General features: G+C 37.3%; 1 long non-coding RNA gene across 1 annotated transcript; it reads left to right on the top strand.

The window, feature by feature from the left end:
- On the top strand, nt 31,565-57,330 carry LOC110397283. The gene is made up of 3 exons (XR_002437668.1): nt 31,565-32,254; nt 56,266-56,439; nt 57,064-57,330. It is a non-coding gene; the product is annotated as an uncharacterized LOC110397283 (long non-coding RNA).

The following is a 72,089-nucleotide window of genomic DNA, read 5'->3' as shown; positions in this document are numbered from 1 at the left end:
AATAAAACAGTGGAGTTCTGATTCAGCAGTACATACTGGATATAGAGTCTACATGTTTGTTATGATTAAACAGTTAGCTAGGTTATATGGGGGATTTGTATAACCATATTTTACATCTGACCTTTTCTGCTAGTACTTTAACCTGGATATTTTAAGAGAGAAATTAAATCCCATTCTAACTTCTTCAGGTCAGGTTCTCATTGGTCATCTACGCTTTAGTTAAAAAACAAAACAACAACAACAACGACAGCCCAAATAATTGTGAGGTTTATATCTTTACAATAGCAGAATTGAGTAAATGGGACTCTCCTTCAAAAATGTACTGATTTGAAGTACTTAAGTGAAAGCTAATTCCTTCTTGCTTTTGCCCATCATCAATTTTCATCTTTGTAAAAAATTCAACAGTACTCTGCTAGAGCCACTCAGAGAACATTGTGCCCCTTTGGCACAGAGTAGTAAACAAGTCCCACAGAGCCTGGAAGATTATCAGCTGCTGAGAAATCAGACGTTTGACTGTGAGCCCGTAGACATACACAGCAGGGTGCATACAATAAGGTAAAAATAATTGTGCCACTGTGTCTGGCTGAGAAATTCAGAATTCCTGCAAGTGAGAAAATAAACAAACATATAAGATGGAAAACTAGTAACATCAGAGTGAGGTGGTTTGTGGATGTGCTACTTGAGCTGCAGTTTTGCTTTTTGTATTTTGCCATGATGAGAAGAGAGGTGTTGTAGACGTATGACATAAAAAGAGGAAAATGATGGAAAGATAAATATGTAACTGAAAGTATAATTTAAAATAACTGCAGATGGGAGACAGAAAGCAATGATCCTTAGTGAATGAGAAAAGAAGCAATGGGAAGAAATGAACAAACATGAAATTCCTTCTAAACAGAAGATAGGATGACAAAGCACTGGCATAGGCTGCCCAGAGGGGTTGTAGACTCCCTCCTTGGAGACACTCAACACTTGACTGGACATAGTCCTGACTGGCCCTGCTTGAACAGATAGGTTGGATTTAGATGATCTCAATATGTCACTTCCAATCTAAACTGTTCTGTGAATCTGTGATTTCTTGCAGTTTTTTTTCCCTCTGTGTTGTATGACTAATGCCTGCCTGAAAGACAGACTAAGGTTATATCATTATTCCATAATTATTTGTTAGTAAACAATTATTTTTTTTTAACCTAGAAGTTCTGAAAGTTTCTAAGGATCTTTTCCCACTCCACTGTTACCTGATATTTCTTTTTCTTTTTTTTTTTCTTCAGAATAATTCCATATAATCCTTTGTAAATTTGTCTTATGTTTAGGAAACTGATATTAACACTCACAGTCTTCTAAGTGTGCAAATTGACTGTCACAAAGTCAAGAGCTTGAATAATTTCTATTCAGTAAAAGCACTTAAAAGTCTTGCATTAAGCTGAGTATTCTAGTTCCTTCTGAAATAAACAGTTTTTCAAACTGTTTAGTCTTTTGTAAAATTAATATGCAATTAATAACATGTACAGTTCCCTCCTGTCTCTCCAAAGCGGAATAACTTTGGCATCAGTAGTCACACATCTCTAAGGCCTATTTTTATGTGGCTCTGGAGAGCATTCAAGGTAATTCCCATTATCCTATGACTAAAATGTAGGACTTGGCAAGAAGAAACCAAGCCCTCCTACATGCGTGCTCACACTAAAGATAAATTCGTTCCTTGTATTATTACACAAACTTCCATCTTTTTCATGATGAAGGTAAGAAAGAGATGAAAGATCAACATGAAACTAACTGATATGTCAAATTTAAGATCAGTAATGAGTTATACGCATTATTTTTAAAAACTACCTACTATAGAAGTTCTATCAAGTTTATCTCAAGATAAACTTGGGATAAATCTTGTCTGTTTCTTTTCATTTTTCTTATCAACAAATATAAAAAAATTCCTGATACTAAATGCCAGTTGTTGTTGTTAACTACTTATATTCAAATCCTTATTCTTGTTTTCATGACATGGAAACAAGACTAACAGTATGGATCATTATCCAGAATGAACAGGAATGAAGGAACTAGTTTCTAGTTCACAATTCTTACAAATTGTGACAAGCATCAGCAAACTGAATGGCAGTGATAACCATTGATGCTAATAAGAACAGGAGAGGTTTACGTGGTATATTAAAGAATAGAAAGGAAAAGCAACATAGGGCTTTGGTAACAGTGAGCAAGTAGTTGAGATGTAGCTTAAAATAGGAAATGATGTAAAGGTTTTGGACACTGTGTCTGTTGATTTATCTGAAATAGGTTGCCATTTGCTATAAACCATTTGGAAGATGTTAGGTTTTCACAGGCATCTTCATGTACATGTGGTGCAGCAGAACAGATGCTCAGCTTCACTGTCCTAAGGCTCAGCATATGGGACTGATGGCTTACTGAATTAAGATATCCAGTTTTGTCAGCTTGTGGAATGATGTTCTGGGCTTTCTGATGTGATCTGGAAAGTTGTTTTCTAATTGAGTTATAGAACTACTTTAAAACTGATGTGTCTAGATTTAAATAAAAGTAGATCTAATCTAAATTAAATCTGATATTTCAGAAATGTCTGAAGAATCTGTATTTGGAAAAGAACTTTGATCTTCACTGTTTTTTTGGGGAGGGTGAATAATATGTTATCATATAGTGTATATATATAATATAATGGCATATAGGTTTATTCTCTAAAAATATGCAAGCGTATGGGCAAAGTTGGAGATGCAAGCTGTTACACTTTTTATTTATTTGTTTAAATTACAATCAGTAGTTGATCACAAACTGAATAAGTACGAATTTATGATACAGTCCTATTTTAGGTTCAGATACACAGGATGTGATGTCAAGATCACTACTAGATAAGACTTGTACATAATCATTGAATCAAATGCAAATGTCGCCAACACTTTTCATTCTGTAGTGATACTGTATTCCCATCCTTATCAACAGCTAACTCTCTGCTAATTTTCATTTTCTACTCATTCTATTCTTGCTCTGTTCTCTTTTCTGACTCTTTCATTACTATTTTGAATGCTTAGTGCTGTGAGAAAGCAATGCCTGAAACCTGGATTACTCAAAAATTCTTGTCAGAATTGAGCAGCCTTACGGTATGTGTTCTCTGCAATATACAGCATTTATTATTGCCAGTGACTGCTTATTTAGAAACTTACCGAAGAAGGGAGTAAACATTGCCTCTGTGCTTTCAGACAGTGTTCTTACAATTTTTTTAATCTGCTGTCTGAATGTCTTTATTTTTCATTTTTGTTTTCCAACCACAGTGACAGAGAGATTAAATCTTAATCACATTTGCAAAAAGAAATTGATTCAGCAACAGTCTAGAAGGTTTTGTTTATTTATTTTTTTATAATCACACTGTGTATTTATTGAACCTCGAGTGTTTTGATTCCTACTGTGGAGACCTGGTATTCCTCTAAATGTGTCATTTCTGCTCATAAATATGGTGGATTTTTTGTTCTGCCTTGCATTTTCCTACATTTTATTTTTATTTTCAAAGAAAGGGAAAGTGATGATGGTGATGATGCAAAAATAAAGCACTATGATTTGCAGAGAACACTGGGTCAGGACATAACATCAGCTATAGGGCACGGGGCTGCTTATCGTTCTTTCTGTCTGCTTTACATCATACTCATATACATTTTCATTGTACTCACATACATATTCATTGACTGACTTCTCTAATCTTATTGTCACTCTTAATGTCATTTTAGAAAAAAATGTATTTTTAAAACTTCCAAATTTCACTTCAAATGAACACAATGTCTATAGAATCAGGCATCAACACTGCAGCATACTCTCTGTCTGCTGCTTTGGGAGTCTCTGTTATAACCAAAGTAGATAGAAAATAAAATGAGATAGAAAAAAATGATTAAGAATTTGTCTTTTAAAACCAAAGTACTCTTTAGAAAAATGATAATTCTGATGACAACATGTGGAAAGGTTTTTCTGGACTCAGGATACAAAGATGAGAGGGCCCCTTCATGACCTGCCGTGGAGAGACAAGGGTGTAGCTTCTGTTCTGCTTGGTGGGAAAAGGGATTTAAGAGTGAGTCTATCACCTTCCCTTTGACAGGAGTGAAAATATGCCTAAATTTTACAATGATGAAGGTGGAGAACAACTGTCAAAATCTTTTTTTTTTTTTCAAAGTTCTTGTTTTTTCTTCGAAAAGTCCTGTAGATAATACTATGTAGAGTGATTTCTAAACAAAACAAAAAAAAACAGAATAACCTTCAGTGGTACAATATTGTCCTGAAATATGTAAATATGTTTAGATTAAGCTTAAGATCAGGATGACTGGTTCACAACAGGGACTTACAGGAGACTCCCTTCTCTCTTACTGAGGAGATAAATGATAGAGGCAAAGCAGTGAAAAACTGCATTCTACAGGGTTGTGGAAATAATTATTAATTTCCATATTCCTATTTTGTATTCCCTATTCCTATTTTTTGAATTACATGACAGTTTTAAAAGAAAGTTTATATCCTAATTTATGTGTGTCTGGGGGCAGTTTGCTTGCCATTGGCTTTTCAGTGCTATAAACTGCTACCTCAGGCTTCCTTTTCAGTCTGTCTGATGCTAAAATAGAACTAATGACAAAGCACAAACAAATCTACTTGTGTAAGATCTTGCACTGACTTGTACTGTTAATGAGTAGTCATTTGTTGCTATCTATATTTACAACATTTTGAAGCACTGATGTCAATATTGTCTGCTTAGCTGTTGCCTTTTGAGCTAGCTGTGAGAATCACAGATTCTGTGAGATTCTGGTGCTGTGATTCTGTGAATCTACATCAATTGTCTGTGGTTTTGCAGTAGTGATTTGTCAAATCTTACCTTCCACTTTAAATAGAAGTTCTTTTGTTGAGAAAGCTGGTTTCATCCTATTGTCTACATCAGGAATTATAGCCAATGTAATCAATGTAGTGTGATTTCAACTCAGTTTAAATTTTAAAAATGTAACATGAGCTGTGCATCTAGCAATGTCTCTTCTTTTTAAAGTAAAGCAAGGCTAGCAAACTAGTTCAACTGTAGGAAGCAGAAATAAGAGAGGCGAATCCTACCAGGTTTGTTGGCTGGTTATTGTGCATAGTGGTGTTCACATTTGTCCTGCACACAGAAGTGCTAATGCTGACATAAGGTCCTACAAGTGACCAAGCAGAGCGTGCTTGTCCACTCTCTGAATATGACGTTCCTTACACTTTTCATGTAAGGAAAATCAATTGAAAGCAGCAGAGTATAGGAGATGACAGTGACTTGTGTACTAGGATAAGGTCAGTACTCATATGCCAATTAGAGTGTTAAATTGAGTAATTTCCTGTCCAGTGAGATAAAACATGGATTAGATTTTCTGTTTCTCTTTTAATGCTAGGCTTGTAGGAAACATCAGTCCAAGCTCTAAGGCATGTGGAACTGGCAAGACATTGACAAAACTGAGGCTCGATTCACAGAAGGGCTTCCACTGTCACCCTTTCATGAGAGCAAAACGCATCTTGAGGTGTCAGAGAGGTTCTGCTTCTGCCACAGGAAAGTGTCTGCATTCTGACTCCCATAAGGGGCATTGCATTTGCTGATATTACAGTAAACTCCCTTGGTTGTGTTACACATTTGAGAGACGTACAGAAGCTAGGGGTAACTGGAAATTCAGACACTTCATTTCTGCTGTGGTAGTACATATATTCATCTCTATGTCCTCCTACAGGGATGAGGTACTTTCATTCTAACCAAACATAACTTTAAGCAACAAACAGGTAATATCCATTATGTTTGTTAAAACTGGATCAGAGTCATCACATGACCCCTAATCCTAAAAATGCTAGGGTACCTGCTCAACTCTAAGCAGATGAGTAGTATCTGACTGAAAACATTATCTACTTGAAGTTAACTGTGTATTTGGAAGATCTAAGCTGCAGCAGCTGAATGTTGAAACAGGGAGAAAGGTTGAGGTTAAGATAAAAAGGGGTTTTGGAGAAAACCTGTTACAAGTTACATCCATGGCAGAAGTCCCTCTGACTTCTAGAGGGTCCATTTACTATTAAGAATTGTATCTAATGTATGTCTTAAGACATATGGGTATGGATAAATACAAATGCATAAGTACCTTGAATTGGAAGTGAAAAGAGATGCTAAATATGTTTGCCTCTGACACTGTTAACTCTACTGAGGCAATATTTGTAAAAGATTTTAAAAAGTGTTTGCATCAGGTGGGAAAATATGATGTGTTTCCCACCATCTGTTTACCTCACACAAGCATGCTGATTTGTGCAAACTAGTTATTATGGACATTTTAACTGACTTGACAAGCAAACACCTGTTTGTTTCTACAAATACCAGTACTAAAGTTTGCACTCCCTCCCACAGACACCAAAGGGCCATCTGAAAAGTGAAATCATGCTGAACAAGAGCAAATGGAGGTAGCATTAACTACTGGCCACAGGGTAATCTTCATAATTCTTTATGGCTGGAAACCAGTGAGGTGGTATTCCATCTTCTTAATCTATATAATTTAAGTATGATTACACTAACTTTCAACCTTTTACTTCTCTTTTTTGAGTATTATGCTTATTTATTTCCATTGTTACAGATATTAGTAGATGCACATAGGCATAAATATCACTGCTGTCTCCGTGTGGGAGCCAGAGGGTTAACAAGCTAAGAAGTGTGATACTATTTGGATAATGCTGGTTCAGCACATCTCCCTCTGAAGCCTCTGGCAGCATGAGATCTAGATATGGAGCCCTAACAGCAAATTCAAACTTCATGTTTGTGACAGAAGACTCACAAAGGAAATGACTACGTGATTGTCTGAAGTGAATTGCAGCGGGAATCTAGGGTGGGGAGGAAAAAGAAAGGTTATGAGCATAGACTGTGCATAGGAAATGCAGCAACTAGTTCAAGAGAAAACATTTTTATTTTTCTTGATTTCTTTAGCTAATAGAGTTCCTAGTTGTAAGAACGTGATAACTGAAATATATGGGAATTATATGGAAATATAAGGTGATTTCTCCAGTGGAGCCATGCTAGCTGGAAAAGGTCAGATCTACATTTCTTTGCCACAGCTCACTGATTGAATCGCAAAGTGCTAAACCAAAAAACAATCCAACAACACCTGGACTTTATATCTTCGGGGACAAGTTTCTAAGTATGCAGAAAAAGAACTATTCCTTATCCCATGATTCTTCTGCAGCTTTTCACTCACTATCAAGAGCAGCTTCTGAAGTTGAATGGTGCAGCCAGATCATTTAAAGGTAGCTCGTGGCAACTAAATAAGAAAAAAGCAATTCTATAATTGAATCAGATTTCATCATCTGCTTTCTCATTGAGTGCAGTGAATGTAAGCAATCCCATCATTCAATTTAGGAAACATCAGCTCTGCCTATCTCAAAAAACATAGGAAACCAGTTTTCACACATACTGACAGATACAAAAAGAACTCATTAATGCCTCATCTGACATTCTCTCCAACAGCTACTAATGTTGAAGCAAAGGGGCCAGATTCACCTATGTGCAGCTAGTATGATTTTATTAGGCGGCACTATGAATGGCTGATAGATTCAAAGTGTTATTTTGTTTGGTGGATTTTTCTTGGCCCTTGACCCCCTTTTTAATAAAACTTGGCTTTCCCCTGCTTGAAGCACTTTTTAATGTACAAAACATGCACGTATGTATTTCCTCTGATCTACAGCCCTGTCCAGATGTGGTGAGTGATAACATTAGGACTTGTTTCATGGACTTGCTCACTGCTGAAGCAGTTAGACTTACAGCAACTTCATTACTGACCAGAATCCCTTAGCTCTACCTGTGTGTTCTTCCAGTTGTCAAGAATTGGAATTTGTTCCTGAATGGGAAATAGAATAAACTACACCAAAATGTCAGTGTAATTATATAGATTAACTCTGGTAACATAGCAAACAACACAAAAACTTGTACAGAAACATAAAAGGTAGTAACACTACATCTAAGTTTGTTAAGTAGACCAGATGTTAGGCTTCAACAACAGAAAGATGTTGCAAGCTACCAGTAATTTTATGGGATGAGGAAAAAAAGAGAATCATTTATTTCCACTCTCAGTAATGAATACAAAATTACACTTACTGATTCTACTCCATATCATATATTGGCAGTTGTCTTAATTCCTGCTGTAATAGAATCTCTGTGCTTTCTCTCTCTCTCTTTTTTTTTCCTTTTTTTGTAACTCTTTGTACTCTATTCCATCTTGTGGATAGCCAGTGAAAAACAATAGGCTTTTGCCCATTGAATATTTGGCAAGGGGCAATGCGCACAAACTGGAACACAGGAAGTGTTCCAGTTCCACAGGAATTTTCTTTACTTTGAGGGTGATAGAGCACTGGAACAAGCTGCTCAGAGAGGCTGTGAAGTTTCATTCTCTGTAGACATTCAAAACCCTCCTGGATGCTTCCCTGTGCAACCTACTGTAGGGAACAGCTTTAGCAGGGATTTGGATCCAATGATCTCCAGATGTCCCTTCCAACTCCTATGATTCTGTGATCCTGTGAAATATGTAACTCAGTGGATATACATAGGTCCTTGGGTGAATTCTGTTATACCTGAGAAACACAAGCTATTTGGCAGGTACATAAGCACAGAAGCCTCTTTGAAGAAGAAAAGTTTAAGATTTTACCCTTTTCTTGTTGCTTTCTATATTTTAGGCTGGAGGTTGGCAGTTCCCAATTTTTTTTTTCTGAAAAAAACTTCAAATTTTATGAGTCCACTGCAATGATCTCTGCACTCGTCAGCAGTAACTTCATCTGTGTTTTCTTTAGTTTTGTTAGCTTAACAGTTGGTAAGATGTCTCTGTTTTGGGGTAAGCAGAGTATCAGAGGAAGCTGATTCCACAGCATATGGTCAAAGAAACCAGGAATACAAAACTGCAGCACAGTCCCTTTAGTTCCATGGCCCAAATGTGTGGGAGGATCCAAAGCTGGACATGAACATACAACAGACAAAAATTCAGCTGGGCAATACTGACATAGGTCTAGCAGATCTTAGTTGCACTCCTTTCCATGTTCCATTGGTTGGAAAACAACATGGCAGAGAGCGGAAATAAGAAAAAACAACTGTGCGTGGGAGAAATATTTTCAGTTTGGGGTATTTCTGTTTCTTCCCCTTCTCTCCCATATTCAGTTACAGCTGACAAAGAAAGTGGTAAGGTGTGAACCCTTATAGAGAATGTAGTAATTAGAAGGAAGTTGAGGAAACAAATGAAGAGAGTGAATCTGGATCTATTTATAAAAATACAGACACCAGTCTTGAAATTAAAGAGATTAGATCTCATTATGCTGATAAATGTTTCCCTTGAGGATTACGTTTGTCATTCTGTATAATGAAAACCAAGTTTTGACAGTTCCATCTGTAAGTAACACTCTGCCGTGCAAATGTGAGGCTGTGACTCATCGTGCCACAGAACACAGGCCTGCATTTGTAGGCTGACTTACCACTGTGTCTAGCCTACTTACAGATTTTTTTTGTTATTATTTCTTTTGTTAAGGAAACTTCTATCCACCATTGTTCAGCAAATAGAATCTCATCAAGTGCACCGTCTTCATCTTGATAGAATTGATTCACCAGCTGAATTATAGACCAAGTAATTGGAATCACCTAGCAGAGAATGTGCCCAAATTTATAAATAGGATCTGAACTCAAATAACATATAAATAGGTAATAAACCGACCTCCAGTTTTCCTGGTAAAGTCTCATTATCAGTACCCAACACCTCTTTGATTAGCTTGCTCTCCTGGTATAAAATCCAGTTTATTACTTTTCCTTTATAAGTAATGAATTACTCTATTGGTGTCAGTCAGGGGTATTCATCTAAAAGATTTTGGGAGCTGTTCTAGAGGTACTGAGATTGCTTTAATATTCCTCTACTTTTTATGTTGTAGCATGGAGTCATGACATGGGAACAGAGAAAAAAAGAATAAGAGATTATCTTTCTGGTTTTCAGATTTTCTGGTTATCAGACTATCTTCATACGTCCAATTTTTTCCTGAAATTCCCCATGGGAATGATGTATTTTTGTTTTTTTCACATTACATTTTGCACATCATTTGCACAGTTTGAAAGTTTTTTCAAGATACATTCTGAAGGCTATTTTAAATGCTCAAAAATTCTCCATGATTTCTCTATTACTATAAAACAATAGATGAGACTTGAGAACACTTTCCTAAGAAATGACCAAGCTCCAATGTTCTGCTTGTATTTTCTAGTCTTGTTTAGTATTCTTAGGGAGACCTTTTGATCTTCTGATGCAGTGTTTCAATGAAAACATATGACCAGGGAATCTATTTCACAGTTTGATATTTAGAAATTGAAAATTGTCAAGATACTGTCTGTTTTTCTATTGTGTTTTTTTTTTGTTTTGTTTTGTTTGCCTGTTTACTTGAGTTTGTTATGCTTATGGATGAGACCGGGGAACCTGGGAATATGGAGGGTTATGGAAAGATGTTTGTGTTTGTCGGGCTTGCATAATTTCCTTACCTGTTTAGGTTTGTATGCATTGTTTGAACTGCAGTCAGGAAAAAAATGTCCTCATCTGAAAACATTCAAATGCTCTGGCTGTCACACCAATCTGTTCTCCACAATCATAGTCATGAGTGATAACTGTTTATTTTCTAGTCCCTGTCTGTTTAAGTGTAGGTTAGTTTTCTAGGGAAGGAGATTCTTTGATAAACATGAAACCCTAGAGCTCTAGACTATCAGAAAAGCTGTAGCTTGAAACTACCTGCTGTGACCCAAAAATGTTTCTATACATGGACTAGACAGTCCCATCAAAAAGTTAGATCTGAGTTTTATTAATTTCTGTGTTGAAAACTGTATCTACATTAAGCTGGAATATTTGATTGCAGACTAGAAGTATGTCTACGTATTCTGACAGTTTCTTCTTTCCTTGCAATGAAAGAAGTACTTTATTGCTACTGTATTATGTTTCCAACATTTTTGAACTCTGTATGAAAGAGTTTTAAAAACATTCAGGGACTATTTCAATCACTATGTGGCTGATTCAATATGATTCAACTTTCACATTTATCAACACATATACATGAACATTTATATATGTAGTTGATGTCAGCAATTCTGTTTATACCTTCAAAAGAACTTTAAACAAAACTTAAAACTCTCAAAAGATTATATCATTTACAAAGAAATTCCCAAGTCACTTAATACGTTTTGAAATGTTGCAACTTGCTATTACAGTGCTATTAAGAAAAAAAAACAAAACCGATTTATAATTTATACTGTTAATTCCCAAACAATCTAATTCTCTCTATTCTGAGTAGTATAGATTTTTAAAATAAAATATACTGCAGTTTAACTTAACCCACATTAACATTTATTTAATATAAATGCTAGTAGTTGAGTGTGTTAGATATCCTTAAACTGAAGATATAAACTAGGGAAATATATAGTTAAAATCATGTGAGACTGAAGAAACACTTAACATAGATATACATCATTAAGATATGCAAACAACATCAATTTATGTATTTTTAACATAACTTTAGACTAAGATTTTCCTAGAGTTCACGGACTTCTTTGAAATTGAAACTTAATTCTGTATTCCCAGTATTAACATAATTTGACTATGGGAAAATTGCTTTTTCAGTTACATTACTCATGTTATAAGATTTAATTCTATCCAAATATAATATTTTATGGGAAATTATATGTACTACAAAGCAACAGATTTCATAATGAAACTCTAATTCTATATTAAATCTCAATAAAATGTTAACCCGAGTTATTTCTAATGAAATAACATTCTTAAATCCTTCTAAAAAGCAAGCAATTTTTTTTTTCAATTTATTATAAGACTAAATATTTCCTTCAAAGACCATCTCATTTTCCTGGTGCTGCTGTTCCAATTTGCCATTGACCAGCTACAGAAGTATAATTACAAGTTCAGAACAGCAGCATTTGAGGTAATATGCAGTGGTAAATGGGGGAAACAAACTGTCGATAAGAACTCTTGACATATTTCTTCAGTCTGTCATATCACTGAATTATCACAACAAGCCAACTTGCTGATCCAAATTATGAAAAGAAGAAAGCCTGGGAGGGGCTGAGTAATTCTGTTTTTGCAGTTTCTTTTTTAATAAAATTGCTGTTGTAGTAGGCGAAAAGCGGGGCATTCGGGATGTGACACGGAAGGCCCTTCCCCATGGCGTTTTGTTATTGGTTGACCTACTTAGATGAACTCATGTCGTCAGAAGGAGAGGCGGCACTCTTTCCCTAGATAAGGAAGTGCATGACCGCTCCCTATATGGTCCCCAGATACGCGTGGACAGCGCGTGATATTCAGTATGATTGGCCAGTAGCCCGCATGAGCTTCTGGAACCGTCTAGTAAAAGATAAGATACACTATATAGTTTCTGTAACTCCTAACAATAAATGCCATTTTGCTGTTCACCATATTGGTGTCTATATGCAGTGATTGGCCGGGACCAGGGTTTTGGTTTCAGTGTGCAAGGGTAAAATATGCAGGGTTGCCCGCGTGCGGTAACAAATTGCTGAGCTTGTTTATAATGCTATAATAATATTATGAGCAACAGTTAAGAGCTTTGCTTAATTATAGTCAAGTATCATCAATAACCCTGATTTACAGTAAGAGTTAAATCTGTGATTGTTAATAATGTAATGAAAGGGGAATCTCTGAGAAAACCGCTTTTTCAAAAATTAGTGAAAGGATAAATCTGTTAATTTTATTGGCTCATTTTGGTCTTGAAAGTGAAAGCCGCATAGTTTAGGGAGATGACTGAGCAAAATGGCAGCCACTGTTTTGAGTGGAGAATATAACTCAATCAAAACAGTTTTTTTTAATTGAGTTATTTTGTACAACTGATAACAGCCAGTTGTTACCTGATTGTTTTTTCTTCCATGCGTGTATGCACATGCATACACACACATACAGACAAACAGAATATTCCTGGGATAGAAAAAGGAGAAACAAGGAAAATTATTCTAAAATTGAAAAAACACCTCAAAATCAGAAAGTGACAGTTGTCTGCCACAGTCTTATCTCAGTAGATGAAAATTTGACTTCATGGTTTTTATGGGTGCATGTTTATAATTATAACAACATTTTATTCTCTGTCTGGCCACACCCAGTGCTATTCACCAAGTCTATCAGGTCTTCCTCCTCATTTATACTTTCTGTAGCTTCAGACTCAGTCTGTCACCCAGGATCCTTGTCCCCTGTTTACTCACGTCTGAAATAGAATCATAGAATCCTTAGAGCAGGAACAGACCTTTAAAGGTCATGTAGTCCAACTCCCCTGCAATGAACAGGTACACCTACAACTAGACCAGGTTGCTCAGAGCCTGGTCCAGCCTGACCTTGGATGTCTCCAGGGACGGGTCAGCCATCATCTCACTGGACAACCTGTGCCAGTGCCTCATTACACACACTGTAAAAATTTTTTTCTTCATATCTGGCCTAAATCTCGTCTCTTTTAGTTTGAAATCATTTCCCCTTGTCCTATCACAACAGACCCTGCAAAAGAGTCTGTCCCCTTCTTTCTTACAGCCTCCTTTACAGCCCCCTTCAGATACTGAAAGGCCGCTCTCAGGTCTCCTTGGAGCCTTCTCTTCTCCAGGCTGCACAGCCCCAGCTCTCTCAGCCTGTCCTCATAGGAGAGGTGTTCCATCCCTTGGCACATTTTTGTGGCCCTCCTCTGGACCCTCTCAAACAGGTCCACATCTCTCCTGTACTGAGGACTCCACATCAGGATGCAGTACTCCAGGTGAGGTCTCACCAGTGCAGAGCAGAGGGGCAGGATCACCTCCCTCGCCCTGCTGACCACACTTCTTTTGATGCAGCCCAGGATACGGTTGGCTTTCTGGGCTGCAAGGGCACATTGCTGGCTCACATTCAGTTTGCCATCCACCAGTACCCCCAGGTCCCTTTCAGCAGGGCTGTGCTCTATCCTTACATCCCTCAGCCTGTACTGATAGTAGGGTTGCCACAACCCAGATGCAAGACTTTGCGCTTTGATTTATTGATCTTCATGTGGTTCTCCTGGGTCCATCATGTTCTGTGCCTTTACAGCTGATGGTAGCCATCTGGTATTTGCTGGTGTTTAGCAAGAGGCATTGGAAATACTGGACACATTTTGTCTCTGTGCTCCTTTTGGATCTAGAGCCTACGCACAGCAAAGTCTAGAGCAGAAAAGAAAGGCAAATTCATTCATTTATTCAAAAAAAAAACCCCAAAAACTTGACAGCTGCAGCCACAGTTTGCAGATAATTGAGCTTCTCAGGTCCAGCAGGAATCTAATGATTTTATGCAAGTTTGTATTTGTGTTGTTTCTTACATACAGCAGGTAGATGGAACTTCTGACTTTCTGCAGTAATCTATTAGACACAGTAAAGAAGTAAAATGTGGTTGAGAGAAATTCAATTAAATTTGATCAAATACGCTCAGAGAGAGTGAAATGCATATGCAAAATAAGCTTTGCAGCTCTCTACAACAAAGCACACAGTATGTAAACCCTAAATGGACAGCTTTTTTTTTTTTCTCTGACTGTTCTTTTGTCAAAACAAACGTTTTTATTCTGATATTGTGTGGGCTGAAGCTTCCCTTGAACCTGTACATACAAATCACTTGATTTAGGGATTCAGAGCACAGAAAATTCCAGACTAAATTATTTCAAAGTTCATGATAGCATAATCAAGCAAAGTTTGGGTCTTAGCTTGGGAAATTTGAATAACCTTGTTGATAAACCATGCTTCAAATGCTGCCTCTAAGAAGGACGGATGACTCTTACTGTTTGCATACGTGGATTATTTTCTTATGGTAATACTGTTGTGAAACAAAATGTTACACAGAAAAGAAACAATAAGAGAATGTCTAGGAAATCAAAAGCCCAGTGTTATACAATACACTTCAAATTATCTCCTTTTTCAAAATATGTAGAAATAAGAAATGAATCTTTCATTCCCATAACCTGTCCCTTCACAGTTAAGCACTGTGACTGCGTATATGCGATGGTTTCATTGTTTCATAGGAAATGGCTTGCGTTAGGCTGAAAATTAGACTTTCTTTGCTGAAAACATTTAAAATTCAGATAGTGGAAGTAGAAAGAAATTCAGACTGGGGAAAAATAAGTCTGTTTTTGAATATATAGCACTGGTAGGCATTTTTGATTCAGATACCCTTTAGTTACACTGAGTTTGTATGCAAATTTTAAGAGCATATAGAAAGCCCTGCCAGCTGGCTAATGTGCAAATTCCCCTTTTAGACAAAAAAAAAAAAAAAAAAAAAAAAATTAAAAAAAAAAAAAAAAAAAAAAGGCAACATAAAACCCCAAATATTGGCCTAAGAAATGAGTCTCCTACCTACCGATCCTGTTTCGAGGGCTTGTGGATATAGGCTTGCAGCCAGGGCTGTTGAGGAGTTGCACTGGTAAAGGTTGTTATAGAAGATATCCTGCCCACACACAAACATATCTAGATGATTTAGCTAGTCAGCCCTGCTTTCTCTCTGCAGCTGAAATAATCTCCTGTAACACATTTGTAAAACGTGGACTGGAATATCACCCCTCAAGAGATATGCTCATTCAGGCAGTGTATTCTGTTTCTCACTGCACTTCCAACACAATTTAAGACTAGGATGTTAATGTGTAACCCCTGCCTGCAACCTTAAAAGCTGTTTCAAGCACTAGAGTACTGTTTCAAATGAGTTTAAAAAACATAAAGCTCATTTGCTTATGTTCAAGCTTTCAAATGTGCATCTTGATGAACTGGGGCTTCTGTTGCTGCAAACTGGCCAGTTTTCACCATTAAGGAGCTCTTCCAATCTGTTTTTCATGCATTCCAGAAGCTTTTTCCATGAATACCGGTTCCCTTTCTGGCACACTGAAGCCTACTGAAAATACGCTTTTTAAATATTACTTCTAACAGAGTAGTGAAATCATCTATGAATTCCCTATGGTCTGTAAACTGCTGATAGAGGCCCACTAGCCTCAGCAATCATTGCTTTATCTTCAGGTCTTGTTGAAACCAGTCTTCAGTGCTACCTCTTCTGAACTTAGGACTTCCCACTGGGAATACATGTCCTGTCCTCTCTGCTCCTCCCCTTCCTACCCAAGCAAGCCACAAATACAAAACAATCTTTTATCATGAAAAATGGGTACATGGTCACAAATGATGACATTTTTAACCTTGTGTTGCAGATAACACGAGTTCACAACTTCTTAAAAATTATGTCTTTCACAATAATCTTTCCTAAGAGCATCATTATTAACATGTAAATAAGTATGTTTCAGAATGTTGTCTACAGATTTCATACAATCATAGAATCAAGTTGGTAGGAACCCTTAAATGTCATCTTGTCCAGCTCCCCTGCAATGAACAAGAACAGCTTGAACAGGTTGCTCAGAGCCCCATCCAGCCTGACCCTGAGTGTCTCCAGGGACTGGGCAGCCACCACATCCTTGGGCAACCTGTGCCAGCGCCTCACCACCCTCACTGTAAAAGACTTTTTCCTTATATCCAGTCTAAATCTCATCTTTAGATACTGAAAGGGGAATTGAATTCTTTATTTTCGGAGATTTCCATGTGACTCTAGCAGTTGTTAGAAACTATGGTATATGTACCAATGGAGGAATATGACATTTCCTATAGGAAAGATTTCATTTGTCTGTATGACAAGTGTATACCAACAACTAATGATGCTGGTTGGTAAATTGCTGATATATGTGCATAAAACTTGTTCCTGAGCTTAACTTCCTTTCAGAAAACGTGTATTTTCCCATCTGAATATGGAGTCATAGTAAGCAAATGTGACATAGTGAGGACAGAGGTGAAAGGGAAGTACCTGAGTGAGGATAGGAAGGGAGAGAATTGGGCCTTTCTTTGCAGAGGGTTGGAGGTAAGAAAGACCATGTGCATGAGATTGTAATACTGGGGATGAGAAGCGCTGATGCTGTGCTGTGCAAATGAGAAACAAGCAAAGTGAGGTGCATCTTCTTCAGAATGCACCTGGGCATTGGCACAAGGCTGGGAATCCACACTGCTGCTAGTGCTGGCTACATATATTCATAGGGCAGCAGCTTCCGCTGTAGGAAACTTGGCTTTTGTACCTGTTTGTCTCGGTTTCATGTGAATTAGTTTCCTTGTTTGAAATAATTCTTTTAAAGTTAGCGAAATAATACAGTGGAATTCACCTTTCATGCTGAGAATTTTGCATAAATACAGTATAGAAACTAACTTATTCTGTAATGAATTGTTCATTAGTCTGTGTAAAACTGAGCAAGAATTACAGAGGAAGTACAGCAGAAGACAGTAATTTTATTCATACAAAAAAAAAACAACAGCCTAATTACCAAAACAGAAGAATACAATCTTGATTAAATACATGTTGAGTTAAAGCTTTGGTGTGGAAAACTACTTCACCTTTGTTTTTGTCTATTTGTGCAGCTGTGAGTCCATTCAGTTCCTTTTCTCATATCAGTGGAAGCCCATGCAGTTGATGGATTTGTATGCTGGTAAAAGCATCCACCTGAGTTGCAAAACTTTAAAATCAGTTTTCTTGTGGACAACTGTTTTCTAATTTATTTGCCTAAAACTTAAATATAAATAAATTGTCTAATTTTAAATAAAGCTACATATAGAAATAAAATGTTTTTTATATTTTGTTTGCCTAATGATTATTGGTCATTCTTTGTCCAGGGTAAAAGGCACCCCTCCTCTTTTCCCCCCTTTTCTTTTCCATGAGTGTATTTGGAAGGAAATAAATAGAATTTGAATTTGGGCTGATATTTCAAGCCACTGTGTCTCTGTTTTCTGAAAGATATTATGAACTAGGAATGGCTGAGTACACTTTAGTATGTACATAATTACCAGGCTGTTTCCTATTTTTTTAAAGAGTAACAGCAAGACACAGAGGAAAAATAATAATTATCTTTTTGCCCTGTGAAGAAACAGCTAGGAACGTAATTGATACTATTCTGTGGCTTTAAGTGGGACTGAGAAAAGGATGTCTTCAAGTTTCTTGAAATTCACATATGCACGCATTCCAAAAAAAACAAAACAAACAAAAAGAAAGAAACAAAATGAAACAAACCCAAAAACCCAGCATCCTCAGCCATGTAGCCATAGGTAAATTTTCTAGTCAGCTTATATAGGCTTAAACAGCTGTTTTTGTCTTTGAGACTCAAAACCCACCTGGATGCTTTCCTGTACAACCTAGTGTAGGGAACTGCTTTAGAAAAGGGTTGGACTAGGTGAACTCCTGAGGTCCCTTCCAACCCATACGAATCTGTGATTTCCTTCTGCAGTTACATCCTGAGATGTTCTTTGTCCTCTTCCTAGTCCAGTCATCATTTATCATTATTAACAACCCTGGATGATCTTATTGCTCTAGATTAGCTCCTAGATTTTTACAGCAAAATGGAGTGTTACTATACTGGTTATACTTCAAAGTATTAAAATAACGATTTAGAAACTGGATAGCTAAGGTATTTTCAGTAACTACAGCATAAAAAATTTTAATATTAGAAGTTCCCAAATTTAAGAGTGAGAAAACTACGTCTTAAATCTGGAGACTTAATGAAGCATCTGATGTGCAAAAGCATATAGCTCTGCTAGAGAAAGCCACCAGCATCATACAGATATAATCAGTCTTTTGTTATCCATTTATTTGGGATTTTTAAACCACTAATCTAGCAGGACACACTTTGCAATCTTAACATCTTGTTCTGAATAGAAATGAAAATAAAATATTTTGGAATACTAGAAGAGGCAAAGAGACAAATGAAAGTCATGTTTATTTAATAAATATAACATTCTAAATCTTAAACACATTTTAGCAAAAGCCTGACTTTCGCATATATTGTAATGACAGAGAGCTGCTCTCTGCCATAGAGCACCAGCCATTAGGCAATAAGCACTTCATCATTCTAACCCAGAATCCCTTTCAATACTTTCAGAAAGTCTCTTTGCTACCTTTGGATAAATCAATAAATCTTTTGCATTGTAATAATCATAAAATAAAACCAGTATTATGGTTTTCAGAAAGACATAGCCTTTGGAATACTCTTGAGAGCTTTAATCCTATTCTGTTTGACAGAAGAGAAATCTAAGGTGATTTAGAGGACTTACAATATTTTTAAGGGAGCACATAAGTCCAGAATAGGTGTGGAAAGACAGCCAAATAAACTGACTTAAAATGTAATAATTTACTTATAGAGACCTGTATAACTTTGTCTGTCTAACAAAATATAAGTGTCTAATTTGCAGATAATTCCCTCATCTCCTCTGAACACTACGTAACTGTAAGGTAAACACAGATAAGAAGGTGTGAACTTTGTCAACGGTTTACGGGTGTTAGGCCCGATTCCGTGACGAAGGGGACAGGGGACCCAAGGGCCCACGTCCCGGGAAAAGGGAAAGGGGAAAAGCATAGGGAGATGGCCCTGAGAGCAAAGAACAGCGGCAACAATCTGAGGAGAAACAAACTAATTTACTAAATAAAATATCGGAATGCAAAACAATACACTATAATACAATATAATTACAATTTAAGCTGATAAATCCAATACAGAGAGAGAGAATGTCCCAAAATCAAGGTAGGCCTTACTCTACTACCGACGATAAGACGGCTGGAGAGCGAGGTGCTGCCAAGATGAGAGACGGTGGGAAAAAGGGACGAGGTCTCGTGATCTGCAAGTTTTTATACTGTGAGCTTTTATCTTTTCCCTCCGGCTGGAAAATGGTAACAGAGGAGCAAAGTACCGTGGGGAATGTAGTAGTCCTTCTCTTCTGAGAACCAGGTACATTCATTACATGATGTTATGATGTGGAGTACCAATAACCGAAAATCATAAAACCATGACAGAACTTATTAAAGTTAGGTAGCAGCTCTGGGCTAGTTCCACACTGATGGGGCTCTATAAAGGAGCACAGGTTTATTAGATCAGTAGAACTGCGGACAGCTCAGGAGAAGAACAAATCACAAGCCATCTTTTAAGTAGAGAATTGCTTTCGAGACAAACAGTAACATACCCAGCACTGTTGTTGGTAAACTCTTCAAATGTGCTGAATGCCTAACCTATTAGGGTAAAGCAAAGTAAAACCAGCTGTAAGAAATCTCATACCTAACCAATGCTAATGCCTGGAATATCTGTAGTTTATCATTATCATTTCTGTGTTTAGTTTTGTTATGGGGTTTATTTGTATTTCTCCTTTTTCTGGACTGCTACATCAAAATAATTTTTTATTATCAGCCTCTTTCAGGCCACTGCAAAGATTGTCTTCAATAAATCAAACCTGTGCTTTCCACTTTCCTCACCTGCTTATTCCTGCTAAATTGTGCTGATATGCATTCCAGCAAAAATTATTTCATCTGCTCCATAGAAAACTGAGCCTGAAACAGTAAACAAACTATAGGCAATGGACAGCTGATATTCTTTTTGTTGTCTTATTAAAAAAGAGAAATTATTTATATTGACAGTAGATAACTCCTTGCTTCAATGCCTGTTTTACTACCGACCCATCTGAACATTTCAGCCAGCTAATTGGTCTTTATTGTTAAATTAGTCAGTATAATTGTTAATAATCTGAGATCCTTTTCAACAAGGTGAAGAGTATCCATGCTTAATATGTACAGAAAGATGAAGGTTCATGAAAGTACCACTTCATCACAGAAAACATACATCACTCTGTCACATATGAAAGAATAGTTCATGGATTTCTCCAGAACAGAATCAGTTTAATTTGTGAGCAAAGGAGTTCATAAATTATCTAAGACAGTCTCACTGACAGCCAAAATGCAAAATTCTTATTAAAAAATCAGGACCTTGTATCAGATAATACCTCATGCAGGCAGTACAGCAGGTGAATGATACTGAATTGAGCTGCATGAGAGGGAAAAAAATAATTCTTACTTCAAGAAAGCATTGGACACACTTATTTTTAAGTTATTTGCAACTATAGGAAGATTTTTTCAAGAAAAATGTGAAGAATCTGGCCTATATTGCTTCTGCTGGAAAACAACAAGCAAAATAAGTTGTGAGTGTGAAAACTCCGTAGTCTTTAAATTGAAGTGTTAGTATGTGCATGGAAATGAATGGAGGTGAAATGCACACATGAATGGAGTTAAATCCAGCTGGCAACCAGTCATGAGTGGTGGGCCCCAGGGATCGGTGCTGGGACTTGTCCTCTTCAGTACCTTTATTGATGACCTGGATGAGGGCATCAAGAGCACCCTCAGTAAGTTTGCAGATGACACCAAGCTGGCAGGAAGTGTCGATCTGCCTGGGGGTAGGAAGGCCCTACAGAGAGATCTGGACAGGCTGGATCTCTGGGTTGAAGCCAGTGGGATGAGGTTCAACAAGACCAAGTGCCGGGTCCTGCACTTTGGCCGCAACAACCCCAGGCAATGCTACAGGCTTGGGGCAGAGTGGCTGGAAGACTGTGTAGAGGAAACAGACCTGGGGGTGTTGGTCGATGCTCAGCTGAGCATGAGCCAGCAGTGTGCCCAGGTGGCCAAGAAGGCCAATGGCATCCGGGCTTGTATCAGAAATAGTGTTGCTAGCCAGTAGGAGTAGGGAAGTCATTCTCCCTCTGTACTCAGCACTGGTGAGGCTGCACCTCGAGTCCTGTGTCGTTTTTGGGCCCCTCACTGCAAGAAAGACATTGAGGCCCTGGAGCGTGTTCAGAGGAGGGCGACGAAGCTGGTGAGGGGTCTGGAGCACAGGCCTTATGAGGAGCGGCTGAGGGAGCTGGGATTGTTCAATCTGGAGGAGGAAGCTCAGGGGAGACCTCATCGCTCTCTATAACTACTTGAAGGGAGGTTGTAGTGAGCTGGGGGTCGGCCTCTTCTCTCTTGTAACTAGTGACAGGACGAGGGGGAATGGCCTCAAGTTGCACCAGGGGAGATTCAGGATGGACATTAGGAAATACTACTTTTCTGAAAGAGTGGTCAGGCGCTGGAACAGGCTGCCCAGGGAGGTGGTTGAGTCACCGTCCCTGGAGGTGTTCAAGAAACGTTTAGATGTTGTGTTGAGAGACATGGTTTAGTGGGGTTATTGCTGGTAGGTGGATGGTTGGATGGATGATCTTGTAGGTCTTTTCCAACCTAGCTAATTCTACGATTCTATGAAAGTGCAACCTCTCACTATTAATTAATACATCCCCAAATTATATATCTTTTATTGGAACCAACTCGTCTGTGAAAGAGGTGAGTAGTAAGAAGAGCCAAAGAGAGTCTGTACTCTCAAAATCTTGCTTTCTAAATTCTCAAATAAATCAGAAAGGAAACTGCTTTAAACAGGAAAGTCAGGCCTAATGAGATTGTGACCTAGCGGAGGATTTGATTTCCTACTGAAACAGTATATCCCTCTGTTCTGAGGGTTTATTTATATCTCTATAGTTCATTACATATGAGAGAGAAAATAAAATATACAAGTCAGTTATTTTGCTATAACAATATTCGTTCTTGGGTTTCTATGGATATAGTTACTCCATGGATATAGTTACTGCATTATAAATATGGTTTTTATAGGTTGACAGGGATAAGACTAAGGATTTTGGAAACACTAAACAACTTAAAAAACATAAAGCAAAAATACTAGTCAAGACTGCTAGGCAATTTATGTGTTGATCACATAGAGAATAGAACTTCTATTCAAGGAAATACCTTATTTTCACCCAAGGTGTAAAGCAAAACCAAACTTTTCTTGAGGTGATTGATAAACATTCACTCCTATCTTATCAGAAAATGACAGTTTTGGTTCCTTTTATCCAGAATTCAGAAGTATAGGTGGGAGTGTCTTATTTATATAAATCTTAAAGACAGAAAAGGTCACTAGCAAATGAGCACTGATGGACAGCAACTTGAGCTGTAGTTACATCTGAGATCGATTTAGACAACATCGTTTCACTTTGTTCATTCAGACACAAGATTTTCTCTTTGGACCTATACTTACATTGTATCAGTGATCTACACAACAAAGGCCTTATTCTTAGAGAAGAATAAGTTATTGTCTGCTTGGTAAACCTGCCTTACCTATATAAAATATATATTCAGTACTTCATCTTTCAAAGTCTGAGACTTGACCTAGCTGTAAAGATGTATTCAGGGTCTAAAAACAGACCTTAAGTTCTGACCAGGTGTCTCAAGTGGAAGTCAGTCATGGAAACTGCATGAGTTACCTAAAGATCTGTGATTTTTATGATCAGAATTAAATTGTTTGCAGATATATTTCCATTGATATTTTTCAAAATATCTTTCCTTCCCCATAAATTTTGGACAGATACAGAGGGAGACCGAGAATTCCTACAGACGGCAGTGTGCGCAACAGTTAAATCCGTACTTGACATCACTGCTGCAGGCCCAATTTATATAGCCTTCTCATTTTAAATTACCTCCTATGGACTTGAGACTCTGACTGTCTTCATATTTCATGATAGTCAATAACAGAAGGCAAAAGGGGTAGTACATTGTTAACACTGGACTATCAGCTGCTATTAGGACAAGAATAAACCAGGATAAAATTGAAGGTTTGTCCTAGAGCTTCATACTTTAATGGTAGGCTGCCTGGGGAAATGGTGGAGTCACTGTCCCTGAAGGTGTTCAAGAAATGTGTAGATGTGGCACTGAGGGACATGATTTAGTGGGCATGGTGGGGAATGTGTTGGTGGTCAGACTAGGTGATCTTAGTGGTCTTTTCCAATCTTAACAATCCTATGAAACGTATGTAATGATATATTGAATGTATAATATGTAAAGATATGTAAATATCTTCTAGTCTGGAAGTCAGGTTCCAAACTTGTGGCTAAACCTTGTAGTCATCTGCAGTGATGAACTTCATACGGAATGCTATAATTAATAATTGCCTTTAATAACATGCAACAAATAAGGGACTGAAATGCAGTGGAAGGCAACAGACTATCGAATAGTTCTTTCCTAAATGAGAGCTGAATAATGCAGCACTCCTATTTAATAGAAAGGAGTAGGTGGTTGTATAATTATAAATTACACAAATAATTATACAAAAAATTATATATAGAAAGGCTGGCGAATCAGGTGGTATCACTAATTCAATTGCAGCATCTGTAAATGTTGAAAATCTGTTGTTCTTTAACATGGTGGTTTGGGCAGCACTACTAAGTGCTGTTACTGAAGGCAAGCAATGTGGCCTAGCAGATAAGGCATTGAGCTCAGCAGGAATTGCCACAGTATAATCTAGGTTCACCCGTAACACTGAGTAAATCTGTTAGCTGTGAACACCGTTCTTGTAACACACAGCCCAAGGGTTCAGCAGAGTGTAATCCAGGCCTGGTTTTGCTCTGCAACTGACTCGCTTTTACTGAGAAAAATGTTATTAAGAAAGAGGGAAGTATGTGGGCAAAATCTGTGCAAGATAAGAAGAGCAGAAACACAAAGAGAGGTGCAGTAGCTGAGATGTCAGTAGCCAACATCTCAAGGATACAAGAGGAAAAATACTGATATGAAAAAGTAGAATCCCCAAGGGAATAACAAAGCAAAACAAAGAAATATACAAAGATAAAACACAAACAAACAAACAAAGCAGAGCATTAGCAGAAAGTAATTCAGCAACAAGGAGGATCAGTCAGTTACAAGAAGGAAAATCCGTCCCCTCTGTTACTTGCCTGACAGCTCTCCCTGACTAGGAAAGGCTCATCAGCTGTGACCTCCCTAGGGGCTAGTAGGCGTAATAATGTTTATGCCAGATCCATGATAGTCCTTGATATCTGCCATGCTAGCCAACAAATTCTACCTGATGATCTTGAATGGTCCAGGAGGAACCTAGAGAAGAACTCAGAGACTGTTTTAGAAATAATGTATAGATATTACCAACAGTTATTTGTTGTATTTAATGTATGTAATACATTAAATAGCTCATGCCTATATTTTTTGTGTTGTAAGGTATAGTGCTAAAAATAAACTCAAGTTAACTGTTCTGTGCTGTTGAACAGCAACACAAAGCAGTATCTCTACTGAGGAAATAAAAAGCACATGTGAGTCAGACAACTTTGTGTGTAATAAATTCAGCACATTAAATCTGGCAGCAGCAGATCACAAGAAGCAGAATTCCCACAGAGATGCAGAAAGATGCTACATGTGATTTTTTGCTGATCTTCTCACTCAGTGATGAAAAGAAATTGCTTGCCTCTATTTTAACCCTGAATATTCTCATTTCCATAAGAAAATATTTGCAACTCCTTTATATAATTTTTATTCTGTGATATAAAGATTACTTATCCAAAACGAATACCTGCTAGGCTGATATGACACTCGTAAGAATATGGGCTTCCATGTGATTCATCATTTATTATCTTTGATTCTACTTTCAATAAAAATATTGATTTTTTTTCCTGTATGCTGATATATTCTAAGTATTTACTCCAACTGCTGGTGTGTTAGTTTTTTCTGTCTCTACAGTGGTCTCAGAGGTGTGTAACACTACAACAAATCCATTTCAATTAATACAATGTTTATAACTTTTAAGTAGAATTTTGTAGTGAATTTGAAGAAGTGTAAAAGTTCATGAGAATTTCCATTTGAAAATGAGATTTCTGACTTACAAAAGTATATCAAAAACTACATCAAAGTATATAACGCAAAGTATTTAGTCTGAAGAGAACAGATTCTAGGAAGCTGAGTTGGAACATTTGAGCTGTGAAGTAGTGAAAGTATGCAGCCTCCTTTACTCGAGTAAGACTAAGGAAGAAAATATTTTTCCATATCACTGGGAACAGTTAATCTACTTTAAAAAAGAATAAGTGAGTTCTAAGGCTCATCAGACCTCATCAGAGTCAATCAGGTTTGCTAATATCAGTCAGCTGGGTCTTGGCCCCAGTAAAAATAATTACCATCTAGGGTAATTAATTTACTCTCAAACCCATTCCCCCAAAACCCCAAAAAACAACACAAACTGGTATTTTCCTTAACAGTAAATTCTAAGTGAGGATTTTATGTTTGGAAACTATTTTAAGAGACTATATACGAAGTACTCTGGACAATATTCTTGAATTTGTATACTTTTCTTAAGCATTCCTTTTTTGACATCATGACAGATACCCGTTATGTTTTCCTATGAATGTCTTTATTTATGTGATATATGATAAAATTCTATGATTCCATAAAGTTATGGTTATCTAATAGAAAAACTAGTGTAAGTATCATTTTCACTTTTGCCACTAGTTACTATATGTAAGCAAAAATCTCATTCTAATGTCTTGACTTGTATTAACAACTGGCATTTGACAACTGCCAAAAGGAAAGTAAGTTCAACGTGTTAGTAATACAGATTTCAAGGGAAAAGCAATACAACCTCAGTAATTTTATTACAACTTTTTGTTAAGAAGACTGTTGCTCTTCTAGAAGGGTTACTAATAAACCTTGTTCTTAAGAAATGTACAAATATTAATGGACATAGTTTAAGAAAATGCTTATATAAGAATTACATTATGTACTCACACATAGGACTATCTTTAGCAGAAAGGAGGATATAAGACATGTGGTAGTAGAATCCCAGTGTGTACTTACTTGATCATTACTCCACAGTTAAGTACTTCAAAAGAAGTGAACAGACGTGGGATAACTACAAGCATTCATGGATATTTTATCTGAAGGAGTTTTTTTGGATACTATATGTAACTGAATGCATTCCTTATTATTATTCTCTGTTTCTTCTCAAGATGGTCATACGGGATTAAGCACATCATGTGAATTACTATCAGAAGAAAGGATGACCTTTCTCTGAGAGAGAGAAATTTCCTCTCATTATCTGTTCAGTTTGATAGATTATTTTCAGCTGAAGCTCCTGTAATAAAACTGGAGGAGCATGTGAACTACTGTATTTGGTGGATTACCACATAACAATGATGCCATGTAATTGGTTAGAAATTTGTGTCAGGGAGCTAATTATTTTAGGAACATTTTATACCAGATCTACAAGAGGGATTGAGTGCTTAAAAGTGATAAAAAGGTAAGAGATTAACAATTTCATAAAACTCCTGTTTTAAAGTTGTATCTGTCGAACAGCACAGTAGTCTCAGTTTTACAAAACCAAAATCCTAGGGGCCTTCATTCCTTCTTTACAAGCTAAGAACTGGTACCCTCTCTGCTGAGTTGCGTGCCTGGTACTTGTCTCTCTCCTACATTTGTCTGAAATTTACAGTTTAGCCATCCCTGAACCTAAATTCTCTAAAAGGTCTATAGCTGACATCTGCTTGAAAATTCCATAATACTGACAGCACAGATTCTACCCAGAGATGCCTGCTGAGACTGATGTTTCCACACCTTAACAGGACAAAAAAAAGAATTCTCACTCAGATTTATTGGCCCTCTTAAGGAATTTCAGATCCTTATGTTCTGCAAAGCTGTCTCTCCATGAGCCTTTAGGCTACAGCTATAGCTTTACCATAGAGTACACCAGCTACAGCTTTACCATAGAGTTATTTACACAATCAGGAACTCAATATCTGTTAGTCCCTCTTTTTATGGCTATTCCTATAGATAGGAGTTAATACAGGCAGCAAAAGTAAGGCTAGGGGTGGGAGTTTGGCTATCCCGATGTTACGGTTCTATTTTACTGGCATGCTCATTAGCTTTCTTACTTTTAGACTCATTTGAAGCAGGTGATGAGGAAAGCTTCTTGGCAGAGCGGTGTCTCAAGCCTCGTGCTTATGTTTAAGATAAGAACTCCAATATTCCACTTCAGTCCAGCCACTTGAGACATCTGTCCTATACCCACAATTACTCTTGCTGTTTTGAAGCAAGAAATGCTTTTGTCGTAAAAGACATCTTAATCTCTTTGCCTAAAATCATATTCTGAATTCTGTGGACTGTGGAAAAAAAAAGAACAGGAATTGTATACAATAGTTGCAAATTATTACAGACCTGCAAACTATTACCATTATGTCCAATGGAGGTAGTAGGAATAATCATACAAATATGAAACACCAGATTTAATCTTGAAACTGATGAAATAACCATGCACAGATGTCCTTCTTAGGAAACTGTATGACAAATACCACTGTCTTTGCCTGAAATAATAAAATAATATAAAGGGACTTGTGATTTAAAAGAACAGAAATTGAAAAGAAATTGTGAGAAAAACAAAGAAAGCATATTTTGTTTTAAGCCAAGAGCTAATGGTTGCATGCAATTTAAGCACAATTTCTTCAGTTGGCACTGATTAATGATATTCATAATTATTTTAGGCTCACTCACAAAGTCTGTAAACAGTTTTTTGCTTCATAAGAACATGCACTCTGTGCTTGAGTGAGATTAAACTTTGTTAGCCTTCTAATAAACTTTGTTAACCTTATCAATCATTTAAGATATATAACCGCATAAATAATTATAACATTAACTACAGTTACAGCCTCACATTAAAGCATTAGCAGGATCAAAGATATATAGGATTTTGTAAATTTTGTATATTTCTTGTTAAAAGTCACAGAGCTAAACTTACAGAGATGATGGCTTATATTACATGCAGAACTGTATCAAGGAGTTCTGATTTTATCTTTCCTTGTATTTGGAAGTTGCAATGTTGGATGAACAGTAGATATATTTCAGCTTATATCCAGTGTTGCTGAGGAAGTACTGCTGTAGTCAATAATCCTTTTTTCTCCCCAGTTTCTGAATAATTTTACCTCTTCAAATTTGACTATAGTAAGTCTTAATTCCCATAAATATTTGAGCTAGAAAGCACAGGTTAAAAACAAATCTAAACACCAATTTTCACATGCTTGCTTATTTCCTTAAGATGTTTAATCATTAGTGCAGTACAGTGAAGAAGTTCCTACCTAGTGCTTACTTCTGTTATTCTCCTAAATTGTATTTTTGAAAGAGGTGTTTGTTTCTTTTGCTATAAACCAAATTTCATTATCCTTCTTGCTGCAGCTATGCAAAACTCCTTTAAAGCCTTCAAGGAAAAACGGTCTGAAGAGAAAACGTTTCTCTCATGTGATACATTTACTGCTTAAAACTTTTATGACCCTACCTAACTTTAACAGTCTGTACCTATAGTTTTATCTGTTGTCTTTTTTATTTTCAGGTGTGAATAATAAGATAATAGTAAGTAATAAGATGATGAAACAAATCCTGTGCTCCCTGTAATAATTCTAGCTCAGTCAGTTTATGTACTATCCTACTAAGTCAGGAACATTCTTTATCTTTCTAATTTAGCTTTTTTTTTCTTCTTTTTTTTTCTTTTCCATTTTTCTTCTCATGGCTCACATTGTCTTCAGTGAAAGCCTGAAGCTGCAATGTGAACTCTGGCCATCACACTGTGCAAGAACTCAAAATCAACAGACTGAGTGAAAATGTTACCTGCAAACATGTGCTTACCTGGAGGTAGAAATGACCCACTGAGGCTAGGTAAAAGGGATAATGCCAGTGCCTGGCGAGGTGATTTATAGTGACACAAGCTGGTCTTGCTACATATACATCAGGGCTGCATTTATTTGGCTTTCACTTTGATGAATCATGACTCTAGAGAATACCTCAGTAAATCAGAGTAATGTCTGCATAAGATAAAGAAATAATACTCCTCTTTATAGTAAAAGAAAAGATAATGTGCAACATTTTAGAAACCCACTATAGCATCTCTGAATCACTAGAAATTGTATATCGCAACAAGTATTTTTTCACTTGGCCTTTAATTGTATGCTGAAATGTCAACCACCACATGGCTAATGATCTGGAAACATTTAAAACTGATGTCTAAACCAGACTTAATAGCAATGCAGCTGTATTGACCTTAATAGTCCTAATTTTCAGCTTATGAAGAGTAAATCAATGCCAAAGGAAATAAGGGTAAGTGCAATGATTTGATATGAAGAGATTGTACCTCACTTTCCTTCCCAGTATTTCCTGAGTACTCACCCTATGGAAAAGCCATCATAAATTTGCACACTTATGCCTTAGATTGTATATCACAAGTTTCCTAACTGGAAGTATCTAAGTACATGTTCATGTTTAAGAAACTCAAATACATTCAGTGGTAATCAGCTCATAAAAGTTGTATTTAATTGATTGTCTTGTGAAAAAAGTGAGGGCAATAACAGTTAGCTTATTTTAAGTGCTGTCTTGAGATTAGCACTTGAAAACACTATAAAAATGGGTGGTAAGGAAAGAGCAGTATTACTATTTTGTTATTACTGCTTTTTTTTCAAAGACAAGTAAATTAAATGTCTAGAGTGAGAATATGTTTACAACAAATTAATGACAGCTTTATTTTAGCACTTAGAATCCAATTCCAGATGAATGCCAGTGTGAGAATTAATGTAGCAGTAGTTTTAAAAGCCCAGCAGACTGATTCTGCACATGTGCAACATGACTGAACGGGACAGAGGGTTTGCTAATGCATACAGGCGATTAACTGCATCAGAAAGTGTCTACTATAAGCATTGTGACAAACTTGTCTTTTGCTCCGCATCACAGAAAATAGTTTTCTTCCATGATTTATGACCTGTAATTTAACAAATTCTTGTTCATCTGAGTTCCCTGAACCCTTGCATGGAGAAGGGAATTATGAGGAATTATACTACTCACTGTTTTCTGAACATGGCAGAATTAATCCAACGCGTTAACAGTTTGCAGAAGGAAAGGAAGTGGTAGAGACTTCTGGCAGGAGAAACAGAGGTATGCCACAAAAGTGGTTTAAATGGGAATTTTTGTTCACTGGTAAAACTGAGTGAATATTGATGTTTCTAAGTGAGAGTAGGGTAAAGCTTCTGTAAGAAAGGCTGTCTTGACATAGGTTACCATGATCTATCAGGATTCCTAATCTGTTTTTCCTTAAAAAAAAAAAAAAAAAAAACAACAAACCTGCACATAAAAAAAAACTAAACAAACAAGCTGCTGAATGCAATGAAAATCTGTGAACATGGGTAATGTGAAAGGCAACTGCAAAGTCTGCTGCTCTGCTAATTAGGGAACACCTGGAACTGATCTTGGTAAAATGTGATGGGAAGAAGTGTTTTAGCACATATTCTTGTTCCAAATGCAGAATTATTTCAGTAGTATACTTGCAGAAAGCTTTTCTATTGTGGGTTTTTATCATTCTACATACCACAGTCTAGCTGGAATAAAGAAAATAATTTTCAGTAAGTTTCTGCCAGAGTGAGATAAACTCTGCAATCTTTTTGTTGTAAACAGAATTCAAAATGAATTGGTATTTTCAATATTAATTTCTCTCATTCATAAATTAGATCCCAACTACTTTTATCCACTGAAGTCAATAAAACTGAGGAATAATAAAAGCAAGCGTGAGTCTGAGCAAAACCAGGACCTTATCTGTAGATTAATTCCCATCCAAAGTAGTTTGCTGCTGTCTTCACTCAGGGTACCTAACTGTTCTTTACATGGTTTTCAAATAAGAAAAAAAAAATGACCAGCAATGTCCCTTTTTGAAAGCTGCTACTTAAATGGGGTATAGCTTCTTTGCCGATAAAATTAAAAATAAAACTCCTAGGGGGAAAAAAAAAAAAAAAGGTTTAGGTTTTTTCTTTTTTTGCTTTTTTTTTTTTTCAGGGCAACTCTGTCTTTCCAGTGTTTTGGAACTTGGCTTACACATGACAGTAGTCTTGCTTTTTTACGCTAGAAAGTGGGAAAACACTTTTGCTTTCCTCAGAAACGTGTTAAAATCTAAATAAAATGAATTTTACTAAAAGATTAAAACAGAAATGGAAAAGGAAAGGATTTGAACCTTCAAATTCAGTGGGGAGATTTGCTTTTGTGAAGCCTCAAAACATCATTTTCAACTCTAGAGTATAAAGTGATCTCAAAAGTTAGGGAACTCATCAGCTGAAGGTCAGTGATAGCTTCTCCTCTAGCCCTTCCTCAAAACCAAATTTGAGGTGTCATGCCAGATTCATTGATTAATAGGAATTCCCATGTCTATTTCAAGATCAAAACTATGCGACACTTACCAAAATCAAAATTATTGCATGTGTCTTGGAATTTTTAATAGTCCTTTTAAAATAAACGTAATGAACTTGTTTCTTGATTTGCACGTTTCTTTGTATTAATAGAGCAAAGAATAATTTTATGCCATATTTTACTCTTGCTTTTCAGAGTTATTCTTTGGAATTTGAAGAAGAGATCTCAGTGTAGCACCACCATATTTGACCTACAATAATGAAAGGCAACTGCCAAGTTCTGAAGGCCACTGCTTGTCCGCTTCTTTCTTGCTGCTTCTGTCAGTACCAGGACAGCACAGCTTCAGGACTGTAAGATTTCATTAAATAATGTTATTTATAGTATGGAGCAGAAGTTCTTGTCTTTCAGCTTTTCAGTTAGTACATTCAACTTTATGTCTTAACTGTGCCTGTAATAGTGACACTGTTTCTGTCTGTACCTTCCTTTTCTGTTTTCTTTTTTGTTTTTTTCCTTTTTCTTTTTTATTTTTTATTTTTTCTTTCTTTTTCTTTCCTCTTTTTTTCCTTCCCAAAATTAAGCTGTCTGGGTTTAGATAGAAAAGTGGTAACTCTTCAGGGGGAAAAGACAAAGAGTGTGAGGGAACACGAACATTTGTGACCTTGGCTTCAGAGAGCCTCATTGTTTCCCTTGGAAAACAAGTCTCTGAGGAAAAAATTGGCAGTGAAATGAATTACTATATGGTTTAGAAAGACAAAATTTGTACAAGACTCTCACTCTTTTAATGTCATGATAAATCCGATGAGAGTGAGATACCTGAGGGCTCTTTTGTGGAAGGATGACTGTTTTTAGACACATTTTTATTCCATTCTACATGATCTTTATTTTTAGTTTGTTAGGAGGCAAGAAAAAGGTCTTCTCGCTTTCTGTAATATTCAGCACAGGACATATCAATAGCACTAATCTAAAGTAGTCCTAAGGTAGTCAGGATTTTCTAATAGCCTAATTCACCTGGGAGAAAATGGAATTCATTGGGTGGCACAGGGTGGGGTTTTAAGGAAGGTCTGTAGTGGTGCCTTTCTTCCATAAATGTATTTTTCTTAGGGATTACTAAGCTTTGTGAGCTTTCCCAGTAGCAGTATTTATAGGGTGCATTGCAGCTCACCACCAGATCTTTTATTTTTATTTATTTTTGTATAATTTGTAGAAGAGATCTTGTCTTCCTTCTTGCAATAAGGAAAACTGGAAATCTGGCATTCTTTCAGTGTCTCCCTCTGGTATAGTTACATCTGGAGCAGCTTTGTAATTAGATTATCATCTTCCATTAAGATACAAGCTTTGATTCCATCATCTCCTTAAATTAATTAAGAGACTTTTAATCATCATATTCATTAAACTCTAATATCATTATTTTTCTTCATTCTTAGAATTGCCTTCGTCTTAATGGCCATACTAGAATGTCAAAGCAGAGCATGACAGTTCTTGCTAAAACTTGAACTATTCACCCCACTCTGACTTCAGTGCGATTTGTTTTAAAACTAATTTTAAAGACACTTACTTTCTTTAAATGATGAGACCACTGTAATTCCCCTTCCTCACCCCCTGCCCCAATATTTAACTCTCATTTCTCTTCTCATGTGAAGCATGAAAGATTCAGGTATAGCCTCACTTTTTTAGTATGTCGTTATTTTTTTTTTAATCTCTATGTTCATTTCTAAGATCATTTTGCATTCCACCTGAGCAATAATACGTTGATCTGAGCATCCAGTGAAAGTGTAAAATTGATGGCATGTGCATAGGGAATTGTAAGATGTTAAAATGGCTCAAAAGATGCTCAGAATTTAGGCATAGCAGAGAGAAAGAATACAGGATCATATGAAGGGAGGTGCATGATGAAATTCACGTACTATGAGATGTGTGAGGAGGAACATAATGAACGAAGAAGATATAGGCAAATTAGGCCTGTGTCTTTATATGCAACTGTAGAAAAATATGCCTTAAATATATATGTGTGTGTGTGTGTGTAGCTGAAGAGGATTTTGAGAGCTAAAAGGACTATCAGACTGGAGGGCATTTTCAGAGTCTTTCTATTCCATAGTATATTGATGATCTTTTATGCACTATTACTCCTAGGACCAGTTTTTCAACCTAACCCTTGCACAAATTGTCTGACCCCTATGTTGGAGACACTACAGATGGAAAAGTCCAGCTTTCCTTGCCTGCTGGTACAGTAGGCTCACCAAAGAAAGTACAGAAACATGACTAGAAAGCTCACCCCATTTCTCTAGGGGGAGGAGCAGGAGTATTTTCCTCTATTCAACTTGCAGTAACATCTGCTCTGTTTTCCCCTATCAGTCTGTTTCCCCATCTTACTCATGGTACTTGTCATTGGTGTGCAAAAATAATCTGCACTGGTATTGAGAGCTGAGCTAAAAATATTTAATAAGAGTTGGTAATACTGGTATCTGCATCTAGTGCCTTCTGTTCTGCCTATTTTTGTCTATCTGATATTTGCCTAAATTCTGGTCCTTCTATACAGTGTAATACTCAATGTGATTCTTATTCTGTGGGTACAAGGTAGAACTGCTTGCTGATCTTGATATTTGATCACTTAAGGTCTAAAAAGATCTCAGAGATGGGGGAGAGAAAGGGGGACACTCACTGTATATTTATGACTGTATGGACACTGCACGCAGCAGAAGTTGAGGAGCATTCAGCACTTGGTGAGAGATACGCCGTATTTGTATCATGGTGATTGCAGATAGAAGTCTGGATGCATCTTGTGCACCTAGCCATTCCCTTGCATAGCCATTTCAAAATCATATGAATCCATATCAATGATTTCATCTTTTACAGTCCCATTAAATACCCATGAGCTACTAGTGTTTTTCCTTTTTCCTGTCCATTGGATGTAATCTGTCTCTCTCATTCATCTCACTGCTCTGGAGATCTCTCAGCAAAAAGGAGGAAAGTTAAAAGCTGTGTTCTTCTTTTGGCCGAGTCAACCTGTGTTCATCAGGTAGTTTTACTACTGATACTTGAATAGCAAAAGGTGAATTACTGAGCAGATTCATGTACCGTGAGGGTTAAATACAGCTATCAGGGAATGAAAGTTTTATCAAGAGCACTGTTAGTTAGATCTCTTCCCTCTGTTGCTGAGCCTGAAAGGTCAAAGAGAGAAGTTCTGTAGAACAGGCATTGCTCGTCAAGAAGGTATCTCTGGTTAGCAGTATCAAATTGCCAGGGAAGATGTAATGCAGGCATAGCCTGTACCTTTGCTTTGCAACATGCAACATATCTTGATAAAAATGCTTTCAGTGTAGTGAAAGGGGAAGTGCAATGCCAACCACCATCAAAATAACTGAGAACTCCAGAAAATACGACAGTAAATAGTTGGTGTGCTTTCTGGCTGGTTCAGGGAAGTTCTGTTTCTCTCTGACAGCAGTTCTGCAGTCAAATTAAGAAAAAATCCACGAATCTACATAAATCATTTAAATTATTCCCTTGAAAGCAACTTGTTATGTCAAAAGAAGAGTTAATCAGAACTGCAATATGTAATGTTGGCTTTGTTGTAGCAAGATTGTTTGGTTTACTATGGCAATTATTCTGTTTTGGTGTTTTGTGTGTGTGTGTTTTTAACTCCTAAATGGCTGTAGTGAATAGCTCTTGCACAATATGCTGCACTCAGCCTATTGCTCTTGTGAAATAAAACAGCTTTTAAGGACATGAACTGCTGTGAGCATGAACATTTAAACATTGACTGACCCATTTTCTTGTTTCTTTGCTCTCAGCTACTTCCTTTTTACAGCTTAGAGCCAAAAAAGAGACTTAGGGAGGTAGAGTATCTTTCTTAAGGTAGAGTAGCCACCTGGTCATTTTAACTGTTTTTTTTTGTTTGTTTTTGGCAAAGCTCAGGATGAATACTTGCCCTTACTGAAACCTTGCTTTTACACCAATAATCCTTTTTCCATTTTTAACCACCAAGGTTAAAAAGACATTACATTATTAAAGGAATGAAAATGTAAATGGAATGTGTTAACTTCCTTTTATGTCAAGCTTTGGTGGTGGTGACATTCAAATTTACCTTCTGAATCACGTCAGTTCTGGTCCGCTCTTTGGCAAAGGTAGCAGTGAATGGATGTGAAAGTGACGTGTCAGAAATAAGACTACGGATGGGAAAGGAGCAGTGCATAAGAACAATGAGAAAGTCAGAAGATAGGCATACAAATAAATTAGTGCATTGATGAGATTGAAAGGATAAAGCATGCATGACAAAAATGACTTGGGGATATGAGTACAGATATTGCAGAGAAATAAATATAGGCATTTAGATAGAAAATATACAGAACAAAGAAAATATGTTCCGGATCAGATTCTCACAGTCTGTGTCTTTGCACAGCTACAGAGACAAAATCTCACACACATTCAGTTTCATTTTACTGCTGGATTGCATTAGCTCTATCATACCAAGGAGCCAGGATTTGTGTAGTTCTGGCTCCTTGGCCCTAGAGGGACCATAATAAGTAGTCTTGGAACACAAAAGAAGTGTTGTGGGATTACTTTGGAGGCTAAAACACGTATGGTTTCAATATTGTTATGCAACCTGAAACAGCACTGTTGGCCTAAATATTAGCTTATATTTGGAGATGCCAAAAAAAAGGAAAAACAATTGAAAAATCATTTAATAAACAATAGAAGTGTAGGAAAGCATTTCTGACCTCCTGTTCCCATAATTTTATGCCACAGCAGGACATAAAAAAATCAAAATTAACAGTTATGCTCTGTAAATGCCCACAAAAACAGAGCATGTCTTACACAAAAGAAAATAATTTCATGTAGCTACCTTTTTGGTTTTCCTTTATTGATCTTTGGAGTCCAAGAGAAAAACAGAAACGAACAAATCACCCAGTCACCCACTCAGACCCTGGAATCCTCCCTTTACCAATATGGCTACCATGTTTTTATTCTCAATAAATACAAGTCCTTTCAAGTAATATGCTACAATTTTAAACACCTTTTATGCTAAAAAATCCCAAATCAATGGAGAAAATTAGTTTTGATGCTGCTGTTTTTGAAAGTCTATACTTGGAAAAAATATTTAGAGTGGAAACATTCATCACCAGTTTAAGTGATATCTTAAAAGAACAGATGCATTCATATCTACGGATTTAAATGAAAGTGATACAAACTAGAGGAGGAACTAGACTGGAGTTAATATAAAATTGGTGTAAATTGCAAGCAATTATACTTAAGTAAATCCAATTACAAGAATTTGCTCTGTTGCAAGTGAGCAGTGAGTAAGATCTTAGGTTACAAATTACAAATTCAGATCAAAAGTTAATAGAAATAGTCATTAGTTTAATTCTGCACAGTGTTGATTTCCAGTGATTCATACGATGTAAACCATGATTAGATTACCTTTCTTAATGGCAGGTGCGTACAGTAATATTGCAGTAATCCAGCTTTTAAAGCCTTTATTATTGTTCAGAAAGTTGCAAGTGTATGCTTTCTCAAAGATATAGGTTGTCTTCAGCAGTGAATACTGTGATTGCCACACTTTTCAGGAAGAAAAAATCACAAAAACAAGCAAACAAAACAATAGCAACCAACCAACCAACCAGAAAGAAGTGCAAAAAAACAGAACTAAATCATTATATAGTGGGGGGTCTGCAGGGATGGATTCAGGTGGAAGAGGTCATTTGTTGCTAGACACAACTGGCTCCATAAGAGACTACTGCAGGGCACAGCAGACAGAAACTGCAAAGGAGCACCATGGTTGGATGATTACCCCCCCCATTTTCCTGTGTTCCTGTACTGCCTGCAGTAGTATCTGGTAAGCTGTGCATGCTGTAGTGCATTGCCTCCGCCATGTCATCTTAGCCATTAGAACTGTCAGGTATAATGGAAGGGAGCACAGAGGTGTTGGCTTTGTAGGAACTGTACTATTTCAGGTTGTTCAAAGATTCACTTGGAACTGATGTGTTTTTATGAGGCCTGTAGTCCACAGCACTCTTGAGATTCAGTTTGACATGCAGTGATGAGGATTTATAACTAGACACTTTGAAGGGTACAGAACAAATATTGAAGACAGATGGAGGAAGAAAGGCCAAGTGTGTTGTTGAGAAAAATAACTAGGAAGACTTTCTTAAGTACTCTTGGAAAATGGTACTGCTGAGGGACTTGTCTCAAGCGTCTGTACATGAAAATGAGAAAGAGGTGGTATAGGGGACTCTAAAATGAAGGGGTTGATATGTAGTGTTGTCTTTGTATTGTCCAATGTGATGACTTGGCTTGTCAATGAACTGAGAGAAGAGTGGAGACTAAACAAAGGAAGTGTCATATTGGGTTTCTGCTACAGATTTCATGATCAAGAAGAAAAAGAAATCAACTAATCCTTCTTTACAAAACTGGAAGAATCATGGCATACTCTGTTTTTTTCATTCTAATGTGAACCACTCCTGAAAAGGAATCTTGATGGGATGCAAGCAATCTAGAAAGTTTCTAGATTGAGTTGAGGACAAGTTTTTGATGCAGGTGGTGGATGAGTTGATGACGGGAGTGGTTCTGCTGGACTTAAAACTTACAAATAAAGAGGAACTGACTGACATTATGAAGTTTGATAGTAGCCCAGGCTGTAGCAACTTTAAAGTCTGAAAAATTCTGAGGTGAATAAAGCAATGAGAAGCAGAAAAATGAACCTTGTCTTCAGTAGAGTGCACTACACTTTGCTTAGGGAACTACTAGCAGATCCCATGCAAAGATGTTTGGAAGACTGAAGAGGTACAGAAGAATACTAGATTGGGCTCCTCAAAGCACAAGATCGGTCTGTTCCAATATGCAGGAAGACGAGTGTGGCAGAAGGCAAGTAAGGATGAATAGAATGCTTCTTACAGCTGTTTCTTGGTAAGATCTGCTCACAGGCTCCTGTGTCATGTTGCAGCATCTGAGAAATTAGAATAAAATCAAGTTATGGACGTATAAGGAAACATATGGGAGATTCAAATGCTGTCTTCACTTCCTCAATTTGTAGTTATTAAGAAGATGAAGCCCGTTTCTTCTCAGAGATGCACAGTGAGAGGGCAAGGTGGAAAAGATAAGTTACAAGAGAAATTCCAACAGAATGTAAGGCAAAATTCTTCACAATAAGGGTGGTGAAAGATCAGACCAGCTTGAACAGAGCAGCTGTAGAATCTCTGTCCTTGGAGATTCCTGAACCTTGACTGGATTTGGCTCTGAACATCCTGACCTAACTTCAAAGCCAGCTGAGCTCTAAGCAAAGTGATAGATGGGATAACCTTCAGAGATCCCTTCCAGTATAAATTATTCAGTGGTTCTGTGGTATCTGGCTGATGCTCTGGCTCTTTGTGATCATGGAGCAACCCGCTTTAACGCAATCAATTCACAGGAGTATGCAGAGGCAGGAAACATGATTTTTCACCCCGCAAGGCAGGTACTGGATGGTACCTGCAATGCCTGAGAGAGATTGAAGGACCAGGAGGAGAGAAGAGCGAGCCTTTCAGAACAAAAGGAAACATTTCTGTCTGAGTTGGAGGAACTAGAGAGATTTCTTTCCTCTTGTTTGTGATTAGGGGAGTTAATTTGGGAGTACTGTCAATCAATCAATCAAACTTCTGTGAGTACTTATGTCACTGAAAGTTCTTTCATTAATTACTTTTTTAAATGAATTTCAAAGTAGATTAATAAGAAATATGAAAGTGAAATTACTTCTGGATTTGTTGTCATTTTTAGTGACATGAATTCACTTACACCTAAAAAAAAAAGTTTTTTACCAGTTCACTCTTGTTATTTTATTAAATGCTCAATGCATAAATATAACACATTTAGAAAAGTGTATAATCTAAATCCAAAGACATCTTTATTTAAAAAGTAATTATTTCCCAGCACAACTGCTCCATGGAGAACAACTATACTGTATTTCAGAAGAAAACTACTATATAATCTTTAAGCATAGTTCCATTTATATTTCATTCAATTAACAATTTGTAAGTTTTTTCAAGTTCAGGAACAATCCCTTTATTTTTTAAAATATTATTTTAATGATTTAGTTAATGAAAACACATATATAGGAATATGCTCTCAGTTCCAATGAGAATACAAGAACTCACCTCTGAAATTATAATTATTATTTTTATTCTCTAAGTGAAAAGCCAGCTCTCATTTTCTGAATTTTTTTTTTCCACAGAATGATAAGATCACAGTGTCTTAGGATGAAAGACTGCATTGCTCAGGCATAGGTCTGGAATGGGTAGTGCAAGTAATTCTGCACTGGTTTCTTCAAACCATATCCACAGTCACAAATAATGACTTACATTTTTTTTTAGTTACCCACTCCCAAACACTAATAGGTAAAATCTAAATAGAAAATTAATTTCTAAAAATGGCTTTGATACCAATCTTCAGTGGAGAGTCATAAAGCTTTCTAAGCATTAAGGGACTAATGGAAACAATTTGGTCCAGCCTCATCACACAGCAGGCTCCAATGGGGACACAGGATAGGTATATTCTGATATAAATCCGCGTCAAACACAGCATTCTGAATGTATCTTCAAAACAAGGAGTATATATTTGACTAACTGAAACAGTCCTATTTTTTTTTTGTCCAGAACTGATCTTTTAGAATAGTATACATATATAAAAATTAAATTTTACAGAAGTAGCTTAGAAATTCACAATTTCACTTAAGAATAACATTGTATACCTTATATCTGAAATTATGGAATAAATGACTGTTACATAAAAATGATCATGTTGTGCTCAGGTAACTTTCCTGAATTTAGTCAATGGTCTTAATACCTTAATGCTTCTTCAAAAGCTGCCTTAGAAGAAAATCCTGGGAAAATAAAATTAAGAGATCTCCCTTGTTCTGCATATATGAAGTTGGCTCAAAAATTAAGGAAGATAATATGAACCTCCTGCAATGTTAACTATAAATATATATGTCCGAATCTGAATTTAAAAGCGTAGTATTTTCTGCAAGACCATTTAATTTTTCAGCTGCTGTAACAATCTGTGTTTCTCATGTGAAAAGATTTATTTCTTCTCTACAATCAAAATCCAAAACACAGTTTTTGGTTCACAAATAACCAGACTTACACTAAAATATAATTGTTATTGCTTACATAATGACTATTCTCTAAAGTGTATTCCCTACAGCTCTGTGCATTTCTTATGCTCTCAGGAGCTTCAAGCTTCTTCCATCTCTCGATAAAACTTAAAGTGTGTTATAAAAGTGCATTAAAAAACAGAGCAGTTCATCAAAAGCCTCTTTTACCATACAACAAACATTTTTACACCACTATGTAGTGTAAAAATGTCTATCACTGAAAGCTGAAGTGGAAAAATATCTAGTTTCTTAATTCTTCACTCATAAAGGATCTACTTCAGCTCTTGTCGAAATCAAAGGATTTTTTTTGTTTTTGATGGCTATTGAGGCACAGGGGAAATGGATTAAGGTTTTCAGTAGGATGCTGACAGGTTTTGTCAGAGCTCTCCCGCTGTTATGGTCCATGGCTGAGACTCAGAATAGGACAGATGAGTGTGTGGGGTGAGTTTCCTTTTTATTTCTAAACTTCCACAGATTGCCTCCTGGCCTTGGGCAAATCCCCTAGTTTCACTGTCTTGAATGTATTTATTAGACGAAAGAGTTTCCATATTGTTTGTATGAGCAGTAACTAATCAACCAGATACCAAAGTTGAACTCATTTGTGGTACTGTATCCCATGTTAACTCTACAACCTCTATTCAGGCACCAGCATTCTTTGGCTGCAAAAGATATTCTGAGAAAGTGCTTCTGGAAGCTAATCACTTCTATTACCCATAGCTTGTCTTTGTCAGAGCTTAGCACTTAATGCTTTCCATTCCACCATCTCTTGCTGCTCACTAGAACTGATCTCTTTTCTTCAACCTGAAAGCATAAATCCAAAATGAGAGTAGGAAGGTAAGCATATAACAAGTACATCAACCATCATGATTTTTCCCATATCTTGTACCTCCTCTTTAGACTTGTGCTCTAGGATATTATGTTTTTCTTGTTTGTTTTTTTAACTCCCAGCAAAGCAACACTTATGGAATACTCTGGGTACACTTGAAGAGTTTATAAACTTTTTCGTTATACTGAAAGTATTCTTCTTTTTTTTTTTCCCTGCCAATATATGATCAGATTAGGAGAGTGTATACAGACATAAACTAAACTGCTTGTTCATATTTATAGCGGCATAGCCACTGGGAGAAAGATAAACTATGGGGTCTTTTTTTTATTTTTTGTATTCTTTTTATTGTACTAAGAGAGAAGAGACAAAAAGGAGCACAGGCCTGTGACTAATTGGGTCTTGCAAAGTGCAGCGTAGAAGCTAATTTCTCCTTCTCAGCATTTTGTACAACCACACACGGGGAAGCCACAACCTGCTAAGTTCCTTGGGGCAAGGGTTTGTCACTTTCATTTGTCTGAAATATAATAAATGCTTCCCTGGCAAAATTTCATTGACTTTCACTGTATGTAATAAATCATATTACACCACGTGAGCTTTTCAAAGCAACTTTTTACATTCAAATTTGCTATCAGTTTCCATGGAGAATGATAGAAGTAGTTATTAGTCTCAGTGAGCATCTGTTAATGCTGCCACACACAAATATAATAGCCACATTAGCATCTTCTACTTTTTTTCTAACATTTCTAACTTCTGAAACATCTGTTTGAGCTATTTTTCTACTTCCATGTCAACTGATCCATTGAAGTAGAGAGAGGTGAGCAAGCAGATTGAAACTTCAGTTTGAAATATATTGAACAAGAAAAGCTCAATGGGGAAACATCTGCTGAAGTGAAAATATCGGTGCAGCACTGGAATTTAAAGACTAGGGAATAGGAGAAGGAAGCTTTCAAATAGTATTCAAAGCGTTATCTATATGATTTTTTTATAGTTGCTATTGGTAGTTCAAGTTCAGTACTTGGGTCAGTACCATGCTGCCCAGAGAAGTGGTGGAGTCACTGTCTCTGAAGGTGTTCAAGAAACGTGGTGATGTGGTACTGAGGGACATGGTTTAGCGAGCAATACTAGTATAGGTGGATAGTTGGACTAGATGATCTTAGAGGTCTTTTCCAACCTTAATGATTCTATGATTCTATGAACATGGCACAATACACACATTCAGAAAATATATGATCGATTTCCTTGGCATCTAAGAACAGAATGTCTTCCAGAGTTCAAAATTAGTGGTCAAGTAAGTGATTTATAATACTTTTAATACTAGCATCCATATGGTACTCATCTCCTGCATTGTAATTAGCCAGACAAGGAGTAGTGTCTCTATAGTGCTGAATGCATGTGGGAAGCTAAGGACTGGGGACATATTGTAGGCAAATTTTGGAAACAGAGCAAGGAACTCAGCAAAGATGTTGCTGGGCAGGGTGAAGGAGTGGTAGGAAAGTGCTGAGAAAGCCTTGCTTAGCAGCAGCCGCCCAAGAGGACCTGCAGGAGGAGGCTGGGGAGGGCTGGGGCTAGGAACAACGCAGAGCTGGACTGGTAGAACTGTACTTGGAGCTTTCAAGGCCTTACCTCATTGTCCCTCGGTTGAGCTGTCAGAAGGAAATCTGTATTACCAGCATTCACATGCCTCCACTGCATGAGAAGAGGGTGATATCATGGTCCTGCCCTTTCCTAAATCAGGCTTCCTTCCTGCATTATGCTTTTTCCAGGGATACAAGCAGTTCCTGTGACCTGATGTGGGGGAAGCCTTATTCCTGTGAGTGGCCTCATGAGATAAGTGGTCAACCTAGCTAGAAATGTATCCAGAGCCTAGGACAAGCATTTTGCTTAAAGATATTGGTAATGGTCTCTTTGCTGTGATCTAATGACTACATCAGAACATTTATATTAAGGGAACAGAACCTGAAAATTACCCAGCAACTCTGCCTTCTGCTATTGCTGTGGAAATAGAGCCACAGATGAACAAAGTAGCTATGAAGTAAGACTAGACTTACCTAAATGGGGAAATATGTTAACATCCTTGAATGTTCTGTCACTTTTAAAGTGCCTTTATTTTCAGGATTATTAAACCATCTTTGTTTCAATACCTACAATTTTCTACGTTAAAAAAAGCAGGCTTCCTTTCTTGGTGTATGTGTATGCCTTCTTGGTCACCAAAGGATGTGTTAATTTTGAGATGAGCTGATTGTTTTGATGATTTAAAATCAGGAATATTTCCATTGTCTGGACAAGAGTTTAGTCTTTCCAGCACTCGTTTCTGTTAGATAGTACTACAGAGCCAGCAGCCATCTGCTTAATTTTACGAAATGTTTGGCTTGAAGTTTAAGCCAAGCATTTTAAGCTCTTCACAAAAATACAGTTGCCACTAGAATCCTAGACTGAAGAAGCCATCTTTATTTATCCTATTCTCCTAAACACATAATGTGTTAAAAATATCTATACGGAAAGCAAAACAGAGGAGCTACATAAAGCCACGGTATTTATAGAAAACACTATACTAAAGAATGATTAGCCATAGAAATAACCAAATTAAGTTGTTTTTCAAGATCCAGTTATTCCTCTGGGTTACTACTAGCAGCTTGATTTTGATTTTAAGAGTGATTTGTGTCACTTCTCTGAGGGAAATAGTGACAGAATTGCTCTACATGGGAGTTGTGATTTTACCTTACCTTTTGAGCTCTTGTAAGACTCAAGGGATTTGTTAGAGAAAAAGACTTCGGTTCCCCTCCCTTGCTTCTAGTTGAGATCATTTTGAACTTGATTCAGGCATGAAAGAAATACTAATCAGTCTTTTAGACCAGAGAGAAACTCCCAGGAGTATAGTGTACATGTAAACTCTCTTATAAATATGAATATCATAGCTTCTGAGAAAAAAAAAGCCACATGAGGTATTTAAGTTTGATTACATCTTTCAAGTATGAAGATGAACAAAAGGTTTTGCCTGAAGTATGGAGATTGCATAAACCTTGGAAAAGCAGTTCTATAATTTTGAGTTGTTGTTTGTAAGACATTTTTGTAGGTCTTTTTTTTTTTTTTTACATGAAAGATGATTGTCCAGAAACTTCTGTTCCCTGTTCCCTGAAAAATGATTATTCTTTTCAAGAGAATAAAAAGATTTTTCTCTACTCTCACATGAGAGGAGTTTAGCCATAGTGACCAGAGGGCAATGGGAGAAGAAATAGAATGCTCCCCAGAATATTTTAATATGGATAACTTCATTCTTTCCTTCTGATAAGCAGGATTGATTATTTTCCTAAAATCAAACATAATGGTATTAACTACAGTAACAGCATATCTCATGCCTTTCCCATCACTGTATAATCCAGAATCCTTGCAGAAGCTGCACAGGGGAAGGGAACACAGGACCCTGCTCCATGGCTTGCAGCAGTGTCCTGCTCTTCTCCACTCCCACCTTCTTTGGCAAGTGTTGGTCCAACGTCGTTGTTGTGCTCAGATAGGCACATTTATTGTTGTTTAGGGTAGTCTTCCAGGAGGTGAAAAATGCAGTTCGAAACATCTGAATCTGCAAAGAGAGTAGAAACTCTGGCTTTGCATATCCTGGATAGGGCCTGGCGGTTGTGCTGCGCTGTCACCAGCTGAGCTCTAGGGCTGAACCTGGCTCGTGCCATGAATGGAGGGAGTCTCTGAATCTGTGCTCTCAGAAGGGATAATTTTGGTTATGCTCCCAACTGAGACCTGCTAACAGCAGGTCTGTGTTTACTCTGCGTGCCAACTATTTTGCTTCCCATTCTCAGATACACAACTCCATGCCTTGAAAAGATAGATTCCTTTTTAAAAAACTGGTTTTAGGCACATAAATCCTTTATTGAATGTTCTTCCAGGCACCTGAAAATGAGAAAGGAACTACTGACGCAAAGAGAAAGTGAAATTTCTATTATGAAATTTTCTAACATGGGTAAGGAGTGAAACATTCTTGAATGCATCTGATTTGCATCCAGAAAACAGAAGCACTAATAATACATGTGTCAAATTAGTGTTAGAAATAGCTATGAAATGAAAAGATATAAAGATGGTATATAAAGGAAGGTGACCTACTAATGAATAATGTGGGAAGAAAAGACTGACAAAGCGTTAATTGATCTGTCAAACCAGTGATGTAATTCAGTTGCACAGAGGAAGAGAAATTAGTCAGTGTAAATTACGTAGTGACCGTCAAAACATCATAAAGTTCACATTCTTCAAAGAAATGACAGATAAGAGATAAGAACAAATTATAGGGGAAAAAAAGCAAATATACCATATCTAATTTACTGCTTGTTCCAGGTAGCTAGTAATGGTTGTTCTGAAGATGTCTTTTAATGTCTGTTATTAGAAGACGTGTTTGCAGCATCTATGTACCACAATAATCCTCAGTTCCATCTGTGAAGTTTTCACAGCTTCTCTATAGAGAAAACCAATAATATCTACAATGTCTGATCCATATCTGCCAACACTGTATGGCTAGTGAGCAGCTGAAGTGAGATAAAAAATGAGTATGAATCTAAGTTCAGCAGGAGCTGGGAAATCCTGGTTCTCTGTTTAAAAAAATATATATAGAGAGAGGATTTTTAATAGCAACTTCACTTTGTACTTTCTTACACACTCTATCACAAAAAAAAATATGATTATTTCCTAGTATGAGCTTTTTGTTTAGCTTGCATTCTGAAGGGACTGCTGTGCATCTATTGATAGGACTCTGAAGAGCACAACCATTACCTGGGGATTTAACAGGAGTACAAGTACCATGAAATTACAGTGAGACATTCCAGCCTGTAAGAGAAGAATGGAACCTTACATGTGGCTATAGTTCCATGATTTATTCTTAGAAACAAAATGAAATGTTGAATATCTTTTCTTTTAGCAGTTATGTCTACACTCCTTTATGTTTTAGATCATAGCTACATCAGAATTTTTCATGCTCTTTCTAAAGTTGAAATCAATACCTCACTGTCTTGAAATGTGTGCACGAATTCTCATTTTTTGATGATAAGAAGTTATATGATATTTTGCCCACTAGAGGGTACCCAACATATTTCCAATCTTTCAGTAGGATGCATCAGAGGCTAAGAAAGTAATTAATATCAGGCCAAAATATTGTCATTGTATTTTCAAAAAGTGCCAGTGTCTATTTTTTTATATAATAATTTGTGAAAAATAAACTACCTTTCATTTTCTGGAACAAATCACTTCCTCCAACTATAAAAATTCCAAGGTATTTTTTTTATGGTGGACTATCTCTACAAGATTTTGTCTCTTTTTAGTGTTACCATGAAAGGTCATGTTGTATTGAAATGCTGAATGAAGTTTCTTGTGACGCGGAATTTCTACTCCTTCCAAATCACAGCTGAAAGTAAGATCCAATTTTGGTGTTAATCTCCAAAACCTCGTGGTGTAGAATTTAATCTTATTTAAATGTCCCAGCTCTGAATTTGTAGTGGTTTGTATTTCTGTACCTAATTTGTGACAATCCCTAAGAGGAGACAAAAACAATAAGGTCTCAAAGTATTGCCAAAAAATTACTTTTGATCTTTTGTCAATTATATAGGTAACAGCGCTGCTGCTGCAAAGCTCAGTTGTGTTTAAAAGGGGGAACTGACAAAGTTCTGTCTCTCAAACTCAAAGCATTTAATAGACTTTTTTTTAGTTCAGGGAAATTACTGGTGCTGTTCTACAGCACTAATGAAGCAAAATCTGTCCTTCCTGTGATTCTTCAAAGTGTACAGGTTATGAATGAAGACAATTTCAGACCAGATTCCTGTTGCTAGATTGAAGCATTTTGTGTTGAAATAAGATTAATCAAATTCAAGCAGGAACTGGCATCTCCTCTGAGATTTATTTAATTACTATTTCAACAACCAAGGAAAAGTGTGAATTTATGAACACTTGAAATCTTTACCAGGATGGGCCTTAAGAAGGGGCATGCGTGTTATTTTAACCAGAAGGTAGCCAGTGTAATGCAGAAGTTAGCGAATGGGAATGAAATTCTTCAGTATTATCATCATGGAATCAGAATGGACCCCCGTGGCTGTAATGCACGCTGTATGTGACACGTGATAATGAGTACATGTTTTGCAATGACGTAGAGAAAATTGTTCATTGGATCCCAGAGAATATGTAATACAAGCATTTTGGACAGAAAGTTCTATTAGATCATGATTAAAAAAAGAAAAAGCAGGCTTATTTGGAAATAGTTCTTCATTACATGCAGAAATCCACAGATGACTCTCCTGCAAAGCTTTTCTCATAGTGTTTACTACAAAAAGAACACCTGTTTGAGACATTTATTTCTGATTTATGTATTTAAAAAGTGCTTGAATCAGGGAACATCCATCAACTGGCCATCTAGATTCTACCAGTACTCCGAAACAGATGCACTTCTGAAAAAATGTGCCATCAAATTTTCTTTTATTTGTATTTGTCTCTGAGTTTTACTATTCTTAATATCAAATAGAAACCCCAGCTCTTTGGAAAGGAAGCAATAACAAATATATTGGGTTTCTTTTCCTTCTGCCTTCAAAACCTGAGATTGCTTCATACTGCTTATAAAAACACATATTGTGATAGTGTCCTACAAAAACAAAGAAACAAACAAAAAAAATCACAGTAATTTAGCTGAGTTTCATGTGAGACTCCTTCAAAATCACTAAAGAAGTAAACACTCCAAGATTAGGTCAGGTGAGAGTGGGACGGAATTCCTACTGAGTCTAAGATATTTGAGCGTTCAAAGTATTTTTTTGCTCAAGAAGTTATAAGAGTCCATTACTACCAAGGAAACAGTATCTGAACAAAATCCTGGACATGTATCTCCTACTTTAAGTTTCACAATTTACCAAATAACATAAATGCACAGTAAGAAAATGTGCTTCATTCTTCTTCATCTAAAAAGAAAATGACTTTTTTTCTTTGTGCCTGGTGAATGTCATTATATATGCTCACTGCTAAATACCTTGTCTGAATTGACTTCCAGTAATTCAGTATACTGCAGTGCAACACTTTAGCACATTAGATTCAGGTTATTATCTGAAAAGTGCACATTAGAAAATAAGCTTGTCATTTGCATTATCATATAATAGCAATTAGTCTTACAAAAAGGGCTCATTTGAAAGTATCCTGTACATCAATGAATAGATCCTTGAATTCCTTATGAGATGGCCAGTGACAAAAGATCCAATTCTTGGTGACTGGAAAGCAGCAAATAGATTGTCTTTGACTTCTGTGAGAATTGGATTAAGTTCTACAGTTTTTACTGAATAGAGGAAAATGCTATAATTGTTAATTTTTGAGGTTCAGTAGCTCCCAAACAAACTTTGATGAGTTTTATACATGTAGTCCCATAGTTCTTATTCAGGTTTTGTACATATGAAATCAAATCCTGAATGAAATTCCAAATCATATGCTTCAGCCCACTTATCTTCCTCTCTTTTATGCAGAAACAATTGTGAGACACAATTTTAAAATGGGTTCATTATAATTCTCCAAGGTCTTTGTAGTTAAAGGCACAAAATTTTACTTGTCTTGCTTTTTAACCCTCTGTTAACTCTCTGAAATAAGAAAGATGATTCTAAAATGCATATGCATGAGAACAGCTATCACACAGTCCTGCAGTGAGAGAGGGAATTGCACACAAATGTTTTGCACATAGACATTTTATGTCTGCACACATTTGGGTGTTCTACTTTCTAAGCATAATGAAGACATCTGAGACTTGTATTATTCCCTGTAAATATTTTGCACTCCATCCCTTCTGGCTACTTGTTATTGCTCATATTCAAGAGGATCACATTCCACTGCAACCAAAAATATTGACAGCTCAACCCTGAATACCACTCATCACCAGGATTTGAGAAATGTAACATTCTAGTATTAATGTTAACTGCATTTACTTATTTTTTCCAATATATTTGTCCTACTTTAGTAGATGAATGTATTTCCACTAAATATGTGTGTATATATGTATACAGGAATAGCACTTAAGAAATTCATCTGAACTTGGTTCCTAATAAACAAAAGAGTTTATTTCATTATTTTTAGGAGAAAATATTACAGCTATGGAGTAATACTCTGTTATCCTGTCCTTTTATTGATTTGCAAGCCGAGATTCAGTGCTACTGATATGATACTCAGTTCCTGGGAAGAACAAACTTGCTTTTAATCCCCAGCACTCTGCCACTGCACGGATGTGCCTGGGATTCTGCTTTATGCATTGCCAAACTCCACCCTAACTTTCTTTCCTTTCAGGAAGAGTCCTGAAGGGTGTATCCTGTGCATTTTCCTGACACATGGCATGGGGCCAGCTTCTTCTTTCCACATTAGCCTCTTCCTGCTGGAGTGCTATGAGAGTGAGGATGACAAACGGTTCATTCTGACAGATTTTTATTGTAGGAAGTTTACTTCCTGTAGTTCAGTGCATAATATAGTGCATAGATACTAGAATGGCAAACTTTGTTCTACCTCATCCTTGAATCTTATATACGGGTATAAATAAGCAACTTAAGTATTGGGAAATTTTACTACCTTGAATTTTAATTATTCCTTTTTCATTGTTCTTTTCTATCCTTTGCCATCCCATCCAAACCTATTTTTCCCCATTCCATTCAGTGCTCTCCCATGCTTATAATAAAGATTTCTTTTCTGTAGACTAAGTTCCATCCCAGATACTTTCAGTCTGCTGAGTTTTCTGCTTTTCACTCCTGAACCTTCCCTTCTCTGAGTCTCACAAGATCTGCCCATCATTCATCTTCGTTGTAACCTTGAGTTTCACCTGACCCCCCCAGTGTATGTTTATAAATAAAACAATGCTGAGGCAAATATATACAAAGTGACAGAATAGACAGTAGTGATTCCCAGATAGCAAACTTCCTCTTTACCCTTGATTTTTGTAATTATAGATTGTGTCTACTGCATTTTTTTTTAAACTGCTAGAGTAAAGTTGGAGAAGGAGCAGTGAACATATTTGTACCTTAGATCTCATTGTGGCCTATGCAAAATAAAAATATTTGAGAATATGAAAGAAGCAGCAGAAGTTTCAACATTTTTTCCTTGATGATTGCTGGTGACAATCTCTTTGGTTTCTTTTAATTTTTATACTTTATTGGTTTTGGTATGTTTGTTATTTGTTTTGCTGGCTTGTCCATTAAGAATGTTAGTGGGGGCAAAACAAATTCAGTAACGTGATCTTCCAAACTTGCTATCTTTGTTTTAACAGAACATCCTTCCAAATTAAAAATATTCTGACTGGTGTGTGTTCGTTATCCATGACATAAGTCTATCTCTTATCTCATACACAAAGAGTGTGCAAATAATACTTGCATGGTGTCAATGGTTTACGGGTGTTCAGCCTGGTTCCGTGACGAAGGGGACGGGGGACCCACGGGCCCACACCCCAGGAAGAGGGAAAAGGGAAAAAAGGGTAAGGAGATGGCCCCGAGAGCAAAGAACAGCGGCAACAATCTGAGGAGAAACAAACTAATTTACTAAATAAGATATCGGAATGCAAAACAATACACTATAATACAATATAATTACAATTTAAGCTGATAAATCCAATACAGAGAGAGAGAATGTCCCAAAATCAAGGTAGGCCTTACTCTACTACCGACGATAAGACGGCTGGAGAGCGAGGTGCTGCCAAGACGAGAGACGGGCGGAAAAAGGGACGAGGTCTCGTGATCTGCAAGTTTTTATACTGCAAGCTTTTATCTTTTCCCTCTGGCTGGAAAAATGGTAACAGAGGAGCAAAGTACCGTGGGGACTGTAGTAATCCTTCTCTTCTGAGAACCAGATACATTCACTACATGATGTTATGATGTGGAGTACCAATAACCGAAAATCATAAAACCATGACACATGGCTTAGTGTAGTGTTGTTTAAAGTGGGTTTTAAAAGTGTTTCTCTGGATTTCATGGTGAGGAAAAGGGAGTTTGTTTATATTTCTGATTCCAATTAAACAAAGATGGAGTTAGGGAGCAGATTTTTAATTAATTATTAAATGCTGCATTTCCCCTTACATTTTTCCAACCTTGAAAATTCTTTACTATTAAATATTACATGGAATTCTTTCCTCAAATTTGCTTTCATGGAAGTTTTTTTCTTATGCAGCACCTTAATCCAGGCACTCAGATACTGTAATACCAGAACATAGAAATAATTTTTGCAAATTTAACTTTTGCCAGCGTTCCTCATTTACATTGCATACATATAAATGCATAAAACTGAGATGTTATCACTAAGTGCTAACAGAAATGATATGAATGTAGAAATGACCCTACTGTACAGACTCTGCTGAGTTGAGTCCTTTGGAAGGGTTGAGAAAAATATGTATTGTTTATTTTTCAAACACAGTATGTCTGAAGACAAGAATTTCAAGTGCTAAATGTTATAAGAGCATAAAAATGTTCTAATGGAAAAAGTGAACTGTGAAAGAAAAGTTGTCTTATGAAATGTATGAAAAATAAGAATGTTCAGTTTCACTGATATTTATAAATAATTGGAAAATATTGTTAAAAACATCTGTTTCTTCAAGCCGTATCAGCTTTAACTGGATACTCTGTTAACCCTCTCCCACTCTGCATTTTTCTAACCATTGATTTAACTAAGTATTGATTTTTAAGTGTAATATCTGATATTACTATACAGTCACGCATTTTTAGAAATGTGTGAGTGTTTCATTATTCATAACTTCCAAAGTAAAATCTAAGAGCAAATGAACTGTATATACACAAGAGGGTTTTTGTCAAATGGGTTAGCACAGATGAGCTACCAGAACTTTGAGTGCTTAACCCCTTGCTAGAGGTCAGATGAAGGCTGAATCAGAGGCTTGAGCTCTTTAACAGTATCCCCATTAACTCTGCTAATGGAAATGAGAACAAAATGATTTTTTTCTTTTTGAGTTCTTGGTGTGGCAGGAGATGCAACATGTTCCTTCCACATTTCTCATACAGATTTTGAGAAAATGGCTTTTTCTTGGTGAGTGCTTCATAAGTCTGCTATAAAAGAGATTGTTCCACTAGGACTTAGGAAGAACAAAGAGTCATCTGTGTTAAGAGTCATTTTTGTTCTAGAGACCCAAATGGTCCTTCTCTGAGGAAGATAAAGTAAAGTAAAATAGTCCATAAAATCATAGAATCAAAGAATTGTTTGAGTTGGTAGAGGCCTATAATGGTCATCTAGCCCAACACCCCTGCAATGAACAGGGACACCTACAACTAGATCAGTCTGCTTAGAGCCCCATCAAGCCTAACCTTGAACATGTCCAGGGACACAGCATCCACTACATCTCTGGGCAACCTGTGCCAGTGCCTCACTACCCTGATCATAAAAAACTTATTCCTTATATCCAGTCTAAATCTCCCCTCTTTTAGTTTGAAACCATTTCGTCTTGTCCTGTCAGAACAGACACTGCTAAAGAGTCTGTTCCCTTATTTCTTATAGGCCTCCCTTTAGATACTGAAAGGCTTCTCTCAGGTATCCCCAGAGCCATCTCTTCTCCAAGCTGAACAGACCCAGCTCTCTCAGCCTGTCCTCATAGGAGAGGTGTTCCATCCCTTGGCACATTTTTGTGGCCCTCCTCTGGACCCTCTCAAACAGGTCCACGTCTCTCCTGTACTGAGGACTCCACATCAGGATGCAGTACTCCAGGTGAGGTCTCACCAGTGCAGAGCAGAGGGGCAGGATCACCTCCCTCACCCTGCTGGCCATGCTTCTTTTGATAACCCAGAATACAGTTGGCTTTCTTGGCCATGAAGACACAATCCTGAGTCATGTCCAGCTTGCTATCCACCAGTACCCCCAAGTCCCTTTCAGCAGGGCTGTGCTCTATCCTTACATCCCCCAGCCTGTACTGATAGTGGGAGTTGCCACAACCCAGATAAAGGAACTTGCACTTGGCTTTGTTGAACCTTATAAGGTTCTCCCAGGCCCACTGCTAGAACATATCTATGTCTTCCTGGATGGCATCCTGTCCTTCAGGCATGTCAGTTGTACCACACAGCTTGGTGTCATTCGCAGACTTGATGAGAGTACATTGAATCGCACTGTCAATATCACTGATGAAGATACTGGAAAGCACTGGTCCCAGTACTGACTCCTGGAGGACACCACTTCATCCAGACTTTGAGCCACTGACCACTGCTCTCTGGGTATGATCTTGCATTGAACATTCCTTGTTCCCTGTCCATTGAATGGTCCACCCATCACATCCATATCTTTCCTGTTTGGATAGAAGACCTTACTGAAGTCCTGATAGATGACATCAGTGGCTCTTCCCTTATCCACTGATGAAGTTATGCCATCATAGAAGGCCACTAAGTTGATCAGGCAGGACATTCCCTTGGTGATGTCATGCTGGTTGTCTCATATCAGCTCCCTCTCTTTCATATGCCTTACGTAGTTGAATGGGACATCTTACAGTTTCCATCTTCAGTTTCTTAACTTCCCAGACAGAACATTGCATTTCTGTATCTATGCTTTTCTAAGGTTTTATTTTTAGTATCTTCTCTGAATTTTGATTTCTTTGTCCTTTTTTTCACTGTCTTGTTTTACCTTCAAGGAAAACTGGAGTGTTTACAAGTGAATGAATCGTCCATATTTTTATATTTGTGGCTGTAGCTATGCCCTGCAGGTTTCACTGAGCTATGTTTTGCAAAGGCTCTCTGCTTCTCAATATTTCACAGTGTAAGCTCTAACTCAACATCTTTATTTTCCTTCTGGCTACGTTTCCCTCTCTTCAGTTCCAGTTGCCCAACCCTTTTCTTTTTGAATCTATAGTCCCTCATCAGCAACTTTTCTGCAGTTCTACTGTTAGTAAGGTAGCAGAAATAATGGTCTGAAGTTTATATACATCTGGATATACACATATATATATGTTTCTGTTCTGTTTACCATTGGACCCTCTGTGTACTTCTTTTCTGTATACCACCAAAACTGCTGCTACACTTCAGGAGGAGGGCAGCATTATCTGATGCAGCTGCAGCCTTCAAGTCTCTTCAGATTAAATCACATTAATTTACTGCAGGATCATTATAAAACCATTCATGAATGCTTGTATACTCAGAAATCACATTTACCAGCAGACTGAATGAATGAATGAAGAGGAAATTACAACTTTCTGCTCTGAAATCATAGGCCTCTTCCACTTGAACAACAAGAGAATTTCTACTAGTTGGGGGCTATTGGGAGGCACACACTAGAGCTCCACAACTTTTCTATAAAGAACTCAATACATGTAGAATTTCAAATCAAATTGAAACTCTAGTCCTTGGGAGAGATTCCTATAGAAAATAACAAGCAGCATCACATTATCACAGAGAAGAGGTAGTACAGTGAACATCAGCAATGATCAACGGAGGTTAGAGAGAAGGGATTGAGGGAGAATTAAAAGAGCCAAAAATGACAGTAAAAGGAAATTGCACAACTGTGTGATTGGTCTCTACAGTTAACTGAAGGATTTCAGGAGTAGAAAATGGTTTCTGTGTATTACAGAGGGCATATATATGGAAGAAGTTACAATAAAATAAAAGAATAAAATAAGCCAAAACTAACATATAGTTTAAAAGTTGTGAAAATTTTTTCTAGGAGAGAAAGATCCATTATGATGTCTCGAATGAGATATATATTCTGCCAAGTTTAGGAAGCATCTCTTTTCTACTTACTATTATATTGCATTCTGTAATTTAGAGGACTCTGAAAAGTTTTCACAATGACTGTAGGACTTTGAAAACAAGACGCAATAAAACCCTCAAACTAGTCATATTAGATAACATGCCATCATGGTTGATTATGTTTTCCATCACGGATTTCCACGAAGCCATGATTTATTAAGAAGTTTGAGTAATTCTGTAGTTCTTACGTTTCATGTGTTTTCAGCATGAAGTCAGCTGAAACTTGCAATTGAGTTTCACTGACTATTTGACCATTTCTGCTGTTTGGACTCAAAGTACAAACTGATGAAAAGCAAGGAGATGCTTGGATAAATCCAATCTATACATTCCCTCTGTTAGTTTGAAATGATTTCCCCTTGTCCTATCACAACAGAGCCTGCTAAAGAGTCTGTCCCCTTCTTTCAAGTACAGCAACCGTATTTCATGCTGCTTTCCTTTCTGGTCAGTCTCGAGAAGCTGAAGCAACTGGAAGATGAATGGAAGTTGCATTGTTTTGGAGCAGTAACTCAACAGGCTGGGAAGCGCCTAAGTGCTAAAGGAACACATTCTTTTAATGATTCAAAATGAGAGGATCATCAGGAATAATCTACCTGGTAGAAATCTGTTTAAACCTTGATCCAATGTTGTTTTTCTTTTACGAAATACTTTAATAGCCATGGCATATAAAGTCTATCTTTGTATTTTGTAATTTCCTTGTTGCAGCCTCCTGTGACCCAGCTTGAAAGAGCAGGAATGGATAGTGGTCCTCCAGCTTTAGAATACCTGGGATGAGGAGATGATTCCAAAAGAGTCAGAATGTGGCAGAAATGAAAAAATTACAGATCTTCATTTGACTTACTAATCAAGAGAGGAGTGAACAGTTGACACACAGTACAGGTAGGGAATGAGGAGGAACCCAGTGGCAGATTGAGAAATTTTGATGCTGTTTTTTTTTCCCATGCCAAGAAGATAGGAAAGTAATGAAAGGGCTAGCAGGGAAAGTGGAAAGTTGTCTGAATTTGAAGTAGCTGTCAGAGCAAAATTGATAGTAATAATAATAAAAATATGTACACATGCTGATCTTGAAAGGAAAAAGTTCAATTAAAGCTTAAAAGATAGCATTATAACACCATCTGTGGAGCAGCAAGATGTCCCTTAAGTTAGATATGAAACCCTCCAGATATAGCTAACTGGTTTCATATAAGTATTGCTAAAGAAGCTACTGAAGAAGTACATTTATTTTTATATGTATGAGTATAAGCACGAAATAGTTTGGGTTGGAAGGGACCTAAGAGTTGCTTTATTATAAATCCTGACGGATTCTTGAGATTCATTAGAAGTGAGGATCTGCAGATCTTTTTACAGACCATCTGTTTTGGTTCTGGGATCGTCACCTTGTCGGGTTGTGAGGAATACTGCGTTAAGTAGGAAATTATAAATACAATATTAAAATTCGTAGGATGTGTTTTTGTGATTAATAATGCAGATGACTTACTTTCCTCATTTTAAAATCTGTTTCAGGAAACAATTGAAGTCTTTCATTCCATTTTGAAGATTTTTGTTTCTTTGAAGGAGGAGTACTCTTTCTGCAGATCTAAGCTCTTGTTGACACCACTGATTAATTTACTCCAGATCAGGACCCATTTTCCCACCCCCTCTTCATTTGATTTATTATTTCTCTTTTTAGAAACCTAACATGAACACCTCACAAAACATTATTTACAGAACTGTCAGCACTTTTATACAATGTAGGTTATGTGATCTGTGCAAAATACATTAATGTTATTTTGTTGTTGTTGTTTTTGTTTTTTTTTAAACATGCAGAAAAATAAAAGACCTTATTGATGTTTTTGCAAAACATTATAGAAGCCATTTTGCCACTATTCGCTTTTATTTAGGTGGAATAAACATAAAACTTTGAAAATCTTCAAGTCAAAATCTGCTTTAAATGTAACAGCTCAATATTTGAAACATACAAAGAATTCTACAGGGGGGCAGTAGGGGTTCTCAGCTCATCGTTTGCATGTGGGCACAACACATTTCTCATTAATGTTAATTGGATTTATAAGCCTGCATCAAAGGAGGAATATAGGCTTAAAAGTAACATTCAGTCATGCTCAGATCTCACTCCTCCTTTGGCATTTTGCACATTTTCCTGGTATTTTTCTCATACTCTGTTTTGAACTAAACAGAAGTTTACTGTGGAGCATAATGAGACATCATTTAATTATTTTATCGAGGTCAATTTAACTAGCATTTACTCAGAGACACCTGTTCTTTCCTGACCATATTCTGCATGTTTTATAAGATTCACATGTAGGTAACTGTTCTAAATTACAGGAAGAAATAAAAAGATTTCTGCACATTTGCCCCCAAACACCATCACTCTTATTTCATCAGAAGCAAAGGAGATCTGTGGTTTCCTCAGCATCCCCTTGCCCACCATTGCATCCCTTTTATATTCAGTATTAGAGACTGACAAAAAGAATTCAGTAATCAGTTCTACTAGAGCAACAAAACTGTGTTCAAACAAATTGTACAAAACAATAATGCATCTGATTGGGAGCATAGTCAGGGCTCCATTTTATATACCTCTATATGTAGCTACACAAGGATATTGTGAATCTTCAGAAACCAGAATCATATCAGATTAATAGAAATATTTATTTATATTCCCTACGCAAAGTGAACCCCAGGTGTCCCGATCCCACCAGAAGAACAAAATGAGGGCACTACCTGGTGCTCCCTCTACCTGGCCATCAGGAGGCAGCTAACCACAAGCCCTGGTTTGAAACATGACGCAGAAGAGGAGAATTCTTTACTGACAGCTGCTGACCCATAGCTGCCATTATGGCTCTGCAGCAATCTGAAGGGAAGGTTATAACACTTATCCAGTGTTCGTTCACAAAGTGCGCGGCTTACACAAGGAGGTGGTCATAGGTGTTACAGCTGCTGATACCTGCTCTCCTCCTCTGTCCTGTGATGAGAAATCTATTCTAGATAAGTGCATTTTATATTTCTTTCCTTCCTCCCCTCAAAAAAAATTCTGACCTTCAGTATGTACACAGCAGTTCCACGTAATTGTGTAGGTAACGCAATTTACACAGCAAGTTATAATTTAATGCAAATAGAAAAAATAAGATATAGAAAATCACAATAGACCTACATGTATTTTCTATGGGTTTTGGACTGCAAATAAATTTTTATTATGAAACCTCTTGTAACAACCTCAAAGCTTCCTAAAACTTTCCAAGTTAAAGTCATATTTCATGGGAAATTCTATAATATTGACCTGGGGTATACACTGACCTCTTCTTCTGCAGACCTCCTTACACCTTTATAAATATAAAATCATGGGGCAGATTTTTCTTCTCAAATGTTTCTGGCTGTTTGGATCCTCTGCGCATGACCTCTTTCCATTCTGTTGAAATTAAGAGAAACTTTTACCTCCACAATGGGTAAATAACATCCCTAGGAAGCAGTTACGCCTATCTAGGGCTTGTAAGGATTTGTAGGTATTTAATCAATATGATAGCTGTCTGATTTATTTTTTTATAAAAAAAAAATTGATCTTCCAATGTATTTCTTGCAAAATGTTGTCTTGAATCTTTGTCAGAGTAGAAAGGGAATATAGGTAATGCATTTTATGTGTTTTAGAATACAGCCCGATTGTGTAAGTAGACATCTACAGAATTGTTGCTGCACTATACAATCCTGTTTTCCTATATTCTAATAGCAAAAGGATCATACATTTTTTTTCTGTCTGCAGACCTACTTTTGATTAATTTATGCTTTTGGCATGCTTGGGGTTCAGTCAATCAAGGACTAAATACCATATCTCTGTTTATTTAATTCAGTCCACATTCTTTATGTACCATAAACAAATGGAAGTATGTCCTGCTGACTTCCTGCAGTCCTGCATGTGCCAAACACCTCAGCTTCTCTTATTCTGCTAACAAGTGATCCTTGATTCTTTGACGGCTTTGTATCTGAGCTTTCATTACAGCTTGTGTTTGCTGGTTGAAATGCATATGAAATTCCCATCTGTGGTTTGGACTGTCTTATTGACAAACCTCAGTGTCTCTGGAATTAATAATCCTCAAATATTTTTATATTAAGTGTTCATTAGCTAGGAGGGTTTTTATGGAATTTCATAAAAATTTGTATGCTTACTTATCATCCTATTGCCCATAATTTCTTTTAAATAAATAAATAAGAAGTTCCATGCTAACCTGCCTCTTCGATTCAAAGATACACCTTTATACTTTTCTCTCTCTTCTCTCCCTTTTATGTATGTTTGAATTTTTTTACATTCATGTTTTAAAAAGAAGCACAATTTAGAATCTGAACAAATCAATTTTCACAACTATGGCCAGAAAGTATGAGGTGAGGTGGGAGAGAGCCCTTTATGTAACAGTGAAGCACAACACTGAAGTGAAGATGGCACAGATGTGTTCCTCAAGATCAAAAAGAAAAAAATATGATGGGAAGGGAGAAGTTGTTGGTTTTGTGTCCATGAAGAATTCTTCCAAAGTTGCACTGGTGCATCTGTTGTAGATTTGCCTATATTTATGCTGACAGCTTTAGAGATATTTATGCAGGTGAGCATCTGTAGATAAAAGATCCTAGCATGCAGCTGTGAGGTGAAACAAGGTGGCAAGATGCTTCTATCATAGTTAACATATTTAACATAATAAGAAATAATGTAGAAAATAACAGGAGTTTTTCAGATATTATGCAGCAGGCTCTCTCCCCACGGGACTTTGATAACATCTAGGTCCAAAAGGCCCAAATTTTTACAATAGTCTACAGAATGACCATTGTCAAAATCAGACGTTGGCTGATTCTGCTCATCTGTGCAGAAAATACCCATGGCAAAGTAGCGTGAGTTTTTTTGTGTGTGTTTGTTTTTGTTTTTGTTTGTTTTTGTTTAGCTTATTATTATTAGTGAAACGCTAAAAAGAAATACCTACAAAATATTATTCATACATTAGATACAAATACGTATGAGTCTGTTTTCCTTTTTAGCTGGCATGAAATGAATAATAATGTACAGCTCTCTTGATGTGACCATTCAGCCACAGTTGTGGGGAGGGAGAGGGAAACTTTTAAACCACAGAGGAATGGAAGTTCGTTTCGCTTGCTTTCTGTTTTTCAAGAATGGTGAAAACTTATATTTAATTTCATCACATACTTAGTATCATAGAATCATAGAATTAGCTAGGTTGGAAAAGACCTACAAGATCATCCATCCAACCATCCACCTACCAGCAATAACCCCACTAAACCATGTCTCTCAACACAACATCTAAACGTTTCTTGAACACCTCCAGGGACGGTGACTCAACCACCTCCCTGGGCAGCCCGTTCCAGAGCCTGACCGCTCTTGCAGAAAAGTAGAATTTCCTAATGTCCAGCCTAAATCTCCCCTGGTGCAACTTGAGGCCATTCCCCCTCGTCCTGTCACTAGTTACAAGAGAGAAGAGGCCGACCCCCAGCTCACTACAACCTCCCTTCAAGTAGTTATAGAGAGCGATGAGGTCTCCCCTGAGCTTCCTCTTCTCCAGACTGAACAATCCCAGCTCCCTCAGCCACTCCTCATAAGGCCTGTACTCCAGACCCCTCACCAGCTTCGTCGCCCTCCTCTGAACGCACTCCAGGGCCTCAATGTCTTTCTTGCAGTGAGGGGCCCAAAAACGACACAGGACTCGAGGTGCGGCCTCACCAGTGCTGAGTACAGAGGGAGAATGACTTCCCTACTCCAACTGGCTAGCAACACTATTTCTGATACAAGCCAGGATGCCATTGGCCTTCTTGGCCACCTGGGCACACTACTGGCTCATGCTCAGCCGAGTGTCGACCAATACCCCCAGGTCCGTTTCCTCTACACAGTCTTCCAGCCACTCTGCCCCAAGCCTGTAGCATTGACTGGGGTCGTTGTGGCCAAAGTGCAGGACCCGGCACTTGGTCTTGTTGAACCTCATCCCGTTGGCTTCAGCCCAGAGATCCAGCCTGTCCAGATCTCTCTGTAGGGCCTTGCTACCCCCAGGCAGATCCAGCCAGCTTGGTGTCATCTGCAAACTTACTGAGGGTGCTCTTGATGCCCTCATCCAGGTCATCAGTAAAGGTACTGAAAAGGATGGGCCCCAGCACCAACCCCTGGGGAACACCACTCATAACCGGTCACCAGCTGGATTTAACTCCATTCACCATTACTCTCTGGGCCCGGCCCTCCAGCCAGCTCCTTACCCAGGAAAGAGTGTACCTGTCCAAGCCACGGGCTGGCAGCTTCTCCAGGAGAATACTGTGGGAGACAGTGTCGAAGGCTGAAGTCTAGGTAGACCACATCAACAGCCTTTCCCTCAACCACCAGGTGAGTCACTCGATCATAGGAGATCAGGTTGGTCAAGCAGGACCTGCCCTTCACAAACCCATGCTGGCTGGGCCTGATCCCCCGGTTGTCCTGCAAATGCCGCGTGATCTCCCTGAGGACAAGCTGCTCCATCACCTTCCCTGGCACCGAGGTCAGGCTGACAGGCCTGTAGTTCCCTGGATCCTCCTTACAACCCCTCTTGTAGATGGGAGTCACGGTGGCAAGTCTCCAGTCTTCTGGGACCTCTCCAGTTGACCAGGAACACCGATAGATGATGGAAAGCAGCTTGGCTATCTCCTCTGCCAGCTCCCTCAGTACTCTCAGATGGATCTTGTCCAGCCCCATGGACTTGTGGCAGTCCAGGGGGAGTAGTAGGTCTCTAACCGTTTCCTCCTGAATCGTGGGGGGTTTATTCCGCTCCCCATCCCAGACTTCCAGGTCAGAAAGTAGAGTACTCTGAGGATAACTGGCCTGACTTTTAAAGACAGACGTAAAGAAGGCATTGAGAACCTCAGCCTTTTCATTGTCCTAAGTAGCCATACTTCTACATTCAACAGCACGAGAACTGACCTTCATTTCTCTCACTATTGTACATCCATTTTGCTGTTTGATATGGTTGGTTGAATTACAAATTATTGCCTTAGCTACAGTCTGATTTTAGGCAACCTATGGTCAGCCATCACTGGGAATCTCCATCACAATAAATATGGAATGATTAAATAGGTTGTTTAAAGTTTACAGTCTGTTTTACGTGTCTTAACCCACCACGTAATAAAAACAGTACAAGTTGAGATTAACATCTGTGTCCATATCATGAAATTATTTTATAATATCAAATGTGAACACATGTAAACGTTGTAAGAATGTGACCTACAGGTATGGTTCAACAAGACCTCTCCATGAGCTTGTGCTTTTCTCCTGTCATTGTTCCTGAATCACACATACTCATTAGGGTGAGGGGATAATGGCATCACAACATGCCATTCATTGTGAGCGTGTTGCTGATGTCACTAACATTAGATATGCTCTGTCATATTTTCATTTGTCTGACTGAATCCACAGCCATTTTACATTGATGTTAATCATGTCAGAGTTGGTTTCCATAATGTTGCATTATTTCTATAATTCACAACATGAAAAATAGAGTTGCAAGACACTGCAATTGCCATAGTAGTTTCCATTAATTTTATGAAATTTACTTTAGTCACTGTCTAGTGAATTACCCTTTTACTGAAATAGAAAGGCAACACCCTACTGAGCTAAAGTATGCTTATATTTTCCTGACAGCTGTTTGCAAGTTTAGTAGATTTCTGGATTTTTTTTTCCCAGTGATTAAAAAGGAAAATATTTGTTCAACACATCTAAGGAATTTCTTCTTAAAGATTTCTAATTCTGTTTTCCTGAAGTTCAGACTGGCATAAACAAATTTGCTTGGGATTTTTTAAATAATGATTTATGTTTTAAGAAGTTTTTTTAACTATTGAATAGAAATTTACAGCAGAATTTAAAAAACAATTGCATAATTATTACTTTCTATTTAATCTGTTGATTTTCATAATGATTTCTGAGAAGTCTTTAGATCCATCAGCTTCCTTCTTTATTTTCTCTTCATTTTATATGTTGTTTCAATAACAAAAGAAATCTTTCTAATAAGATAATCATTTAGCCTTTGACTCTAAGATTTAAATTCTGTTCCCTGTATCACAATTACCTGTCAACATGACTTGGGCAAGTGTGTTTCTTTTTTTAAATTATTTCACAGGAAAATTCCATTCCTCAATGCTATTTCATTTCACATGCTAACTGCCAGTATGAATTCATTTTCTATATTTATTCAGACATGTTGGTGTAGACATGGTGTAATTATTTAAGACTGAAAGTGCTTCCAGTGTCCGAAGTACAATAAATAACTGTACATGAAAATTTCCTACTGAGGGACTGCACTGCCCAGGATGACTTCGTCATGCCAGGAGACACCCTTATGATCAGATTTTTTAGTTTGTGTGAACTTTGTATTTCACTGAGTCTTTAGTCACAATGTCTAAAGACCCTGCTGGCTATTGTTATTAGAATAAAAGTCAAGATTTAATGTGCTGAAAACCAACTCCTGTATGAACGATCCTTTCTTTTTATATCCCCCTCAACTGTGCTGAAGATGAGACACTCAAAAAAACTGCTGTCAGTAAATGCAGAAAGACTTCTGTTGGTTATTTGTTGCTGCTTTTTCCTTAAATTATTTGTTGTAATGGCTAATGCATATAATTCTCACAAGACCATTTTATACATTCTTAAGAACATACCTGAAATATTACAATCTTGCTTTCAAATTGCTTGTTGAGCACTTTTAAAACCAGTCATTTTACTTACAATACAATTTACACTGATCTTTTTGACAAAAGAACACACTTCAAACTTATGAACAAGTCTTAATATGTATTCACTAGTCTAAAAGATGTTCTCCTAAATGCAGAAGATTTTAAATCTACATATTTCCCAATTATTAACTAAGTCAAACCTAGGAATGTCCTAGATTCTTTCCTGGATAATACCAAATACCCACAAAGAGGTCACAATCTCTTCTTGGGGTATGAGATCCCAGATGGAAGTTCTTAGTCTTACTCAGTCAAAAGGCCATGAGCATCAGCCTCTTCCACTCTAGAGAAGAGTTCTCCTTGTCAGATTACTGGTCTAACCTCTTCTGATAATAAATTTATCCTAAACCCAAGAAAACTTTCCAAAATTTTGGAAAACCATGCAAAACAACCTAATAAGTCAGTATGTTGCTGAACTCAGTTTCTGTCAGCTCTAGGTCTGACTTATCTCAATCTCTTCAGTGAAGCTGAATGTCCACAGCACCTGGTGGTTCCTAAAAAGCTTTTGAATGTGAAAGGTAAAAATTGCAAGTGATATCTCTGAGGATTCTGCCCTGAGCTACCATTTTGGGAAAGTGAAAGATAATTCCTTTGTGATGGAAGTTCTTTTCCTGTCTGACAGAGAGATGAACCAGAGAGCCACCTACACACCACCTAAATTACTTAAACTTGTGTCGCTACTGACAGTAGCTTGTACCCATTCATTCCTAGCAAAAGGACTAAAGACACAGAGGTGTATGAGATAGGTTTCTTCAACTTCCATTTCTGTACTTCCCTTTAGAACCCGGGTGCAATTCAGCCCTTGTAAATTGATGTAGCATGTTAAAAAGCCTTGAATTCAGAAAAAACATTCTGAAAAATTCTGTACAAATTGTAATATGCATTTTATTACTCTCAATCATATGTGATAGCTGAAAAATTTAATATCAAAATATTTAGTATCTGATGATTAAAGAAAAATGTTAATTTGTAGCATCTCTGTCCTGTATAGCATATTTACATAGAGGCTGTACAAAACCTTTCTTTTTTCTCTTTCTTCTCTCCCCAGTAAAAATTCCTCTATTCCTCAGGAGTTTTAGAAGTTCTGCCTGTATGTCAATTTTATTTTAAGTAAACTAGCAGATCTTTGATTAAATAAGCAACGATTTAAGGCAAGCGGGAAGAATAAGACTGTTTAAAAACAATAAATCAACCAAAAACATGTAGGCATGTTTTAATATTTGCGATACATTAATTGATGTTACTCTCTCGTGGATTTCAAGAACATGCAGATTATTCTATCTAAAATGAAAGCATGTGTCATTATCACAAAGAATTCCCAGAAGCTCAGTAACGGTGCTTAATGACAGCATAGTGTGAATGTGAGCAGCTGTGAATAGGTACTTAATACTATCGCTCTAGGCTAACAGCATAACAAGAATTAGCTGGATCAGAATATGTCCAAAATACTTTCTGTTTATTTTCAGGAGTCGCTAATAATAATAATCACTAATAATAAAAACCTCTGTTCTCTCTTCTAACATCCTGGCACAGCATGGCCTTTCTCATGTGTGGTTTTCAAGCTGCAGAAATAACTCATCTTACTCGTTTACCTCTTGCTGACACAAGCATGTAAGTGTGTTACATTATTAAACCTGTTGTCTGACATGACTGGTCTCTAAGACAGAATTCACTTGCAGCCTAGTGAAAAATATTTCAGCTCAGAGGTGAAGACCTGTCCACTTGGCTGCGTGTAAAATATGTGCTAGAAGCATGCACAGTGTCTGAGACTGCCTAGCTGCTTTTATCCTTGTGCTGCTGTGCTCTGCTTGCACTATATACCAAATCCTGACAGCCTTCCTAAGGTCAAACAAGTGTCATGGAAAGCAGGAAAGAGCAAGCTTTGATTTGGCAGGTGCTTCCTTCTGAGCTATTTCTCCAAGGAATTATTTCTCTACCTAAAAGGTGCCTTTTGTTGGCTGCTTTATGCCCCTTACATGCTGTTTGTGGTTGTGCTCAGTGCATCACGGTGACAGGCGCAAGATGGTGCTTTCCAGGGAACTGAGGAAGGGCCAATGAGACTGCATAGAGCAATAGTCCTCATGTCTCAGCAGACTGAAACTATAGGAGAAGAGGGCTGAGTGAGGATGGTAGCACATTGCTTGAGGCACATAGTGTGTTTGACTGTGCCTACCCTGCATTTTCAGGGAGTTATATAGCACTTTAAGTACCAGTGAGAAAATACAAAAAGTATTTCAAAGACAGAAAAATGAATGTTGTTGGAGACATATGAATGATGAATATGGTGTTATTCCTTTGACCACCAATTTCACATTTACTTGTTTAGGGTCACCATTTGCCTACCTACTTAGTTCTTACTCTTGAGCTTACACAAGGATCACATAAATCTTTACAAACTGATTTCTGTGTCCTCTTCATTTCATGTAGTATAGGAAAATGAAACAAGAACAAAGACATTTTTCTTTCATACTAAGTGCACTAAAAGAAATGAGGAGACTGACTGTGCATATTGATTAGTAAAAGCTCCTCTAAGACATCTTATGGCAAGGTAACATGGAGAGATAGACTAAGATCCAAGCATATCTTTTCCCTTGTTTTGATAAAAACCTGGAGATGTATTAATCTACTAGCACTGACAGAGAGGTGAGCATTTTCTAATGTGCAGTGGAAATGCTAAGTCACGGCTTGAACCAGTGATTGAGCACCTGGTGGGAAGGCAGGGCCAACCCAGGGGAGCTCAGGTGCATGCAATGCACCTCCATGACCAGAAGGGGTGGAGCCAGGATCCACCCTTTCCCAGATCTCATTTAAGGGTTGGCAGTGGAGGCAAGGGGATGTTCTTGGAGATCCCTGCATACTTGAGGTCTTCCAAAGGTGTGGGGGTTGTATTTGAGCAAATGCTCACTTGCTGTAGCTTGGGTCCTTGTTACTCTGCTATTGTTGTTGTGCATTCTATCTTATTACAGTGTTATACCCTGTGTAATGGTTTAAAGGTTTTTTTTTTTCTTGTTGAAGTTGTTGGTGAAGGAATTAAATACTTCTCTGTTCTGTGCTTGCTGCCCCACTGCTCTGGGCTGGTGGAATGTGGTTAGAAGCTGGTGTGATCCTGATATGATATAAGCTTTTTTCCCTGTGCAGTTCTGATTACAAGTGGTTGTTCTCTACTTGTATTTTCTTCATCCTGCCACCTGTGCTGGGTGGAAAGATAATATGCGCAGTCTCTTAGTAACTGATGAGTGGTTATGTATCTTCTAGTGACAAACCCACTCCACAGGAGGCAAATATTCTGTACTGAGGTTTGTATGTGTGTCAGGTTGGATATGGTTCCTGGAACGCACAGTTCTTATTGGAAATCAAGCCCTTAAAGGCACACAGGAATAGGGAAGCTCATCCCTGTTCCGCTTCAAGTAAGTGCGTTGAATTTCTGGCTGGCACTGGAGAAGAAACATCTTCGGGCCTGTGTGGAACTTAATTAATTTTGATTGTGATGGACTAATGTATTAATAGAACCTGAGTCTTTATATGTCTCTCTTCAGTTTTCTTACTGTTGTTAATTATAGTAAGTCTTGAATAGCATGAAATCATTAACAGCAAGGCCTAGTTCTTCCCCCCCCCCCAGGAGCCTGTTTTAAGTCATTCAAATGGTGACTTGGAAGAAAGCTCATTCCTGGCTGGAAGACCCCTTCCAAAACATTCCTTCCTATTCTCTGTGGAATGGAGTTGGCCTGCGATACCCAAGCAGGCTATGATACTACCATGCCATCAGTAGCAAGTGAGAAGAGGGTGCACTTGAAAGCCTCTATAGGAACTGGTCTTGTAGACAGCCATTGCTATTACCTTTTATTTGATTTAAGTCTGCATTGAGCAATGGTGTCCTTTATATTTTTCTGTCTTGAGGTGATTCTCTGTACTTGCTGATGTGCTATTAAGAACTAGTTTTCTCTTTTCCTTATTATATTCTTAGATTATGAGATGGAATTTTCCATAGTGAGCAAGAATATGTGAATACAATGTTTAGAGGTCTCTGCCTATTTTCCCTGTCTTCATTTTTTTTCTTGTTTTTTTTTAATTATTTTTATTTGCCTGAGTTGACTGAAGGTTAGCATGTTAACCTGGAGACAAAAGAAACAAGCAGCTCTACAAATCTTTCTGGAAGAGGATTTTTTCGCTGCTGTCCAAGGAGGTTCATTCTATAAACTTTGTTTTGCAGGATCACTGAGCATAAGGCCAATGGAAAACTGTTCTTCTAGGAGCTACCCTGCAAGACAGTACAGAGTGAAGTTCTTGAAGTTATAGTGTATGCTTTGGCCCTGGGAAGCAGCCTTTCTCAAATGTATGTTGTGAATGGAAGCTGTTAGAGGTGTTGATTATTTAAAAAATCAAAAAACAGAAAATTGTAAAGGAGATTCCTCACTGAGAAGAGCTGGGGGGAGAAAAAAAACTTTTTTTTTTCCTCAAAGATAGGAGTGAAAGACTAGGAGAGAGGCTGAAGTTCAGTACACTTCCTTGTCTTTTCTGAGTCTTGTCTGTTTTTGCCTTTTTTTCTTCTCCTTTCTTTATCCAGGCTCCATTTCCTCTTCTTTCTTCCCCCTCTTCTTTCAACTCCTAACTCAGCTTTCAGTTTACCTTTGGCTAGTTATACTTTTTTTGCATTCTTAAGTGTGGCAGTCTCCCAGCAAGTACTGTATGTTGTGTTCTGAGTGCTGGCAGTAAAGAACTTACTCCATGTTTGCTCACGAAGTACTAGCTCCAAATGATAATCAAAATCTGAATAAGTTTCCATTTCTAACTCCCTCCTAGACCAGTGAACACTGGCCATACTGTGCTGATCACCAGGTCACTGACTTTGCTCTTTGTCAAGTATCAAGGATAGTGGGGCTGCCTTGGAAGATAGGAACAGATGGGAAGAAAAACATGACAACCCAGACAGCAACTGCACTATCAACATTCATGTGCAGTCCCATGTGTCCAAGTAGTGTGAGCAAAGCAGGACTGGTGAGAGTAACTAGCTCTGAGTGATTCAAGGATCACCTAACAAAGGCAAAATGGCTGTTGGTTATGGCTTTATAAAGGGAATGCAGTGTAGTGATGTGAGACAACATAGTTACTCACAGTTGCTGCTCAGGATGGTGCAGAATGAGACCTTCAACCTGAGAAATTGATGCTTACAAATTTTGCAATGTTAAGAAGGATCTAGTAGGAACTGTGAAAGTAGTCAGCTATATCCCTACTCTGAGCAGCTTTGGTGACTTGCTTTAATTGACTTTTAAGATTGTATTATAGCTGGGATAGATTGCAATGAGTAGGGTGTTTATGTGAAATCATTCACAAACACTGACAACTTTCTGTCTTTAAATCATTGTTTTTGCTAAGAAGTTTAGGTAGATTTCCTGGCTACTGACAAAGATGTAGAGCATCTCTGAACACCTTGCCAGTCTGTAGTACTTTCTGAACATTTGGAGAACTGTCTTAATAATAGGAACCTAAATAATTCATGTGCAGATTATGACACTGCACCAACATTTGGGTAAGCAGTTACTGTCAAAAAAATAGCAGAGCAGCTCTCTGTTCCCTGCTGTCTACCTGTAATTAGAATTGAGTAAGGAGTAGAACTGGGTATCAAAGAAAATAGATGATATTCATTGCATTTTGTGTTCCCCATTTAAGAACAATGGAGAAGACTTTCTGTCCTTACTAACCAAAATCATTTAGAAGTAATATTGCTGTTCTCCAATAACAAGCATATTTATGTGTGTCTGAGATCCTGTTAAAAGCTACTTAGCATGCAGGAGAATATCTTAAAATAATTAAGAGGAATGCTGTTGTGGATCTAAAATGAAGATGGTAGTGAGAGACTAATGTGTTTATCTAATTGAGATTATCTACAAGCTTAGGATGGAATTTGAATGTGATGGGTGAGTTTTTAATAAGTGGGATAGGTAACTATTAGTTTCCTAGAGCTTTACATAAATTGTCTGTTATTTCAAGACCTATAAAATAAAAAGATATCCTAAACTATAGTCTGTGGAATGAACAGATCCAGGGAGAGAATGGCTGATGTTCTATCTGATTACATAGCCAATGTATTCCCTTCTATCCTTGGTGCTGAGAGTTAAAGTTTTATGCATAACAAATGTACTAATCAAATGTTCAACAGAAATGAACCCCTATGCCCGAAGGGAGTACAAGCATACGTAGTGTTAAGATGAGTAAGAAAATATTATTGGAGCATCAGAACTCCTTCCAAGTTCTTTCTAGGTAAAAGATTTTTCTTCTGCCACAGAAATACCACATCCTTTTCAAAAAAAAAAAATACAGTCTGAACTTTCACAAAATTTTTATAAGCTTAGAGTAAGAAAAATCTACAGTGTGTTACTTGGCCGATTAACTATGTTGCATGAAGCTATGGTCTGAGCCTACTTGTGTTTTATCAGCCAAAAATGTTTGTCCTGCATTTAATGACTGTTCCACTTAAACTTACATCAGAGGTCTTTAGTACCAGGATTCATACCTTCATTGTACGAGATGCTGCTGAAAAGTGCTGGTTCAAAAAAGGCTGTGTTTAATCCTTCCTTAACACTGGCTTTCAGTACAGCAGCTGATGATAATGGCATGCAGATGCTAATGTCAGAAAAATAAAACTGATAACAGTGAGCTCTAAGGCAAAATGAACCCAGCATAGAGTTGTTTGGAGTCCTTTCTTCTTTATGAGCTAATCTTGCACTGCTACTTTGACAAAGGAAGTATGAAGACTTAGAGAAGGAAAGGAAGTCAGGGTAAATGTGATTGTGTACCCCTTGGAGCTCAGTATTATTGTTTGATGTCTCAAGGAATCTTTTGAAGTTGCGGGGGATCTCATAGTTTCCTGAGAAGCAGCCCAAGCATATGTCTAGTCTGATGGTTCTGACTTGCTTTCCCGGGTGTTTGTACAGGTTTGAGTTGTTATAAAACTGAGGAAATTTTATGAAATATGAAGTGTCTTTTGAGCTATATTTCTAATTTTTTGAATTGCTTTTTATTAAATTTCATTTATGCCAGTGTAACTAGAAGAGTGAATATCTTGTGGCTTGGATGGAGACTTAAGTCCAGTATTTCATATCTGTTTGGCTCATCTAAAGAAACAGCTTTGATTTTGCTATTACAGAGATACATTACAGACCAAAGGAGAAAAGAACTTTGAATAATGAAAATAAACATTAAAAAAGTAGAAGACATTCTCTGTTCTCATGTAGCTACAGGAATGAAATTAATAGAAGCTAATAAATTGTATATAGATGTGTCAAGACAGTACTTTACAAGATGACATTGGAAAGATGTCATGGTTGTTTATTAGTTATGCTATTTTGCCTTTTTTGTGTATTTTTCACACATAAGTAGCTATTACCAGTTTCTGATCGCAAACTATAGTGTTTGTGGCATTCCTCTGAAATTTCAACAGTATTTCAGAGGTCCAAATATGTGGGGGGAGATGGAACAACAAGAAGCTCAACAGACTCTGGTAGATCTTATCGCTATGAGGCCTCCGGAGTCTGGAGGCAGGGCTAAAGTGTAAACAGAATATTCCTTTAGTATGCACAGCTAATGTGGTCACATCTGGGACAGTTAAGGAACCCTTTGTTTGTTATCTATGTTGTTGTGAAGAACTTAAGGACAATTAACCGTGAGTGGATTTACTGCTTACGAGAGAAGGATATATAAGATGTATGTAAAACACAAAAAAAGGACTTGCTATTCTGATGCCACACTGACTGAGAATTTCTCTAACGGGACAAACGCCGACACAAATAGTACACTTCATCTTC

Source organism: Numida meleagris, chromosome 4, assembly GCF_002078875.1.
Source record: "Numida meleagris isolate 19003 breed g44 Domestic line chromosome 4, NumMel1.0, whole genome shotgun sequence".
NCBI lineage: Eukaryota > Metazoa > Chordata > Aves > Galliformes > Numididae > Numida > Numida meleagris.
Note: the sequence above shows the minus strand (reverse complement) of the source record. Positions and strands in the feature narration are given on the sequence as shown.